Source organism: Rhinolophus hipposideros (genome assembly GCF_964194185.1).
Source record: "Rhinolophus hipposideros genome assembly, chromosome: 22".
Classification (NCBI taxonomy): domain Eukaryota; kingdom Metazoa; phylum Chordata; class Mammalia; order Chiroptera; family Rhinolophidae; genus Rhinolophus; species Rhinolophus hipposideros.
In genome coordinates this window covers 21,402,991-21,459,858 of record NC_138068.1, presented here as the reverse complement: position 1 = coordinate 21,459,858, position 56,868 = coordinate 21,402,991, and the positions used below count along the sequence as shown (strand labels likewise).

Here is a 56,868-nt window from a genome sequence, read left to right as displayed (position 1 = left end):
AAGTTCCCTCATCGAGAGGGAGGAAGGAAGCAGGAAAAAGAAGTGTTGGGGTCCATAAGAAAGGGGGGACCACTGAGCCCAGAGATATTTGGGAGGCCCTGAGTACAGAGGAAAGGGGCCAAGGGAAGCAGAAAACCCCAAGAGGGGAGCTGGGCCCGGATGGGTGATTATAAGACAGACATACCTCAGAGCTGCCCTGGCCCTGAAAGGTGTGTGGTAGGCAACAGAGTGATTTTCGTGTGCATGAGCAGTGACATCAAGGAAAAGAGTCAGGAGACCCCTCCTCAACTACGTCCCAGTCCTATGTGGCCTGGACACAGCAGGGCAGTGAGCCGAAAAAGCCTGGGCACCAGAAGGCTTTGAAGTCAGAAATGTAAACAGCTCCACGGTTGCCAATCATGGAAAGATGGCAAAGCAGACAGATTCCCCCTCCCATACAAGGGCACCTGCCAAAGCCACTTAGGCCTGGCCCTAGAAAATGGCCAATGAGGAGAAACTTTGGATCATAATAAAATCCCCACCACAGGCAGGATGGAGGCTCAGAATGCTTTCTGTCTTAGGAGTGCACTAGTGGTCGGCTCTCCCAATAATCCCCACTGGCCTCTGGAAACCAGAGGAGTCGTGCGTGCGTGAGTTCCTTCTGGAGGCCAGTTCTCCACCGTGCAACACCAACCATGGAGGGACCCTCAGGGTCCGGTGCACCGTCCCTGTCCTGTAGTAGGAGGTTGAAGCCCAGAGCAAACCACGGTATGGGTTCTTCACTTGACTCCGGACCTGTTTTACAAATACGAACCACAAGCCCAGCCTTGAAGGAAATAAGTCCCTAATAGGCAGCCCCCAAGAGGACTGGGCTAGAGGGCCGAACCGCCCTGCACTTTGGCCTTGCAAAATCTCCTGGTCTTTGGTGTATATATAAGATCCCCTACGATAAGTGGAAGCAGGGAGACACTTTCACAGGGGAGAGTTGAATCCTGCCCCAAGCCCAGAATCTTCCCACCTGTGTGGGAACACAATGCCTGGCACACATGAGTACCAGATAATGAAATGCAGTCTTCCTCAGGACCTTGAAGAAAGCTGAGCAGGCCTTGGCTTACTCCTCGGACCTGGCCAGGCATGAGAGAGCCTCTGTTTCCAGCCATGGAAGCCCCTCATTCTCCTTCCATGACTTTAACGGGTACAACTCCCTTTAGAGTACGAAGGCACCCGCACTCGTTATCTCAGTAGACCCTCACAGTAACGTTGGGTGGTGCCTGATAGGGTGTGCAATTACCCCCATTTGCCAGGCGGGGTAGCCATCACCACTTCTGATGCTGGAAGTCAGGACCTTCGCTCCAAAGACCACTCTCCCCACCCTCCTCCCCACCCTCCTCCCCACACGCCACCCTCAGGCCTCTACACTCAGCTGGGGAGCAAACAGCCCAAAACACCTCTCCCACTCACCTGCTCTGGTGGCCTAAAGTCTTCCCCACTGGCGTCACTGCTGAAAGTGGTCTTAAGAAAATACCTTTTAAGAAGCGGTTTTCAAATTTTTCAAGGCCAATGTTCCACTTCTTCAAATAAAAACTTACAAACAAACCTGATACATAAAACAGATGACAAGAGAGCTGCTCTAGTTAGAATGAGGCTGGGGGCTGGAGTTCTACCTTCTGACCTCCAAAGCAAGCACCTCTGAGGAACTTCTGTGCTCCATGAACTTAAGGCATTGAGTTACCTAGGAGGGTACCCCAGCGTGTGAGCCATCAAGAACCAAGGAGCAGTCGACATCACTCATCATCAGAGAAATGCAAATTAAAACCACATGAGAATGGCCATCATCAATAAATCAACAAACAACAAGTGCTGGGGAGGATGTAGAGAAAAGGGAATCCTCTGTGCATTGTTCGTGGGATTGCAAATCCACGCAGCCACATGCTGTATGGAAAACAGCATAGAGATTCCTCAAAAAATTAAAAGTGGAACTGCCTTACGACCCAGCAATTCCACTTCTGGGTATATAGCCAAGGAAAAACAAAACACCAATTGGAGGAAGATATATGCATTCCTATGTTCATTGCAGCATGATTTACAATAGCCAAAATGGAGGCAACCTAAGCGTCCATCAATAGACAATTGGATAAAGAAGATGTGATACATACCGGGGGTGCCAAAAAAATGTATACAAGTACAAATGGACACTTGGGTCAATGTTGCTCAAGCAGTAGTTCACTGTAATCAGAGTGTCGGGATGCTCATGGTAACCATTTTGAGCACCTTTTGTAATTGAAGAAGTCAAACATGACTTGTATTCATCTTTTGTTATTGGTAGATATCATTACAATTTTAAGAGTTATAAGTTACAATCTTTAAGTTTTTAGTTAATAGTTAAAATTTTAAGGTTTTCCTTGCTTAAAATGTGTATATAAATATAGTGGAATATTACGCAGCCATAAAAAAGAATGAAATATTACTATTTGCAACAACATGAATGGACCTACAGAGTATTATGCTAAATGCACTAAGTTAGACAGAGAAAGACAAATACCATATGATTTCACTTAGATGTAAAATCTAAAAAACAAAATAAACAAACAAAACAGATACAAACTCATGGATCCAGAGAATGAACTGATGGTTGCCAGATGGGAGAGGGGTTGGGGGCCGGGTGAAAAAGGTGAAGGGATTAAGAAATACAAATTGGCAGTTACAAACAGTCATTGGGATGTAAAGTACAGTATAGGGAATACAGCCAATGTTGTAATAAATATTTGTAGTGCCAGGTGTGTACTAGACTTACCAAGGGGAACGCATTGTAAGTTATATAAATTTCTAACCACTATGCCGTACACCTGAAACTAATATATGAGGTTGATCAAAAAATACGGTGAATGTTTACATTTAAAAAATATATTATAGTAAAAGATTGCCATGAATCCCTCTCAAAATACTCCCCCCATTGCTTCAAATACACTTATCTCATCGTTCTTGCCTCATGGCTGCCTCAATGTCCTGAATCGATTCAAAACCTTTCATGGTCATTTTGACTTTGGGGAAGAGCCAGAAGTCGCATGGTGCCAGATCCGGTGAATAAGGTGGATGAGGACACACCGTTATGTTTTTATTTGACAGAAATTGCCACACGAGAACAATGTGTGACATGGAGCGTTGTCATGATGGAGGATGAAATAACAGCACTCAGGTAAAAGGACTTCCAGAACTGCTTCAGAATGTGGCAAGAAAGATGGAATAAGTGTGTTTGAAGCGAAGGGGAGTATTTTGAGGGGGGTTCATGACAATGTGTCTTTTACTGCAATAAATTTTTTTCATTTAAACATTCACCATATTTTTTATCATACCTTGTAATATTGAATGTCAACTGTAATTGAAATTTTTTTTAATTAAAAAAAAAAGAACCAAGGAGCAGAGTGCTGAGGGAAGTGAACATTGCATGGATGCGTTTTGACAACTGCGATAATAACCTAAAGAATGGGGAGTAATTCATTAGAAAAAAGACAGGGACCAGAAGGGAGAACGTAGAAGACTCTCACTCCTCCGACCCATGAAAAGGCACCATCATTCCCCAGCTAGTGGCCCGGCCCAAACCATGGAAGGTGTCTGATTTCTCCACGCCTAGTCCAATGCCTAGACTCATCTGTCGTCCTACTTTCTAAATCACTATCAAATCCACCAGTAAGTCTCTCTGCTTCCACTCTGCCCTCCACATCACAGCCAGAAGGGGTTTTCTAAACATAAAACAAATCAACACTTCCTGATTAAAACCCTCCAATGGCTTCCCATCCAACTCAGAAGGAAACCCATGGTCTTCGCCACAGCCCACAGGCTCTACCTGACCTGGTCAGGGCCTGGGCCTCCAGCCTCCTCTCCCTACCACCCTCATCCCTGCTCTCTCCCTCCCTGTTCAGTCACACTGGCCTGCCAAGTTATTCAAACACACCACAGCTTTTCCTACTACAGACAGCTGGTGTGCACAAGCCTTTCCCTCTCCATTTTCCCCTGACCCTGTAGTTTCCTCTCATCCTTTAACATAGAGATCCCCTCATCTAAGAGGTGCTCCATTACTCCATCTCAACTCTTCATTTCTTTCAAACCACATAGCACAATTTATTATTTTATTGAACAGATAGTTTACTCGTGTGTCTGCCTCTCTGACTACAAGTCATGAGGGAAGAGACCATGGCTCATTGATACATTCTTGGTACATGGCACATTGTACGTGCTTAACAAATAAGTGAGGGATGGATGGATGGATGGATCGATGGATGGATGGATAAATCCTTCCATGGTTTGAGCCAGGCCACTACCTGGGGGATGATGGTGACTTTTCATGGGTCGGAAGAATGAGAGCCTTCTACGTTCTCCCTTCTAGTCCCTGTCTTTGGATGGATGGAAGGGTGGTCACACGTCACTCCTATTGTTGGACAAACCTCTTCTAGGGGATGCCTTAAAACAAACAAAACCTAGTTTGAGATGTTCCATGAAGTCAATCTGTTTTCTTTCTAAAGTAAATCTGTAATTCACATATTTCACTAATGGACGCTTACATTCGCCTATAAAAAATGCAAATGCCTGAGGTTAGTGAGAGCAAGTCAGATCTCACACAAATCAGGAACCTTGAAAATATTCATATTCTGTGAAATACATATGATAATTTCCTACTCTGGAGATTTCCCAAAGAAATAATCAGACTGCAGACAAAGACTGAAGGAAACACTGGTGGCCACAGCATTGGTTTTATGGTGAAAATCAGAACAAGCTAAATAGCCAACAATAGAGGATTTTTATTTTTTTTATACAAATTCTTTCTGAGAAATATCACACAGCCATCAAAATCATGCTTTTACAGAGCGTTTGGTGGAGAAAAAAGCTCACAAAAAAATCAGGAAACAAAATTATTTAGAATATGATCACAGATACATGGGATAAGTTCATTCAAATGTTGGCTGTAATTGTCATAATCACAGATGTAGGATAATAAATGAGTTTTATTTTCTTCTTAATATCTTTCTGCTAAATATGTTTTCCAAACTTTTGATGGTGAACATGATTGACTTCTACCATTGGGAGGAAAATGTTTCCATTCATTCAAAAAAATATGCATCTAGCACCTACTGTGTACCACGTGAGCAAAAGAAAGCAATAATGACTTCTGCCCTCATTAAGCATCTGAGGGAAATGATATTAAACAAATCAGCCAACAAAATAATATGACTACAAATTCCACTAAAGGCCAAGAGAAAAATCAGAGAGAAAACTGGGAAAGAGACAAATACAGAGGAAGCCTAATTTAGAGAGGTGCTAGGGAGGACCTCTCAGAGGAGACGATAGGTGAGCTATGCCTTCTCCTAAAACACTGATTCTTCACATTTCATAAAACACAAGGCTCACTGGAATTTCATGAAATATATCTACCTGAAGAAATGAAAATTAACCCATATTTTACACACAATTCCAGAGCATTAAGGCACAGATTTCCTGCAGGAGGTCCATGTGAACTCCCATTACTGGCAAAGATCTGAGCTTGGTTACACCAGCCAAGGAAACTGAGGCAGGAGTGCTGAACATGACAGCTGAGTTCCGGAACACTACATAGACACAGACAAGCATATACACAAAAAAGTACAAATGTGTACACATGTGTGTATATGTCACCAAAGAAACACCTATGAAAGGGCAAAATCCTGGTGTTTCCGTCACCAGGATACCATTGACTCACTCACGGGGGCTAATGTGACATCTTTACACAGAGGCCATTAAGAATCACGACCTGTGGGCCAGCCCGGTGGCTCAGGCTGTTAGAGCTTCATGCTCCTAACTCCAAAGGCTGCGGTACCATTCCCACATGGGCCAGTGGGCTCTCAACCACAAGGTTGCCAGTTCGATTCCACAAGTCCCACAAGGGATGGTGGGCAGCGCCTCCTGCAATTAAGATTGAAAACAGCACCTTGAGCTGAGCTGCCCCTGAGCTCCCAGATGGCTCAGTTGGTTGGAGCGCGTCCTCTCAACCACAAGGTTGCCGGTTCGGCTCCCGCAAGGGATGGTGGGCTGTGTCCCCTGCAACTAGCGACAGCAACTGGACCTAGAGCTGAGCTGCGCCCTCCACAACTAAGACTCAAAGGACAACAACTTGAAGCTGAACGGCACCCTCCACAACTAAGATTGAAAGGACAGCAACTTGACTTGGAAAAAAGTTCTGGAAACACACTGTTCCTAGATAAAGTCCTGTTCCCCTTCCCCAATACAAAAGAAAAAAAAAAGAATCATGACCTGCCTTATCATCTGCAACTGTGATCCCAGCCAAGACTTGGCCAACCTTCAAAGGGCCTTCTCTTTCACTTAGGTCAAATCACTTAGGGCATGAAAACCAGCTAGCCATATATATTTCTCAGACAGCTAAGCCACCCTGTAATTAACAAAATTCAATGGCTGCCCCACCTCCTAAAGTTGAAGAAAAGAGACAGACAAAAAACCCGGAAGCTGGAAGGGGCCATCAAAGTCTGCATCCCGGATATGCCCCTTCCCTGCTTTTCCAGTTAGGTTCATTCTTTGGGTCCAGAGAAACCATTAGCGGCACTTAAATCAAGGTCTACACCCACTAATGAGTGGCACCATTTCACCTAAATAATGACTCAATTTTCCTCAAATGTCCAAGAAAAACAAGGCCCAAGAAAACTGGGTTTATCTTCGATTTATCACCATGTGTAAAACTCTCAGTTCAGCGCTCAGAGAAAAGGTCAGCTGTCATTTATTCCATGCATCTGACATGGCAGCAAAGCCCTCTGGCAGCTGGAACTGTACTTGAGTTCACAGCATGAGAACCGCACTGGGTTTGGAGAGAGCCAGGCAGCTCACATGCTGAGCCTCCTGAAGGCAGGGTCCCACCAAATGTCCCGCAGGTCAGGTGAACAGAAGCAGCATGACCACCCTCTTAGTAAAAATCAACTCCTCCCACACTCCTGCTTTGTAAAGCTATAGAACACCACACAGCAAGATCATGACAGGTGTATAAAATCACAAAACTTCCATTGGTAGGAACTGAACAGATGACTTCGGAATATCCTGGTCTTAAATAGGGGAAAGCCTGAGGCCTAGAGAATAGGCTCTAGAATTTGGGAAGCCATTCAATAACAGATGACAGGAGGTCTAGCATAGAGATTGGTTTTCTAAAATACAAAAAACAGCACACACATGAAACCAAGTTGTGTTCCACAGGCAAGCAGGGATAGGAAAAAGGGCTGAGCACACTCTCTAACAACCATGATTAAAACCCCCAGGCCTGTACTCGTGCTCTCGCCCATTTAACACTGTACTTTCCAATCCTCCTGCAGCCATCACTTGACTCCTGAATCTGTGCATGTTCAGATACTTCATATCACACGCATCTGATATAAATGTCACTTCACAGAGAGGACATCCCTACACACCTGCCCGTGCTTCTCCCTCATCCCCACCCGAGTGTTACTCATCAGTGCTGAGTGCCCACTATGAACAGGGCACAGCGCTGGCACCTTAAAGGGCTCTCAGAGGCTTGGCACCTGCAGGCTCGCAGATCCTGCTCCTCTGCCATTCACAGCACTTACGTGGCTCAAGATAACAGGCCTGTACAGGTTTAAGATACGGAGGGGACAGACACGTGCCCTGGCTGCCCCCTATGGAAAATTCCAGGCACCCTGAACGTCTCTCAGAAAGACACTGAACAAATGTCATAGCCATTAGCAGGTGCTGATGTTGGAAACCAGCCTGTATCACACCACCCTTATCAGCACACTTGAACGCGTCCCTTCAGGTCTGATCACTTTCCTTAGAGACACTGGTCTATAAAAGTGGGACGCAGCTTGCCTGCTGACAGTTCCGAGGAAGAGCAGGAAGAGAGGCAGCTTCCAAAAAGATTCGCCCATCAACACCGACCCTTCGACATTGAGCAAGGTAAGAACTCGCTGAAGCAAACTCACAAAAGAACAGGTCGAAATTTGGAGCTCAAAACAACCATAGGACAGTTCATCAAAGAACGGAAAACTAGGGTTTTGCCCCTAGATTCGCTTTAGACGTGCACCTCCCTGCTGAAACGCACAGCACGCTGCCAAGCACAATAAGTGTTACAATTGCCAGTTATGCATTTATTAATAGAAAACAAATATTTGTAGCAGGGATTCTCCAAGGGCCCCAACAAGATAATGTCTCACAATATTGCCATCAAATCAGTCACTGGCACAGAGGCATAGAGAGCACATTAGTTTTCCTCACGGGTCACTTACATGTCACCTGAGACACTAAATGCAATTTCTCAAGATGAGGGTAACAGAAGAAAAATAATAGAAATGTGATGATTTTCTTTTCAGAAAGCCTAATACATTCAGTTTATTCAATGTGAAGAATTGTCATTGGTTTCTGATTATGTTCTTCCCAACATTTCCGCAATAGTGGCTCTTCTCATGGTCTTGGTAAATGGCAGGCAGCTGGTCTGGACAGTGCCCACCGACCCATGGCAAGAACAAAGGCCGACAAGCCTGCTTTTTATAAAACTTGTCCGGGGAAGATGGGCAAACAGAGAGGAATTCCAGAGCCCACTTGCTTCACTGAGGGAAAATGCTCTAAGACACAAAGCTCCATGTTACCCAAAACATTAGAGACAGAAAGACTTAGAGAATCGTGACAAGGGAGGAACCTGACACCAGAAAAGGAAGTGCTCTCCACTGAGTCACACGGCTGAGCTCAGGTCAAAGGGGCCCTCCTGCCTGGGTGTGAACCCAGCTCTCTGCCTGCTTGCTGGGGCTGAGGCTCCTCAGCTGCAAAGAGGGCGAATCATACAATGTAGGGCCTGGATCTGCCGGGAGGAGTGTAGGAGAGGTCGCACAGGGTAGCACACTAACCAGCACGAACACGGACCAGCGCTCCAGAAGTAGCCATGTATGGAAACTTCCCGACTCACACAGGTACAGCTGAGACACAATTTACACAATCCCATCAGCTATGGCTGCTCGGCCGCAGCCAAGAGGAAGAGGCCATATGACCTCTGGTCAGGTGGACCAGCCAGTGCCCCGCACACAGAAAGGGCCACAGAACGGGGTGACCTGGTCGATTCAATCATTGACTCCACACACAGGGTGTTCGCTTTGCACCGACTATTAATACAGTAGTAGAAATTATTGACGCCAATCGGACCAGGCCAGCGCTCTCCCAGAACCTGAGAACGAGCCTAAAAGGACAGAGTAGCCCTGGGACGGTCACGCCCACAGGGAGGTGACTCTGACCTCTGCACACTGACTTCAAATGCCACATAGCCCGATGACCCAAGGGGTGGAGGATGCCAGGCCTGAGCCTGGGTGATCAGGTGGTAGTCCTGACCGGGAATAACTACCAGCGGGGGGCTCAACAATGGGCACAGATGAGCACCACTGCCCGCTCTGTACCCCGAGCGTCACCACCTGCACATGAGTACCTTTCCTCCCAGGGTTGTGCAGAGCTTAAAGCAGCTGACATACTCCACAAAGGGACTGGCACGGAGTAAGCTCACGCCAACAAGGGCACTGCTATATATGAGCCGGCCGGAAGTAGGCAGAGACCTTGACCACCACAGGACACGTAACACTGGTAGTTGGATCGTTCAGATCTCTCCGATTCCCCAGATGGTGACTCACACCGCTCCAAGGATGTGAGTCAGGAATTCTGGCAGGCAGGTGGGACCCTACAGGTACGGCCTACAGCCAGGGCATGGCCTGCACTCAAAGGGTGCCACCAGCCCACAGACACCTTTATGCAAAGGTGAAAAAGAGGTGAAACACAGGTCCTTCCCCCAGACTTTGACCACCACGTTGTGTAACCTTGTCTCACGAATACGCTATGCGGACCAGAATATCTACAATGAGAATGGCACCCTCGTACAAGACTAGGATCTTGTATGTACATCCAATACAGACCTACTGGCAGCCCTACGGTCCATTCGAAAAGTGGTGTCTGACGAAGCCCTCCTTTGCAGGTATTGGTGCCGAGATGCGAACCCTCTGGGCCCTGGCCACCATCCTGGCCCTCCAGGCGGAAGCACTTGACCTGCTGAACGCTCCTCCAGTGCTGACTGCATATCTTCCTGTCTTACTACCCCCTCCAAAACCCAAAAGAATTTCCACACATACACCGATTAGAAAATATTCGCCACCTCCAAAACGTACACCTGGAACCCCTCCCACAGCAAGATACTTCACGTTTGGAGACAAACTCCGTGACTGTAAGTAAGAAGTGTTTCACCGGTACACCTGTGACTTCCCACCTCCTCACACTTGAATCTCATTGCCAAAGCCAAGGCTAGATATGCTTTCTGAACAAGTGGTTCTCAAAGAGAAATTGGTATTAGAATCACCTGGGAGCTAGTTAACAAACCAACAGCCTGGGGCCACTCCCACACATTCCGGTGCAGCAGGACACAAAGCACCGGAAAACCTGGTCTCCAATAACAGCCAAGACGATGCTGAAGCTGCTTGTCCACGGACCACACATTGGGTACTCTGCTCAAAGCAACCCCGCAGAAGGAGGCTCACGGGTCCGGCAACCTCTCTGGTTACTTGCCTTTTATGTGTCTCCTGGTCCACTGTGCCAGGAGACCTCACAGCTTCTCACTTTAGGCACCCATGGGTGTCTGGGCCCCGAGCTCATCCCAGACACCCACAGGTGCTTTAAACATCAACCTGGTGGACCAGGAGCCACAGAATAAAAATTCAAGTCCACCTCTACAGCTCTTGATCAGATTCGGGCTGTCCAAGCTCCCTTCTCAGTCCTTCCCTGAGTCTCAGCTTCCTCTTTAAGGAGATGTGGAATTCTGTCCTCCACCTTCTCCCAGGACTAAGGGCAGAGGAGTCAGGTTTTATAAGTCTTGGCAGAGAAGTGACTCCCTATGGGGAACAAAAAGGGAACAGACCCATCAGCAAACAAAGGCCAGCAGGAAAGGCCTCAGAACTCCCCTTGAAGTCATTCTGCAGCCATGGCCTAGCTCTGCCTCCAAGATGACAGGACAGGTGACAGAGGGTGACTCGGCTCCTGCCTAGGGACCACACTGCCCAGCCCAACTGCACACCCACCACGTTAACCTCTTCTGGAGCATGTGTTCCACTCTTCTAACCATCCCGCCTTATTACAAAACACTTCAAATATACAGAAAAGTCCAGACACTGGTACTACAGACAGCTGTGTAGCCATCAAGCAGTGATGGTGGTGGTGGCAGTTTATTTCATCGTCAGACATAAAAACCGAAAAGATATCTACAGCAAACACCTTTGTACCGAACATCTAGAATAAAACTAATACCTACCATGGGGCTGAGGCCCCTAGACTCCTACAGGGCGGCAATCCCTTCCCCTTCCTCTCTGCCTCCCCTTCAGAGGACGCCTCTGGCCTGAGTATTTCTCCCTTGCCATTTATTTCTATTTTATGACATGGCTACTCCTTTCTAAAAGGTGGCCTGCTTACATTATCTCTCATACTTTTATGTTTCATCCACATTGTAATGAGAAGCATTTGTCCATTTGTTTTCACTGTGATAGTGAACCTGATGAATCCTGCATGATTTCCACATCTATCAAGGTTCTGTCTGCCCAGCTGTGTGCTACTCTGAGCAGTGCTGACTAAACACTCTTGTGCAGGTTCAGGTTCACATGTGCAACAGATTCTCTAGGACATAAGCCAGGGAGGGGGGTGCGTCCTCACCGCCCTACACAGGCCAAGGCTCCCAGCGCAGAGTCCTGGGCATGGGAAGGAGCCGCAAGGCTCCAAAAGTCGTGGCTCAACAGCTCAACAGGGCTGGAAATAGCAGACTTTTCCTCCTGCTGCTCTACTGGGCCAGGATGTTGTCCACAGTCCACTTCACTTCTCGGCTGAGGCAGCCAAGGTGGACCACCATCCACAGGTGACAGCTCTTCTTCTGAGCTCCTTCTTCAGGACGACAAGAGCGCCATGATAGGATAGGACCCTGTGAGGGCACAGCTCTGCTACCTGGCCCTTCAGCCTCCTTCCCGCCTTCACCCCCATCTTCTGGGGTTCCGCTTCTCTGGACTTGCTTCTCTCCAGTGCGGGGTAAAGCCCTGCTGCGCACCTCCTGTGCCTGGTGATAACAATGCTGCAGGAGCACGAGAGCTGATGTAGTTCTAGTAGAGGCCATTTGTCAAAGGTGGCCGGTCCTCCCAGGGACCCACGAGGGGAAAATGAGGCCAGAGAGGGGAAGGGACTTGCACAGAATCAAACGGACGGACGACAGGAAAGTCCAGATATGTCTGCTCCTCCACCATATCCAGCAGCTGCCTTGTGCCCTACTCTGCACTTAAAACGCCAATCACTCTCTTCATCCTGACCAATGAGCCATGCTGCAGGGCCTGTCACTCACCCCTGGACAGGTGCTGAGGCTCAGACTCAGCCTTCAAAGGGCACGGTCTAGACTATATCATATTCTCAGCTACTGGGCTCAAAACTAACCGGGGTCCTTTCATTCCAGGCCCAAGTCACATACCCAAAACCAGTGAGGTCAGGGAGGTGTCAATAAGGGTTAACTCTTAACAGGGGACAGGTATATTTCTATAACGCCAGGCTGTCTTCAGCGTTGACAAAAGCAGGGATTCCTATTTTCAGGAGGCACAATACACAGTGCCTATTGGCCCCACAATTCCATGGGGCCTGCTCTCCAGCTGGAAGGTTCCTCTGGCTGGACCAGCTGGGCAGCACCGTAGGAACATGTCTCTTGTACTTTTCAGATCTGAACACCACCGTGCCCCCGCAGATCGAGAAGATGCTAATGTGTGCGGAGGTGGATCTGGCCGGTCTGCTTGGGACAGTGCTGGAGACAGTGACCGACTTGGACCTGCTGTCCTTGTTAGACATCACTTCCTCCCTCGATATCCTTGGTGGCGGTGGCCTTGGTGGTGTCCTGGGCAAGGGGAGTACCAGCAAGTCCTCAAAGCCCCCACTGTCACTACTCTCAGAAGCCACTGGTGTCCTGAACAGCATAATACCCAACGGTGGACAGGGCCCTGACGACGCTTCTCGTGGCTCCAGTCTCCTCCAGCCCCTGAGCGCCGTGGGCAACAAAGTTGGCGAGCTCATAGAGTCCACCAAGGGCGTGCTGGGCAGTGTGGTTCCAGCTGGCACCATAGATGGGCTCTTAGGCGGGCTGGGAAATATTGATCTGAATGATCTCCTGATAGGGTAAGTGCTTCCTGACCCTAAGGTATGGCACCCGAGAAAGCTGCTGCTTGGGGAGCACCAAGTTCAACCTCCCACAATCGCATGCAAAGGGACCACCATGTTTTCACAAAGCAGTATTCCAGCTCTGTGCTGAAACTCTGCCCTTTCGGGGGAAATAGGAACAAGACTTCTTGAGTTCAAAGAACTGGGCGGGTAAGGGGCTTGGGGAGTCCAGGAGATAGATGGGTTGGTGGGTTGGCAATTGGCTGCTTCAAAGGCATTTCTCTGCTGCCCAGGCTGATTCCTTGAGCCAGGCCTGACCTGGATGCTGTCACTTTGCAGATTAGAGGTTCAAAAAGCAACTGTGGAGAACATGAAGTTGACCATGACCGGTGATGGGATCCTCATCAAAGCCACGACTACCGCCTTCGTAGCTGGAAAAGGGTGAGCCTGTCTCCAAATCAGTCACCTGTGTGGGCCTGGGCCAGGCCCTTCATATCCAGTGACCAGTGCCAGGCAGAGTCAAGACAGAGTCAGGCAGGATGTGTCAGGATGGGCAAATTAGGCAGCAGGCACAGATGCCCTTCTCCTCCAGTCCAGAGGAGCAGGCGGGACAATGACCCATCCACAAGGCATGTAAGCAAAGCCAGAGAGCCAGATTCCATGAAATATGCACATTATACACACGGCCTGTGGAGAGAGAAACCACACAGAACGCATCTTGTACTGTCGGCACTGGTGTTACGGGAAATGACCTTCCCAATAACCTGGATTCTCCAAGGAGAATCAGCCCACTCTTTACAAACACTGTCCTGGGCAGTGGAGGGAGGCAGAGTAACTGCCCTCCGGAAGCCACAAATTTAAGCACACATGCATCACACGTTTATTCATCCACCTAACAGGTAGTTAGTGAATACCACTCTGTCCCAGAAGCCTCGCTGGGCACAGAGGCAGGACGAAAGGTGGTCCCCGTCCTCAGGAAGCGTCAACAGTCAGGGAGGAACAGGCTAACAGTATAGCCCAGGGCACACGGAAGCCATGGGAGGGGCCGGAATCCACACTGGGGAGAAGACCACTTCTTGCACTAACACACACAGCACGGATACCCCATGGCCGAGCTCCACCAGGGCCTTCGCTCAGAAATCTGAACGCCCTGCAGTCTCCTGGCAGCCTCACCAGGAGAGCAGTCCTGTTCAAGACTGGGAAATCAGATGAGACTAGCAAACCGGTTAGAAGCCTTACTCAGAGTCACACAGCTGAACTATGGCAGGAATAGGGTTTGAATCCAGACATTTTGCCCCCAGAGCCCATGTTGTGACTACTACAATTAGCAGCGTCACAAAGAGACTTTGTCTTCTGCAGAACATCCAACCTTACAAGGCCATGCTCTGGCAAACGGTGGGTTTTTCTTATGCTATCACACCCACAACAGACAACTGGAGGTCCTGGGCACAAAAGTGAACCTGTCATGGGCATCTAGTTCTTGTCAGCCTGGTGCCACCAACAAAAGACAACTTCCTCTGAAGCCTGGTCAGGAGAGTGACTTTCCAATGTGCATGGAATTCCTCCCTCCCATGAGCCAGGCTCTGAATCCAACCAGGGCACCACCAACCTTGGGGCATGCTCACTGGAAAGCACCACACTTTCCGTCTCTCCAATAACGTGCACAAATACCCGAGGCTCACTCACAAAGTTCCTATTGCGTGGCTGGGCAACCTTTTGCAGGCAGGTCTGGTTTCACCTGTATCTTGCTCTCCACAGCCTGCTAGGAGCTGTACTCAGCATACTGGGATTTCAGGTGAATTCGGATGTGACTCTGAAAATTGGAATTTCCACAAACAACGCCCAATGCGTCAACCTCCGCGTCTGGGACAAGGACATCAGGGTCAAGGAAGTGAACCTCCTTTTGGTGAAGGCGTACGTGAGACCATTCTTCTCGCTTTCTGCATCAGCTGCCTGTGTGCCAGAATGTCCCCACAGGGGTCACACAGGGATACCCTCAGAGATGAGCACAGTGGTCTGAACGATCAAGAAACTGAGGCCCAGAGAGGGGTCTCTGCTTGGGAACGGCCCAGTGTGTTTCAGAACAGCCTTCGTTCGCCTGTCTGCATGCTGCCCGCTAAGCATACTTTTGTACTTTGTCCTAGTTTTTTGCATAAGCAATATATATTCTCCAGGATCAAAATTCAAAAGATACAAAAAGCCATAGACTGAGCTTCCCTCCCACCCATGACACCAGCTGGCTAATTATCCCTGGTAGCCACCAATGAATCTAGTCCCTTCGGCTGGCTTCCAGAGATCTTATTTGCATATGCAACCAATTTTCATGTACACATACACACACATAAATAGGCAGATATTATATAGACATGTCTGCACTCTGATTGTTTCACATAAAAAAATTGTTTGGAATCTGTTGCATCAGTAAGTAAATAGCTTCTTCTTATTTTAAATCTGCCCAATACTGCATTATGATGATGCAATACAATTTATTTAACAGTCCTTATCAAAGAATAATATTTTGTCCAGTTATTAACTGTTGTGCCCTACTTCAATTAGGCAGCTCCAGACAAGTCTGATCACCAAAGTGCACGGTACCTGAAGGGTAAATTCCTCCGTGTGGGATTGCTGGGTCAGATGCCTGCGTTAGTCATTTTCCCAGGTATCCTTGCATCTTCCTTAATGACTAAAACTGAAGGTGAAAGGTCTCAGGTGTTTACAAAATTTAAGCAGCAGGACATCACTGAAGCTGTATCATCAATGGATGGGTTATTGTCAATGTCTGGGCAAAATCCGGAAATGCAAGAATAACACGGCTCTCCACACGATTCTTTCCCAGGGTCACAGATGCTTTGCCTGTCTCTCTGCGCTTAGATGACATCGTGTCTGAAGTGTTGACGGTTGACATGAAAGAGAATGTAAGTCATGGGAAGGCGAGGGAGAGGGGGTTGCACCACACAGCATTCTATGTCATTGGGGGAGGAGAGGAAGAAGCCCTTTCCTCAGAGAGGGCCTGATGCTGGGAGAGAGCTAGGAAGGAGACATCAGCCTGCAGAAGTCTGGAAACTAGGGGAAGCAGCAGCCCCTCTGAGCCAAAGACACCAGCAGCAGGATAGGAGAATACCTCAGGCTGGTGGAAGGGAGAAGAGGAGTTCTGCCAAGAAGAAGGCCAGAAAATAGGACGGGGAGAAGGGAAGGAGCACAGGAAAGGAGAGGAGGAGGAGGATGGGCCCGCTGTCATTTCCTCTGCAAACCTAACTCGTGCTTAATTCACAGATTAAAAAATCAAAATCATGTGACATTGATCTCAGTGATTTCAACGAATGCAAGAATTGTGAGTACAAACACTGCGCCCTTGGGGACTGCCCAGGTCAATGGGGGGAGATAGTTACGCCTCCTTTGGGACACCATTGGGTGACACACAGAAGAGGATGGGGCTGTGAGCTGCAACACCGGGAACCTCCAAGCGCCCAACAAACTCCCCTCGCCACACTCAAGGCAGAAAATGTGCCAACTCACCTCTCCATGTGCCTCTCCAAATCACTGTGACTCATTCTGCAGGACCTCACAGGACAAAGCCCCTTAGGAGTTCGGTGGTAGCTCCCAGTGCCAACTGTTTTACAAAGTGCACACGTGCGTGGAGCCTGAGCAAGGAGCAGTCCCAGGTCCTCTCACCAGGGAGGTGGACAAGCAGAAATTCCCTCCAATGTCCCCAAACATATCCGGGAGACAGGGATGATAGGCCTTGGTGGGACAGCCGTCGTGAGGGCCAGAGCAGAAGATTGGTGACATCTCCCAAGTCCCAGAGTAGAAGAAACAGAGCCTGGCCTGTAAGCCTTTTCCTATCCCTGGAGGCTTTGATATTGAAAAACCATTAAAAGAATTGGATTTTTATTTAAATTTGTACCAGAAAATAGTAAATGTTGAGGGTAGAAATAGGGAAGATATATCAGAGAGTAAAGCAGTTTAAAATCTCTATCACCCTTAGATGTTTTATTCCTGATAAACATGCTTAAGTAGTGTATCTGAGGAGGAAAACTTCAACTTCCTCCATGTTGGCTCAAACCTCAGAAGCTGTACATTCCCATTCGTACTTAACCCCCAAATGTCCCTGTATCTGTGGCCAGATCAATTAAGAGACTGGAGAGTGTGATAAAATCAGCATTCGATTCAGTGTTGGTTTTCTACCTCCTGCTTTTACACGCCATAGGTCTGAGTGGCCTTGGACATGTCACTTAGCCTCCATAGTCAGACTTCAAGTGAAGAGACTGGCTCAGAAAAATGCCAACTGTCTTTCAGCTGCAAGTGACAAAAAGCACAATACAAACTGGTTTAAGCAGGTACAATAAAATTGTAATGTACTGAACTCCAGAGATGCATTAGCTTCGGTACGGGCTTGATTTAAGCCCTAAATGATGACATCAGAATCCACCTCTTGCCTCTACACTTCTGGGTGGGACTTATTTTGGCTCTACATGGAGGCCCCAATCACTAGGAGCTTCACCATCCCTTTCTTTCCAGAACTGCTCAAATGACAATCACCCAGGAATAACCCCTGGGGCTCCCACTGGCCTGACTTGGTCCATGTCCCCATCCTTGATGCAAGCGCTCTGGTCAGGGAGATGGAGTGCACCGGCTGGCTCGGTCTTTGCCTGCAGCCAGCTTATGTACTTAAGAGTGTAATTAGTTGGCTTTTCCTGTAATCAGCCTCACGTGACCTCTGAAAATGATTCTCCATTCACTTGACCCAGAAAATCCCTCAAAATCATACAAACCAAGAGTTTTAAATCTTCATGTTCATCTTGAGAACACTGATGAAACTGCCCTGGCCATCGAGGGTATGCATATCCAAAAAGCCACCAAGTATCTGAAGGATGTCACTTTACAGAAGCGTTGTGTGCCATTCCATCGTTACAAAGGTGGTTGTTGGGTGTGCCCAGAACAACCAGTAGCACTGGACGCAGGGTGGGTGGCCCAAAAAGAGTGCTGATTTTTGCTGTATATATTTAAAAATGCAGAGAGTGATGTTGAACTTAAGGGTTTACATGTAGACTTTGGTCATTGAGCACATTTAGGTGAATAAAGCTCCCAGGAAGTGGCACAGAAGTTACAGAGCTCATGGGCAGATGAACGCATTATGAGCTCTCCTGCCACAGGGAGATGATGCTCACTGAAAAACAGCCGATTGTTCCTAAAGCAGAAGAGGAGGTCGCACAGAAGAAAAAGATACCCCAGAACAAACGGAAGAAACAAAAAATGATGGCCCGGGAGTAAATTTAGCATAAAATAAATGCTAACAAAGGTAAAAACAGAAAAAAATAGTATAATTACTTGTTTTATCTCCCCACAGAATCACCTTCAGGCAGCAAATTTAACCCAGCACACGTGATGCCAGAGAACTTTCAGGATGAAAGCACTCCGAAGCTTCTCTAAAAAATAATGAGCCAAGGACATCCTTATGATTAAGGAGCCAAGTAGAATAGTGTTCTGAACATGTCAACTGTCCTTTGGAATTTCACCAACGTTACTTTGAATTAACAAAAGCATGAAAAGCGAGACTAGGGACTTTTGGCATTCTGTAATCATCTCTTTAATAATGAACCTGTTTTCATGCAGCAAATGACTCAGTTGTCTTCAATTCCTACCAAGAGGAGTTTGGTCGTATGTTTATGACTAGCAAAAGCACTACATATTAGGGACATAAAAATTAATAATATGAAAGATGAGGCAACGAACCCAGGATTAATTTATCTAGTGCACTAAGGGACAATCATGATGATAATTAAGACTTCCCTTCCCATATCTCTGCCCTCCCCTCTCCAACTCCAAATATTTCTTTTCCCAATGGCCCAACATGAAAATCACACAGGGGCTAGACTCCAACGTCTCCATCATCATACGTTAAACATCGAGAGGCACCACCAAATGCTAAAAGCTGGATGGGACAGAGCATGTCAGAGTCTGGTGGTGCCATAAACAGGGCAGCCAAGGATCTAGGTTACAGCTCAGTGACCACAGGCCATGCCAAGTGGCTGTTAGAGGACAGCCAAGTCAAGCAGTCAGGAGACCTATAAATGCAGAGAGCCCCAGAAGAGGTTATGAGAGGGGTGCTGAGAAACACACCTGTGATCTCTGTAACAGGCAGAGACCCTCTGCTCTGTGCCGTGTCTGCATAACATGTCTGCTCTGGAAACAAAGCTCATATTGTGGACACAAAGACCAGATAGGCCAAGCAGGGCCAGAAACTGGGCTTGCCTCATAGCAAGGGCCAGCACCCTACAAAATAAAGACCAAATCACACTATTGCTTTCAGCCCTCTGTCCAAAACTTAGATCTTAATTTCTCCCCAGGCCAGGACCTCCCATAATCAATCCCATCATAGTAAGTGGCAGTACAACCCAACCAGCTTTCCTACCCAGACACATGGGAGTTGTTCTTCACTCCTCCCTCTCTTACCAACACATTGAGTCCTGTTGATTCTGCCTCAAGAAGACCTCTCCCATCTACCTGCTTCTCTCCATCACCATTCTAATCCAAGGCACCACCATCAGTTAGCAGGGCAACTGGCCTCCCTGCCTCTGCCCTTGCCACCTACACTCCCTATTTAAAAACCTTCCAACCAGTGGTGAGAACGTGAAGAAATCTGAACCCTCGTGCATTGCTGGTGGGAATGTAAAACTGGTTCAATCTCTGTGGAAAACAGGTTGACTGTTCTTCAGACAGTTAAACAGAATTTACATATGACCCAGTAATTCCACTTCTAGGTATATGCCCAAAACAACTGAAAGTAGGTGTTCAAACAAACCCTGTGCATGAGTGTTCACAGCAATACTGTTCATAGTAGCCAAAAGGTGTAAACAACTCAAATGTTCATCTATGGATGAATGGATAAACAAATGTGGTATATACATACAATGGAATATTCTTTAGCCATAAAAAGGAATGAAGTACTGATACGTGCTGCAACGTGTTTCCACCTCAAAAAGATTATGCTCAGTAAACAAAGGCAGACATAAAACATCACATATTGTACAATTCGTCTTATATGAAATATTCAAAATAGTTAAATCCATTGAAACAGAATACGAAGTTGTGGTTGTCAGGAGAACAGAGCGTAGGTAAGGAGGAATAGCTGTTTAACAGTTACAGGGTTTTATTTTAGAGTGATGGAAATATTTTGGAACTAGGTAGAGGTGGTGGTGGCACAACATTCTGAATGTACTAAATGCCACTAAATTGTTCCCTTGACAATGGTTAATTGTATGTGAATTTCACCTCCATTTAAAAAACAAACCCCCTTCCAACCCACAGTAGCAACAAATATCCCCACCCTCAGATGTTGGTTTCTGATACCATTCTTCATAAAAGCAATCAGGGCTCCTTGGAGAAAGGGCTAATCCTAAGACTGGAGAGGAAATAGAAAAGATGGCCCTAGAGCTCCTTAATAGTTACTGAAAGTAAGAAAGTGCTCACATATACACACCAAAAAAACCCTACAATGACGGAGACATGTCAAAGGGATACGGGGCCAACTGAAAGAGCTGCCAAGGCTGAAACAATCGGACAAACAAAATAAGTCAAGTAGTACTGGATTATAACCCAAAGTATAAAATAAATATCCAGCAGTCTATATTGATATAAATAAATGCTTCAATAAATAAATAGGGGAAGAACAGACAAATCTCCCCTGCCGAAGAGTCCTAAATGAGTTGCATAGCTATTCTACCCTTTTGGAGGTAGAGCATATCTCCCCACTCCTTAAGTGGCAACTGCACAGAGTGACTTTCCTCCAAAAAGCACAGTATGGAAATAGGAAAACAAAGAAGAGCAACTTTACAGTGAAAAAATATGACAGACACTACCTCAAGCCAGGTGATCGGGGTTAACATGAACAGTGATCAAGCACATTAGTAGTATGTACCCTTATGATGTGAGGAGAATGGCACTTTACCTCTGTGGTCGTCCTCCTAGACACACATAATCCCAGTCTACTACTGAGAAAAACATGTGACAGATCCCAACTGAGGCACACTCTACAAAATACTGACCAGTTCTCCTCAAAACTATCAAGGTTAACTCGGTTAGAGCATGATGCTGATAACACCAAGGTTGCCAGTTCAATCCCTGCATGGGCCACTGTGGGCTGAGCTCTCCTTAAAAACAACAACAACAACAAAAAAAACAAGTCTGAGAAATGGTCACAACCAAGGGGAGACTAAGGAGACATGACAACTAAAGGTACTATGTTATCCTAGATGGGATCCTAGAACAATAAAAAGAGTTTAGGAGAAAACTGAAGATATCTGAATAAAGTATGGGCTTTAATAAATAATGTATTATCACTGATTTATTAACTGTAACAAATAAACCACATTAAGATTTTATAATATGAGAATATGGGTATGGGGTACAGAGGGACCCCCTGTACTGTCTTTGAAATAATTTTTTTAAACTAAAACTTTGGGTAATAATAATGAGTTAAGTTAGGTTCATTAATTGTAGCAAATGTGCCACTCGGGTGTGGGATGTTGATAGTGAGGGAATCTCCATTTGTTGGGGAAAGAGGTATACGGAATTCTCTGTGCTCCAGTCAATCTTGCTGTAAACCTGCTCTAAAAAAATAAAGCCCTGTTTTAAAAAGACAAAGAAGAAAGATCTCAAATCAATAACTTCCTTTCCATTTTAAGGATTAGAAAAAGAGCTAACTAAACCCAAAGCAAGCAGAAGGAATGAAATAGTAAAGATCAGAGCAAAGTCAAATGAAAGAGAACAGAAAATCAAAACAATCAATGAAAACAAAAGTTGGTTCCTTGAAAAGATCAACAAAATTCACAAAATTTTCGCTAGTCTGACAAAGAAAAGGAGAAGACTCAAGATACTAAATCAGAAATGAGAGTGAGGATATTACTACCAATCTTAGAGAAATAAAAGGATTATAAAAGTATATTATGATCAATTGATCAATTATGATCATTATGCCAACAAATTAGATAATCTGCTTGAAACAAACACATTCCTCAAAACCCACAAACTACCAAATCTGACTCAAGAAGAAATGAAAAATAAAAACAGACCTAGAATTAGTAAGGAGATTGAATTAGTAATCAGTCCATTCTATTAAGATTGAATATTACATTGACTGACATTATTCAACCATAAAAAAGGAATGAAATACTGACACCTTATGCAACATGGATGAATTTTGAAACCATCATGCTAAGTGAAAGAAGCCAGATACAAAGTCTACATATTGTATGATTACGTTTACGTAAAATGTCCAAAATAGGCAAATCGAGACAGAAGGTTTAGAATATTGGCCAATGGATGGGGGAAGGAAAAATAAGGAGTGACCACTAATGGATATAGGGTTTCTTTAGGGAGAAAAGAAAATGTTCTAGAATTCAACAGTGTTGATAGTTGCACAGCCTTGTGCATATACTAAAAACCACCGAATTGTACACTTTAAAATGGTGAAATTAATGCTATGTGAATTATAGTCTCAATAAAAAGGGAGTCAGTCAAAGTGGATATAGTAACATTAGACAATGTAGATTTCAAAGCAAAAGATATTACCAGGTTTAAAGAAGGTCATTTCATAATGATAAAGAAATCAGTTAGTCAAGGGAACATAAAAATTCTAAATGTTTATTCACCTAGTAACAGAGCTTCAAAATACCTGAAGCAAAACATGATAGAACTGCGAAGAAACAAGAGACAAATCCATAATTATCAAAAATTTCAATACCCCTCCCTCAATATTTGATAGAAGAATTTGATAGATAGTAAGCAAGGGTATTATAGAACAACAATCTGAATTGACTGGCATTTATAGAACACTACACCCAATAACAGCAAAATACATATTCTTTTCCAGTATGCACTGAATATTTGCCAAGATACATCATGTTCTGAGCCATTAAACAAGTCTCAATAAATTCAAATGATTGAAATCATACCAAGTATGTTCTCTGACCGCAGTGGAATTAAATTAGAAATCAATATCATAAAGACCTCTCAGCAAAATCCCCAAATATGTGGAAATTAATTAATTCAGTTCTAAATAACCCATGGGTCAAAGAAGAAATCCAAAGGGACATTAGAAAGTATTTTGAAATTAATGAAAATGAAAATACATCATGTCAAAATGTGTGACAGGAAATTCCATGGTCGCTTGGGGATCAGGAATCAAAGAGGGATTACCAAGGGACACGAGAGAAATTTCAGGTGTGATGGGTATATGCACTGTCTTGATTTGGTGATGGTTTCATGGGTATATATGTATGTCAAAACATCAAATTGTACATTTTAAATACGTGCATGCCAGTTGTACATCAATTACCCATACCTCAACAAAGCTTTTAATAATGTATATGGTATTTAACCATTTGTATAAAACAAATATACATACTAATCACTGTACATACAGAAGGTTGTCTCTGAAAAGACCTTAGAAAAGGATAAAAGTGCTAGCTTTCGTAAGAGGGACTAGGAGAAAGCGGTAGGAAGGAACCTGACTAATTACAGATACCTATTGTATTGTTTGAATTATTTACCACAATATACTTTTTCATGAAAATATAAATTTTAAAACTTGTTTTAAAATGCCTTTTGAATAAAGAATGAAGGTGAAGAGCCATAACAAACGTTTTCCTCAGAAGATGGATCTTGATAGCAGAAACCAATCTTCCTAGGCCGGACCAGCACCTGAAGAGGAAGTTCCCAGCCTGGGGTTCCCAAAGGCGGTCTTGGAGGTCAGTGGAAAGGGTCTAAAGGAGATCAAGGGCAGACACACAATAAAAGCCTCGGAACATCCTAACACATGCTGTGTTTTAGAAGCAAAATCATTCAATGATTGCTCCCGTTTGCTAAGAACTTATTGTGTCACAGATAGTGTTAACCTCTTTTCTTTTTGGGTGTCATCCTTGCACAGGGACCGTGCTAATCTTCTCTGTATTGTTCCAATTTTAGTATAGGTGCTGCTGAAACAAACATGATAGTGCTAAACTCTTTACAAGTATAATCTCACTGAACTCCGTATGAGATAAACATTTTATTATCATTATCCCCATGTCACATGAGAAAACCCAGGCATAGAAGACTAGAGTAACTGCTCAAGATACACAACTCTTAAGCAATGGAGAGGGGACTTGAACAAAAGTCCTTCTGATTCTAAGCACTCCATGCTACCATCTTTTGGATTTTTTTTTCATGGTACCCACAGAATGACATAAACGTGGTAGAGAATGGGCCAGGAATGAGTGTTCAAAGCCCACTAGTAGGTAATGATGCCTTCCAAAACTCCAAGTGCTGTCAGACCTGAAAGCCAAGAATGAATTGACAGGCTAAAAAAGAAGTCCCTGAAGGAAAACCTCAGGTAAAATAGGAGAATAAAGTGAGGAGATAAGCAGCTGAGTCAATGTCATCATAACAAAATGTTAAGACAGATCTAGAGCAGTTTTTCCTAAGCAAATGGTTCTCTCTACTTTCCCCTCCCCTTTAGTCTCTAATGCCCAGAGTCCAGGGGAGAAAAACCAGAGAGGTTAGCAGTGTCCACAGCAGAAATTAGGTTGGGAAACACTTAATACAGGGAAAATAGGGAAAATCCCAGAAACATTAACCAGGGTAAAAATGAAGTAAAAGTAGAGAGGCCGAGAGACGACTTCAGTTTAGATAAATTTAATGATTATAAAGCCTGTTCATGTAGCAGCAAAGAGATGCATTTTCCATTTGACATAAGTTGCTTCTCCACTTGTGGTCTGTCTTCGAAGCTTCATTACCTCTTTCATTAGTGACATGGGAAGGACTGCCCACGTCAGCTCGAGGCCGTCCGTCAGGTCAGCAATATGCTGAAGAGTCCTTAAGAGTGGTCCTGCAGAGCACATGTCCTTTAAGGGTCTGAGAGCTGGCAGAGGTGATCTGAAAGACAACCAGTCGGGAGAAGGCAAGGTAACCAAGAAGGCACCACAGGGACTTAATAAGAAACCTCCAGAGGAAAGGCCACCAAAAGGGACCTGATGGACATGACAGGCCAGCAGAGACTGCATGGTTCCTGTATGTCCCCAATCCTGAGAGAAAGAGACGTCCGATGCAACGGTAATGCATATCATTTAAGAAGTCCCAAAGAGCCACTTCTTCCTTTTCTCTTGGGAGTTGGCTCCTCCCCAGCACCAACCATAAGGTTCAGGTGTGCACTGCCCATCAAAGACCCTGCCCTCCCAACCCCAGGGGTAAACTGTGATCCAGGCTGAACCAGTCAAATCCTTCCTTAGGATATTTACAGCCCAAATTTGCTGAGAAAGGCTCTCCTTCCTCTTTAATTGAGAGCTAAAAGCATGTGACCCTGAAGGCTCCGGTGGTCTCATTTCTTACCATGAGAATAAGTCAGTGCATTAGTAAATATTTACTGAGTGCTTATTATGTTCTAAGTATAGTCCTAGGTGCTGGAGATACTGAGATGAACAAAACAGATATTTTCTCTGACCTCAAAGGAGCTCTCAAGAGAAAACAGACAATAAATATGTGAAGAAAGAAACAAGGAGATTTCACGTACTAAGAAGTGCTATGAAGATAAAATGGGCTGTGGTAAACAGTGGCAAGAACAAAGTGGAGGGAAGCTGTTTTAGCAGGATACTGGCCAGAGAAGGCCTCTCAAGGAGGTGATATTTTAGGGAGAACACGAAGGTTTTAAAGCAATCAGCCAGGCAAAGATCAAGAGTCTCCCAAGCAACACAGCATGTGCAAAGACCAGGTCTGAGGGATAAAAAGGATGCCCCAGGGCTGGAGGAGACAAAAGAAGAGTGAGGGAATGTGAGGTTGGAAAGCTAGCTGGGGCAGATCATATAAGGCCTTGGACACCTTGCATTTTATGCTGGCTCCAGTGAGAAACCACTGGAGGGCTCAAGAAGAGGAGTGAGTGACCGGATTTAGAAACATCACACTGCTTGCTGGGGGGGCAGACATTCTAGAGGAGGGCAAGAATGAAAGCAGAGAATATGAAGCCTCTGGCATTCTGCTGCACAGCTGTAGGAGTGTAAAACAGTATGATCACTTCAGCTATTTGTATCACACACACCCTATGACCCAGCAATTCCAAGTCATATATCCACCAGAAATAAACACACATGTGTACTAAAACACATGTACAGGAATATTCATAGCAATTCCACTTGTAATAGCTCCACACTAGAAACAACCAAAATGGCCAACAATACAATGCATCAATAAATTGTGATACAGTCATATAATATGAATAAATAAAATCAGGAATGACTTGCACGACGTAAGTTAGAGGGGAAGAAGACAGGTACCAAAAATACACATTGTATGATTCAATTGTGTAACAACCCGAAACAGTCAAAACTAAATTATGGTATCAGAAGCCAGGATGCAGGGCAACTGGTAGGAACACTGCGGGGGTTCTAGTGTTCTGAGAACATTCTATTTCTTGATCTAGGTGGCAGTTACATGGTCGGTTCACTTTAATTCATCAAGTAGTACATTGATAATGTGGGCAATTTTCTACAGTTATGATAGACGTCAATAAAATAATTTATCTTCAAAATATGAAAGCAGAAGGCCAGTGAAGAAGATATTGCAATCTCCCAGTCAAAAAGGACGGTGGCTTGGAAATGGAAAGAAATGGTCAGGTTCACGATACATTCCATAGGAAAAACCGAAAGAGGTAGACTGCTGATGGGGAGTGCAGGAAAGCAAGTGTGTAAGATGATTCCTAGATTTTCAGCTTGAGCAATTGAGTGGTGCCATTTACGGAAATTGGGGAAGACTTGAAAAGAAGAAAATTGCAGGAAAGTGGGAAGAATCCATTCTATTTTGGCCACATTAAGTTTAAGACGCAAGAGAGAAGGGAGATAAATACAAATCTCTTGAGAAGGTAGGCAGGGCCGGAAGTGAAGGTACAAAGGACCCTGATGACAGAAGATACAGACGCTTCCTACACTGTCTCATGTGAGCAGACAGCATGTACGGGTAGAGATGTGAGTGAGCCGGAGGAAATAATGATGAGACAATGAGGTTCGTATGACTTGATCTATTTTCTCTATGAATATAAAATATAAGTCAGACATTCGCTGAGACTAGGATTTGGAGAGGCAGATGAAGATGTAAGAAGAAAGAATGGGAAAGTCAGTGTACTAGGGAAATCGTAGCATCAGGATTTCAAGGCTCAGTACTCATTTGAGTTTCACCGTCGTGAATTTGAACTGAGTACAGATGGTTTATGTAGAAGAGATTGTTACTTATCCCCCAACATTTCTCGTCTTCTTCCTCAGTAACAGAACTCCCAATTTTTAACTGGGCACATGTTCATTCAGAATGAAGACCACGCTTCTCAGATTCTTTGCTGTCTGGTGTGGTATGTTACTATGGTGGAAACAGTGTGTGGAACTTCTGCAAAGTGTCTTGAAAGGAAGAGGACATGCCCTTCCCATCTTTCCTTCCTCCTACCTAGAATATTGACATAGTAGCTGGAGCAACCATCTTGGATCATGAGGGTACCTTGAGACTGGAGGCCACACACAGAGAATAAAAACAGAAGACGCCGGGACCCTTGATGTCCATGGAGCCATCACAATCACCAGTCCTGGACCTCACATATCTAGATTTTTACGAGAACTCCTACCTGTCTTTTGAGTTTTCAATCCCCATCATCTGACCTCATCTATCTAATACAGATTAACTGTATGCTTTTCCCCAGCAATGTTCAGATGACAGGGCACAGATGCCGAGCAAGCAGATAACCACTTTTACCAGAGCTGGGGTTCAGCCAAATAAGCGCCACAGAAGGGAGGGAGACAAGAAAGTGAAATTTATGCGGGAGTGGTTCTAGCACAGCCCAGAGATTCTCACTGGAGAGAAATGAAACAGCAGTGATGAGCAACACAGAAAAACAGCCAACAGATCCCTGGCTCCACAGCTCTTCCTTCATTTTGATCCTTCCACGAAATCTTACTTGTGGGATTTATGTCACTTGAGAACAAAACAGAGGACCAAGTAATGATGCAGCATAACCTTTCTACCTTTCGTAACTGGAATGTTTCCATTTTACAAAAGATATCACACTAACACTACAACCCAACCCACCAACGTCTTTCCTTTTTTTCAAGTAACACTTAGCTAGAGTGGAAAGAGAGTAGGAGGAGGTATGGGAAAGAAACTAAAAATCAAAGAAACAAACATTCAGAAGAGAAAGAAATAAGGAAATAAGATAGTGTCAAAAAACTTTTAAAAAAGAACAAATAGCGAAAGCTATGCCAGGTTGTTTCTAAATCAATCACGCTGCTACCTGGTAGGAATTACTCTACCTAGGAAATTCCTAGGTAATGTTTAAGTAAGACAATTCCCACTCACGACAAGGGCAGATGGGAATGACATCATAAAGTCACCAACCAGCAAACTGATTGTGTTGTAAGTTTTTGTCAGATGGACAGAAAAGTTCTAAGTGTTGGTAAAATTTATAGGCCAATCCAAAGAAGTTATGTGCCAGAGGAATGAGTCTCACTCAGCTACGAGCCATGGACCATGGCTCCCATGACTCAAGATGGAGGTGACAGTAAGAACAAGTACAGGAAGCAGAGTAGAGGTTAAAATACTAAGAAATAGGTAAGAGGACAAAACACTGATCAGAACAGCAGAAAAATCATTGCTCTCTCTTTTGTAGATGCTCCAGAACTCAGTGTTGGAGAAGCAGCTTTGCTCCGGCATAACCTCATCAGTATGTGTCCTGCCTGCTTCTGGTTCTGGGGCAAAGTAGACATTAGGACCAGAAAGAAAGGGACATGGCAATAGCAGTAGTGTTAAGGAGAAAAGGAGGAAAAAGGAAAGGAAAGAGGGAAGAAAGGAGGACTAGCCCCAATGAAAGAGGGAAAAGAAAGAAGAAACCTTCCCACAGCCATTCAGCTAGATCTGCTAGTCTAGGGAGGGACCCAGAAAACGGGAGCACATGTCAGTTAGGGATGCTGGAGCATCAGAGGCTTCAAAGGGCATGCCGCTCTCTGACAGAGAACTATCAACTCCAAATCACTTGCACTTCCTGGCCTCTCTGCAGCAAGAAACTACTGTGTACTCCAACCTCACCAAATTCCCAAAAAGAACCGTTCCAGGGCAAGAGAGAAGAAAAACAAGAAGGCAATAGTTAGAAATAGTCTCAAATTCAAGGTGCCCTTCCATTGCTCAGGTTGAGAAGAGATTTTCATTTTATTACAAAATTCTCGGACCAGCCCGGTGGCTCAGGTGGTTAGAGCTCCATGCCCCTAACTCCGAAGGCTGCCGGCTCGATTCCCACATGTACCAGTGGGCTCTCAACCACAAGGCTGCCAGTTCAACTCCTCAAGTCCCGCAAGGGATGGTGGGCTCTGCCCCCTGCAACTAAGATTGAACACGGCACCTTGAGCTGAGCTGCCTCCCGGATGGCTCAGTTGGTTGGAGCATGGGCTCTCAACCACAAGGTTGCCAGTTCGATTCCTCAAGTCCTGCAAGGGATGGGGGGCAGCACCCCCTGCAACTAAAGATTGAACACGGCACCTTGAGCTGAGCTGCCACTGAGCTCCCGGATGGCTCAGTTAGTTGGAGCGCGTCCTCTCAACCACAAGGTTGCCGGTTCGATTCCTCGAGTCCCACAAGGGACTGTGGGCTGCGCCCCCTTCAACTAGCAATGGCAACTGGACTTGGAGCTGAGATGCGCCCTCCACAACTAAGACTGAAAGGACAACTTGAAGCTGAACGGCACCCTCCACAACTAAGATTGAAAAGACAACAACTTGACTTGGGAAAAAAAACATCCTGGAAGTACACACTGTTCCCCAATAAAGTCCTGTTCCCCTTCCCCCAAAAAGTCTTTAAAAAAAAAAGTTTCTCCAGGAAAAAAATTCATTTCCCCAAATTATCCAATCTAACAGCCATTTCATGGTGCAAAGCAAAAAACCTAAAAGACACCTTACCTTCACCAGCACGTAGTCCCCAGGCTGAGCTCTGACCCTGAGCCCAGAGTTAGTGACATCCTCCATCTCTACATCAGGGAATATCACCTTCAGGTTTCCATCATTCCGGCCACACAGGTCAGTGGCAGAGCGTTTACTGAGCTGCAGAAGGAACAAAGGAGACTCTATGAGTCTGTCAGTCATCAGTTCCTAGAAGACAGAAATTACGCCTTCTCTTGTCTCAGATCCCCAAGGGTCTTACTTGTAGCGCATTCCTTAACCAAAGAATCACTGAAGAAGACTAAATGTTTATCGCTGCTCAACCAACAAGGGCAGGACATGGCACAGAACAGAAACTCAATAAAGTTTTGCTGACTCTACACTAATGAATGACTCAGTCAATGAGTCTTGGATTACAGAATTACCTTCAAAAGGAATGGACCTCCAACAGGCCTAAAACCAAAGACATATGGGTGACGCACTTGGCAAATCCACTTTTACTTTACCCTGTCTCATAGTAATCACTTAAGAATGTTCTGGAGTTGTGTGGCTGAGTTACTTTCCCATAATGAACAGGCAGGCTCACGGCCAGAGTTTCCATCGCAACATGCAGAAGACAAGGCCAGGAGAATAATAAAACTAGAATGATGGAGTTAACTTCTAGACTATACGCAAGTCTTTCCCTTCCAGCCATGATGAAGAATCAAGTTTATCCTCCAGCCTTAAATAACTAGGAAACTGGACAAAATGTCTAAAACAGCTATTTTCAGGGATTGGACAACAGAGGTTGTATAAGAGAAGGAAAACAAATGAGATGAGCCTTCCAACCATCCCTGAGTTTTTGCCAGAAGGCACAAGCCAGACCAAGATGCAAAGAAAGCAGGAAGGGAAATCTCAAAGCAGAGGATGGCGATTCTCTCTAAAATGAGGAAAGAGGGATCAGAATTTAGGGAGCCTGCAACAACTAGAAATCACGGAACAATTTCTAAATGGGAGGGAGCTAAGCAAAAAAAGAGCTATAGAAATGTGCAGTCTTTGCTGAATACTCGCTTCCGTAGAGTGAAACTCCATGAAGTCAGGCAAAGAAAGTAAACTTGGAACTGTCAGCTGATGAGTTCCCAGAGCTCGCATGGGGCTGGGAATCATTTCATCTACCACCAAATAGTCCTCATTGATTCCTTGGGACATGCAGTAGCAACTCCAGAAGAGCCGTACCTTAGTAATGAGGCTAACCTATCCCTAGGATAAAAAACACTTCTAACAAAGCTTAAAAACAAACCTTGAAAGGATCAAACTGAACTGTTTTAAGTAACATCACTGCCTATCAGAACAAAGCCCAACACAAAATCCAAACACTCAAAAATGTACATCATGGTATCCAACATCCAATCAAACATCACTACATATGCCCAGAAGCAGAAAAATGTGACCCATAATCAGGAGAAAAATCAGGAAATAGAAACAGACCAAGGGAGTTCCAGTCCAGATGGCAGAGTAGGTAAACGCTGTGCTCCCCTCCTCCCACAACCACATCAAAATTACAGCTAAATTATAGAACCACCACCCTTGAGAATCACTTGAAGACTAGCTGAAGATAACTCCTATAACTAAAGACATAAAGACAAAGCCATATCGAGACTAGTAGGAGAGGTGGAGATGCAAAATGGGCTGGTCCCACACCCAAATCGTGTGATACACCACATAATTAAAATGAAGTATGAAAATCCTATGATCATATCAATAGATGCAGAAAAAACATTCGACAAAACCCAGAATCCATTTATACTAAAAACTCTCAGCAAAGTGGGAATAGAAGGACTCTACCTCAACATAATAGAGGCCATATATGATAAACCGACAGCTAACATCACACTCAATGGTTCCTCAAGATCAGGAACAAGACGAGGATGCCCACTTTCACTACTTTTATTACACAGAGTACTGGAAGTCCTAGCCACAGCAATCAGACAAGAAAAAGACATGTAAATGTACAGATCTCCAGAATCACAGCTGACACCCTACATTATAAAGCATTTAGTGAGGCAAACACTCTGGAATATTTCACCAGCTCAGCATCACCACCAACATCCACTGCTGGATCAGATCACAGGAAAATTCCTAACCCAAGTTGAATTGATCAGGTTTCCTCTCTTAGAAATTTCAATTGGGGCTGGGAGACAAAATTTTGGTCTGTGAACAGCTGGAACTATAGCATGTAAACAGAAGAACTATAAGACTGCCATATTCTGCCACACAGATGAAGAAGCAGGAAAGGCTGGTCTGAGGAGAGACAAGCACGTCTGAGCCTCAAGGGCTTCCCAGGCTGCACAGAGTCCCTTCTAGATACCTGGCAATATCCTGCTTTGGGGCTCCATAAGATACCCCTAGAGGTTTATACCAAAAACAAAACAAAACAAAAACCCTCTTTTTGGCTTAGGCTGAATGGCTTGAACACATTTCCCACTATTACTCAGTACCAGAGAGTCCTAACAAACACAAATACCAGGCAATTGGTGGCTTTGATGCTGCCATAGTCTACAATATGGAGCAGGACTCTCCTTTCCCAAACCAGGACTGGGAAGAAGTCACAGAAAGGGCCTGTCTCTCTCCTTCCCCTCCTTTCCACAGGCTGCAGCATGCAGCTTCACAAAAGGTTAGGTTCCCAAACTCACCCTTATCCCATCCATTTAGTACTCTCTCTAAATGATGGCTAGGTTCCCAGACTTGACCACAGAAGCCTACAGGAACCACTAACATCCAGAAATGCAGTAAATTTCTAAGAAAGTGTGATTTTAAAAAGGATTAAAGACAAACGATAAAATTGATACTAAAAATATACATATGATACTGCTTCCAGAAAGATGGAGCAGACATATTTTTCCCTAATTCTTTCACTAAGTACAGAAATATCCTTCAGGAGTAAACAGGGCAATCAAGATATTCTACGATGAAGGAAGAAAAAGACAATCTACTGCCAGAGTGTCTAAAGAAAGTTCTCTGAACAGAAAGGAAATAATAAAAGAAGGAACCATGGAAAATGAGAACGGGAAAAAAAAACACGAAGATATGATTATCTACATAGAAAATCCCAAGGAAATTGCCAAAAAACCTCCTAGAACTATTAAGTGAATTCAGCAAGGTCACGGGATACAAGATAAACATACAAAACTCAATTATTTCTATGTAATAGCAATGAACACATGGACACCCGAAATTAGAAACACAACAGCAATTACAACCCTATTAAAAAAAACACTCAGAATACTTAAATCTAACAAAACTTGTACTGGATCTGTACGCTGAAAACTACAAAAACTAATAAAAGAAATCAAAGATCTAAATAAAAGGAGACATATTTTGTTGTAAAAAACAAAAAACAAACACAATATATGTATATACATATGGTCTCACCCCCTCCACAAGCACCAGCTGGGTACGACCCACAAAGGTCTTATTGGCTTTTGTCGCTTCTTCTCGGAAGACGGTGATAAGTTCCTCCAAACGCCTTAACTTTACCTCTTGTGGGACATCGTCCTTCAGCCTGTGGTATGCCCGTGTCTTCTATAAAAAAAAGAAGTACAAATTGGTAGTTACAAAATAGTCATGGGGATGAAGGGTATAGCATAAGGAATATAGTCAGTAATATTGTAATAACTATATATGGTATCAGATGGGTACTAGATTTATTGGGGTGATCACTTCGTAAGTTATACAAATGTCTAATCACTGTTATACACCTGAAACTAATATACTATTGTATATCAACTGTAATTGAAAAATAAAACAATTATTTTAAAAAAATAAACAAAGAAATGTTAGTTTAAGTTTATTGGTTTAGGTAGGACAGACATGTCTTTCGAGTTATTGATATTAAATATAATGTTTGTATTTTACATGGGTTTACAAAAATAAGTTCATGTTATCTCTTACAAAATTTGTCATCAGGAAAATAACTTGGAATAATTGACTTTGATGTCTTATATAGTTTTCATGGGTAATCTAAATGTAATTATTAAGGATTAATAAATTAAATAGATATAAGTAGGAAAAAAAAGAAAGAGAGAGAGAGACAGAGAGGTTGCCAAGGCCTTGTAGAATCCATTCTTGAAGCACAGAGCAGGACAATGGTCATTGCCCCCTGCAAGTTGCAGATATGTACAGCAAACCCAACCCATGCCATAAGGGTTCTCTAGCTCTGGAAGCCTTCTAAAAGAAAAAGGTAACTCTGCAGTTGAGTCACTGTTTTTTTGCAAGGGTTAAATTCTAAATTTAGCACATAAAAATCATAGACTCCAAATTGTTGTTAAGATTTTTATAGGGTACAAATGTAACCTTTATCCTTAGGATACCCTAAGGCTATAGCCTTTATCTTAAGGATAAAGGTTACACTTGAACATATACTAAATAACTCATGTACTAAATTATTCAGCCACACAGTTTATAAAGTCACAAGATGCAAAGCAACCTAAATGTTTATCAATAGGTAACTAGTAAAACAAATTATGGTTTATTTACATAACGAAAAATTACACAGCTGTTAAAAAGAATGAGATAGCTTTATATATACTGATATGATTGCTCTCCCAAATATACTTTTAACAGAAATAAGGTACACATGAACATGTATAATTTTGGTATAGAAAGAATATATATAAATATGTTTATAAATACATGAACTATCTCTGGAACGTTGCAGAAAAAATTTGTAAGAGTGGGCGTCAAGGAAGGAGCTGAAGAACTAAGCAACCTGAGAAGAAGGAAGAACTACTTCTCACTGCATATGATTTTGACCTTTTGAGTTTTATACCATGAGCATGTATCATCTAGTCCAAAAAAAAAGAAAAAGAAAACTAAAACTAATCCTTGAAAAGCCTTTACATCATCCAAAACCACAGTATGCATATATACATTTATATATTTTCCTATGTACATGAGCTCATAATACAGTTGGACACCCACTACGCTTGACAGAAGTATGGAATAAGAGAAAAACCAAAACACCAAAGTCTGGATATTCAAATCAGTCTGCCTTTGAGAGAATGACCAAATCCACAGAGGAAAATGAGAATGGGTAGAGAATCCTAAAACAGAATTCCCTCACAGGGTTTGCTCGATTCTGTCTTATTATTAACAACAACTTACCTCTATTGTACACTTACATCATGAAGCACTGTTCTAAATGCTTTATACATATTATCCTATTTAATCATCAAAACTACCTGAGGTTGGTACTAATCTTATCCCCCATTTCACAGATGAAGAAACAAAGGACATTTCCCAAGGTCACATAGTTATTAAGTGAGCGGAGCAATTTAAGTGCTTGCTCTCATCTACTAAGCTACTTGATAAGTCTCTATAACCTTAACTCTAACCAAGTAATTAAATCCCAAAGTAAACACTCGTATTCAATGCCCATAGGATATGCTTCCACAACACACTGAAAACCCATTTCCCAAATCTAGCATTATAAGAATTTCTCTTGCATGTTTGTGTTGTCCATGGAAAAGAAGCAAAACGGAACCCAACAGCTCCTCTGAAACTTCATCCCTGAAAATAATTCTGTAAGAGACATGAACATACACACTCGCCCACTTACACTGCAGTAGGCTACACTGCAGAACACTAGGCAGTGGGCTTTAAAGACATGAATTGCTTGAATGACAGCTGCTGAGTTAGCAGTGGCTAAAGTCCTGGGTTCATTCATTCATCAGTCAGCTTTCCTGAGTCCATGGCCAGAGAGGCTCCTCAGCCTCCAGCCCAAACACAAGGCAAGCTGCCCCCAACGTGACTACAGGGATGAGAAATGACCCAGGCAATTCATCCCTACCACCAAGAAAACGGCAGCAGACTAGGATGATCCCCTCTGCAGGAAATACATATGAATTACTCTCCGTATGCTCATCTCCTGCTGCATCTTCCACCTGGGAATCTGTATTACAGGAGAAACTCTAAAGTGAGTTTCAGTGAGTTCACTTGGCCTAGAAAACTAGAAACTAGAAATGGCTGAGGATGGCTGGGAGAGTGACAAGGGGTGTCTGTAAAACAAATCACTCTGCATGTTGAGAAACAATTTTAGGTTTTTCGTAAAGACAATAATGCCCCTCCCTCCACATTCAAATTCTAAACAACCTAATTTAAAATATTCTAATAAAGAGAAAATATTGGCATAGTTAATTATTTTTCATCTCCAATAGCTGAAGTGTGTAAAATAATAGACAGGTTGATCAGAGAAAATAAAGAAACGAATGGTAAGGTCCTTGTGGCTTCCCAAAGACTGCCTTGCTGCCACTTTTGCTTCCCAGTTACCTTCGGTCGATAAACCGGTCAGGAACGATGTCATTCTCAGCACAGAAGTAGCTCCTCCCCCATCCCAGCACTCACCTGTCTCATACTGTAGGAAAAGAGGAAGCCCATGTTGTACTGAACTTCCTGAAGCAAAGACACCGTCTGGAGGTGATCTTCCTCCGTCTCACCACAAAAGCCAGCAATGAAATCACTGCTCAGGCTGACACCTATGACACACAATAAGGACAAAGAACAGTAATCACTGCCGCTTACTTTCAAGAGAAGCGTTTGCCACTTGTGGGCTACAGAGGTAGGCACAGCAATTGAGGCCTTTTCTGTAGCTACTCAGCCTATGTGCAAGTGTGACAGAATTGTCACTACAGCGCAAGGAGGATGTGCCTGCTTTTCTACAGTGTTCCCATCCCAGAGCCTGGCTTCTCAGTCTACATTCCCCTCAGCACTAGAAAAGGGATTTCCACTGCAAATGTGGGATTCAGGGACACGGAAGGAGTCCACATGTTCCAAACGGTCCTGCTTTCACTGGTGAAAATCTTGCAGTGTCCCATACAAATATACTTTTGAAGTTAGTTTAACACAAGATAGTAACAATAACTACTAGTTACTGAATACTTACTAAGTGCTATACTTTACTATCTAACTTATTTAATTATCCCAATAATCCAACAAGGTGAGTACTATTAGCTGTATTTTATGGATGAGGAAACTACAGCCCAGAGTACCTCCACATTGTCCTGCTCCATCAAAATGAAAGTATTTGGGCACAATAAAAGTTATAATTAGAAATTTGGAAAATGTGTAGACATCGTCAACCAACTCTAAACTAAGAGACTACAGAGTGATTTTATTAGAAGAAAAGGAAAAAAAAAGAGCATAGGTTATAATAAATAAGAAACAAATTACCTCTAAGTACACATTTTTAAAGATATCAATTGCCCCCAAATGAGAACTAATTTAGACTATCTGAAACTTCGCCAGCTAATGAAAAAATACAAGGTCTCTCCCATATGTTCACAAACACAAAAACTATTGAAAAAGAATCTCTTTAGCCTTGAGGCCTCAAGCTGATCCACACCTCTGAGTATTTCTAGCAAGACCAAGACATTAAAAAAAATCAGGAAAAAGTGAAAAGAGAGAAAGAGACAGAAATGAAGAGAAGCAAAAGAAGTATAAAGGTGACACAAGGTATTGCCACAGGTGTTGCCTGTATCTGACCAAGAAGACTGTGGTCACTGGTAGAGTAACGTACTCAGTGAATGCATTTCTTTAATGTACCTGGAATAAACTCTCTGATATGATGGATTAACTCCACATAAGCTTCTCTTGAATAGCTACAATAAAGAACAAAAAGAAAAGGCTTAGGTGAACCAATCTTCTTTAAACGAATGCTATAAAAAGATAATACTATGAATTACCACGTCATTGCTTCTCACCCACACAAGACAGTACAAGAGCAGGTTAAAATACCTGAAAGATCACTTATGATTCAAATCCTGTACTGTAACCTAATCTAGGGCCATGAATTTTTAGTTCAAGGGCATAAATTATTTTAAATAGCCTTTTGTATTTAACTAATATATCAACACAGATTAAGCATTTAAGAGGATCTCTAAAACTCTTGCCAATGCCAAAAACAAGGCAAAACACTAGGTCCATATAGCTTGCCATCTGTCACATTCTCCTTCCAGTCTTATCTCTGCAATATTTACTATTCCCAAAGTAAGTGAACACATAGAGCTACACTTAAATTCCAAGACCTAAAAATCTTTAATGTTAAAAGCTAAAGGACTGGGGCAGCTGGATGGCTCAGCTGGTTAGAGTGTGAGCTCTTAATAAGGTTGCCGGTTCAGTTCCCACATGGGATGATGGGCTGCGCCCCCAGCAACTAAGATTGAAAATAGCGACTGAACTTGGAGCTGAACTGCACCCTCCACAACTAGATTGAAGGACAACAACTTGGAGTGGATGGGCCCTGGAAAAACACACTGTTCCCCTAATATCCTTCCCCCCCCAAAAAAAATCACGAGATTTAAAAAAAAAAAGCTAAAGGATTAATATCTCAGAATATGCCACACAGTAGATGCTTAATAAAAAAACATGCTAAACGAATAAAATCTAGTCCTTAGTCTATACTTATAGAGTGAACAAAAGCAAATTACAATGTCCAGGAGTTCAATCACACAATAAATATTTACTGAGCAGCTACTATGTGCCACACACATGCTAGGTTCTTAAACACTGTTTTGTCCTTAAGGAAATATGGAAAGGTACAGGAAACCCCCTCCCCAACCAAGTCTGACCCCCTCCGCATGGCCTCCAATACACGGCTGCTCCCACTCTGGGCTGGTAGATGGATCTGTTTACAGATATTGTCTCTCTCATGAATCAGCTGCAGAACCTGATCAAAAAGAATACATTAAATGTCATCAAAGTCTCACCATAGAATCTTGCATCAAGGAATACCACCCCCACTGTTCTCCACCAAGGTTAATTTTCAAGTAATTATGATGTTAATTAAACCAAACACATGAATTAACCAAATCCTTTACTTTTGCCCAAACCATCCTCTGTCTATCCCAGACAGACATGCTTGAGTATACTGTTATCAGTTTGGCACAATTAACTATTGATACTCACCTCATCAGGAAAGTCTTTGGGGTGGGGAGAGGTGAACCGGATCCTCATTTCAGGATCTATTCTGGAGACCCGATCCAGAAGGTGAGCAAAACGAAGGCCCCCCTGCTTGGTTTTATAGTTGGTGGAGAAGCCACGGCTGAGGTTGGTGGACACTGCATTGTTGAACTGGACTTCTGAATTGTCCCGAAAACTATTAACATTCTGACCAAGTAGTGTCACTTCTTTCAGCCCCTGAAAAGAGGAAAAAATATTGGAAGCAATTTAAACACTAGTTTGGTAGCTTCATACCAAATCACTAATTAAAATTAGCCTGAACCTACCAAGAACCATCCATAAACGTGTTCTGTCTTTACCTAATAATTTCATGCTTGGGCATCTTGTTGTAAAGAACTTCAAAATAAAACCTACATAAATGTTAATCTTCAAAACATTTTTTAGAGCAGCAAAAAACTGGATGCAAACTCAGTGTTCAGTAATGGTTAATTTATAACACCATCAATCAAATTAGGAAAACATTCTATCAGGTGATTGTTATATAATCATCACCTATGAAGTATTCTTGCCAAAAATATTTAGCCTAAATCGAATGAAGCTTTTACACCTAACTTCCAGTTTACCAGAATTCAGGGGAACAGTTTAAATGAGGAAGCAATCAAACAAATCCAGACATGTCTAATCTCTTCAAAATGTACATGCATCATTTAAAGCAAACAACAACAAAAAAAGCGAAAGAGCTGTTTTAGATTAAGAGATTGAAGAAATATAACAAATATAACAAATGAAACTACACAAATCTTGACTGGATCTTGGTTTGAAAATTCAAACAGCAATAAGATATTTGATGTGAGCGGCCGACCAATGACCAGCGACCGACTGCCTCATCCGGGTGGAGCGCAAGGCTCATAAAACCAGCATGGGCCGGGGAGCTGTGTCCTACACAACTAGACTGAGAAACAGTGGCTTGAACCAGGAGGGTGGGGGGGTGAAGGGAATGAAGGCAAAAAAAAAAAAAAAAAAAAAGATATTTGGGGACAATAAATTTTGAATATGGATTGCATATTAGATAATATTAATTAATTGTTAAGTTTCCTACATGTGATTATGTACAATATATTATAGTTAAGAAAGGAAAATTTCTTATTCTGAGAAGATGCATACTGAAGTATCCAGGGTTAAGTGGCCTGATGTCTACAAATTACTTTCAGAAGGTTCAGAAAAAAATGAAGATATAGACATATAAAACATGACAAAATGTTAATAAATGTGTTTATTGTACCATTGTTTCAACTTGTATTGTGTGAAAATTTACAAATTTTCAGAAAGAAAAAGAATGGTTACTATAAAGACCATTTTTTGTAACTTGACTTTGACATCAGAGAAATTATAATAGTACAAAGAATTCCCATATAGTCTTTGCCCAACATTCACTGATCATTAACATTGTGCCCCACTTATCATTCACATTCACACATTCATATATGCACTCTCTCCACATACACATGCAAGCACACATTTTTATGAGCCATCTGAGAATAAGCTGCAAACATCATACTCTTTACCCCTAAATATGTCAGTATATATTTCCTAAAAATAAGAACATTGTCCTGTATAATCACAGGACAATTATCAAAATCAGAAATATTGATACAGTACTATTATCTAATCCAACATTCCATAAATCAAATTTTTATCAATTGTCCAAAATAATGTCCTTTATAACTTTTTTTAAATCTTTTTCTTTAATGGCATGTCTAGGAATTTATCTTATGGAAATAACCATGAACATGGACAAATATGAATGCAGAGACTGGTTTATTCAAACACAGCACTGTTTTAACAGGGGAGCAATTAAAAGCAATCTGAAAGCTGTTGTCCTATCAGTAAATCACAGTGTATCCATGGCAAAAAAAGGCCTCACAGCTACAAAAACAAAGCTAAAAGCTGTTAAGACATGGGAAAATGCTCAACGATTATTAAAGACAGGATACAAAATTGCTTAGACAGTGAGATCACAACTACAAAAACTTTTTCTGTAACTTCTTTTTTGCCTGATCGGAATCCCATTCCAGGACATTGTTAAACATTTAATCCTCATGACTCTAATCTCCATAAAGACTATTTTTACAAATTGTAACATAATGTTAATTTTAAAAAAGAAAGGGTACATCAAATATAATGTGGATCCTGGATTGGATCCTGAAAAAGAAAAAAAGACATTAGTGGGGAAATTGGCAAAATCAAAATAAAGTCTGAAGTTCGTTAATAGTAATATACCAATGTTAATCTTTTAGTTTTGACAAATGCACCAAAGTTAAGATGCAAATTATTTAGAGGTAACTCTATCTCTGCAACTTTTGTGTAAGTTTAAAGTTATTCCAAAACAGAAAGTTTATTTTTTTTTAAAAGGCAGGATATAAAACTAAGTAATACACACACACATATAAAAGACATAGCAACCAAATGCAGAAGAGTTACCAGAAAACTGGAAAAATTTGAATATGGGTAGACTAGGATTGAGATATTTAGTAATTTTTGTTAATCTTGTTAGAATTAATTTTTGAAAGGATAATTATTGAAAATATCCTTAATTTTCAGAGATGCATAATTACTTAAGGGTGAAATGTCCTGCTATACTTTGAAATACTTTATCAACAAAAATAGATAAAGCAAATATGGCAAAAATTTAACAATTATCAAATTTAAGTGATTATTAGCTGGGGAAGAGGGGTCATAATACTATTCTCTTTTCTGTGCATTTAAATTTTAAAAGATAATAAAGAGGCTTAAAAAAGGCTGTTTACTTAAACAACTTCCAGTCAGTAACCATTGCTTGAATGAATAAACAACATTCTGTTAAAGGACCAATACTGTGCATTCTTTGCAACTGTAGTCTAAAAATCTAAATGAAAGAAACACCTTTTAAAAAGTTATTTTATAAACAAAATAAATAAGTCACTAACAGATACGTTAAAACAGTGTAGAATCTTAATTTTTCAAAAGTCAACACTTTCAATTCACGAAGATTCACTTTAATGTTATTAAGTTCCTTCTTTTATATGCAAATGCCTTAGAAAGGTTAGGGAGTTTTTTGTCATCACCTCAATTTACTTAAACAGAATGTCTCCATGCTGAAGGAGTGACTTTTGGTACTGTGGGGGAGCTGGAAGGGGAGAGGAAGGAGACAACTTTAGACCAGGAAGCACTTGGAGAGGTAGGGTGTGGAGAATACCTCACAGTATCTGTGAGCAGCCAGAGACCAAATCAGAAAACTAAGAATCTGGGGATGGGAGGAGAAAAAAGGCAAACTGCTGACCAAGAACTAGAGCAAGGGTTAGCGAGCCTCTTACAGTTCCTGAGCCAAGCAAGAAAAGGAAGACTCTCGTGGAAGAAAAGTTCCATATTCCCACCTACTGCCCTATTCTGCAGGGCTGGAAGATTCAGGCCTAGGGCTAGGGAGAGACTTCCTAAAGCAGGGGTGTCCAAACTTTTTTCAACGTTTTTCACCAAGGGCCATATGTGGTAAAATACACAAACAGTCGGGCCACTCACTCGAGGTGAAGTATATATTGCCTCACCTGGTTTATTTAAGTAAACTAAATATATTTTTGGAATTTGCTATGGGCCAATTAACAATGGATCATGGGCCACAGTTGGCCCACCCACGGGCCGCAGTTTGGACATCCCTGTCCTAAAGGGTTGAGGGACTAGCTCCCAATAGAAGGAAGACAGCAGATATCTCCTCTGGCCTATGATCTGTTTCACTACCCTAATCTGTTCTCTGTCCCTCAACTAGTGAGCTAGCCCAGTGGTAAAATGAAAAAGAGATGTGGGAGATTTCCCAAGAATGGACAGAGTAATAAGTAATTCGCTGAAAAATTACTACGGGCCAGGTAGTTTAAAAACATTTCAACTACCATATCCTTCCAACAGCAATCCTTCCATTAACCTGGCAAGGTAGATATTGTTTTACCCTCTTTCATAGGTGGGGAAACTGTGTTTTAAAGAAGGTAGTTAAATGGCCGGTGCCAAAGCGGGCACCAAACCAGAGAGAATGGTGGAGCCAGAATTCATACTCAATCATATGATTCTAAACTCATGCTCTCTCCATTCTACTGTGCTTCCTCCTACGCACACTTCACAGAGGATCTGCCTATAACTTGTGAGCTGCAAACCAAAGATGTACACCCAGGTACTGCTTTCTGGCCAAGGATGGTTCTAAGCTTGTACAGTTAGAGATCGCACAGGCTGCAAAACCAGAACGTTGTCCTCATCCTCCCACAAAGAGTCTCAGTAAGAAAGCCTGGAGGACTTTTCACCTGCTCAGAAAGCTTCCTCACTTCCTCTAGAATGGAGGCAACAGGCCGACTCCTCTCCCGGCCACGCGTGAAAGGAACAATGCAGTAGCTGCACATGTTGTCACAGCCTCGCATAATAGACCTGGGGAGAAAAGCACCAGAACTTAGTAACAGGATGTCTTGGTCCAACCCAAGGAGCAGATCACAGTTCTCTTGGCAACATGCTAACACTGGACCAGTCTGAGATCTAAGAAGCATGAAGGCAGACAGTTTTTTCTCTTTAAACACTAGTATCTGACCCCAGCATGTAAACCAAACCGTAACTGGTGGATGACAGTGGTTACCCTGAGGGACCAGGGCTGAAGGAATGGGGTGTAGACATACCACACCTGGGCTCTCTACTGTTTATATTTATATACTGTTTGAACTTTTCACATCTAGACCAGAAAAAGAAATAAATATTGTAAAGTATGTATAAAGAGCTAAGATCTCAGATTTAAAACACAGGAATCTGCATTTCTCACTTCTGGTCCAAATACTAGGTATCTAAGTTAAATTCCTTTCTTTCATTTGCATCCTGTATATGAAAGCTTCAATTTATCTTAAGGAAATAATTATGGACAGATATGTATCAAAGATATTCACTGAAGAATTGTTAAATAAAAGTTGTCTATTATCTAATACTCTGAACAACAGAGTATTGGCTAGCCATTAAAATGATAGAGGTTGGAAAACTTTTTCTGTAAAATACCAGAAAGTACGTATTTTAAGCTTTGCAGACCATGCCATCTCTGTCACAACTACTCAACTCTCCTATTTTAGTGGTGAAAGCAGACACAGACAATATGTATGTAAAGAAATGGACATGGCTGTATTTTAATAAAACTTTTATTTACTAAAAAAGGCAGTAGGCCAATTTGCCAATCGCAAATTTAATGTCATAAGAAATAGTCACCATTTTAAATAAGGTTATAAAAAAAAGTACACCAAGAGCCAATTTTTATGAACACAAACACAAAGCATACACACATAAGCACAAAGCAAAGGACAGCAATGATATACATCAAAATGATAACAGTGGTAATTATTAGGTGGTGGGGTATAGGCAATTAATACTTTCTTCTTTATGTATTTTTATCTTTTCCACATATTCTTCAATAAATACAAACTATTTTGTCACCAGATCTTTATTTTTTTTAACTTAAAAGATCAGGGGAGGGGAAAAGAAGAATCAGGAAAGCCCAAGATATTCTCTTAAGTGAAAAAATAAGAGTGTAGAAGGGAAGGTAGGAAAGACCCCATTTTATGTATATGAATGCATATGCACAAAACAATTCTCAAAGGACTGTACAAGAAACTACTAACACAGCTGCCTCTCCACAGAGGTGGCTTAGGAGACTGTAGATGACAGGTGTGAGGGAGTCTTAAATATCATTTTTTGTCTTTTGTACTATATGCATTATTAATTTTTTAATGTAATAAAATTAACATGTTATTTTAAAAATGAGAAAAGAGAAGTACTCCCTGTCTCTTGATCAGTGACTCACACGAAAGCAGAAGAAGCACTGGGGTTCGTCTGGACTGGCATGACATCTGCATAGGTCTCATCCAAAGACAGCAGCACGTTGGCAGCTTGCTGGCCTGACTCGGCCACAGCCAGCAGCCGAGGAAGGTCCCGATAGGCATCTGGACCAGCCAAAATATCCACCATTTTTTCCCTATTGAGGATCTCTTCCTTCAGTCTCTCAGCCATACAACCTGGGAGGGAAATGAAAGCACCAGTTCCCAAATTCATTTGGTCTCATGGCTTCTCAGTACACATTGTCTCCAGCTGGATCAAAGACCAAGACATAGAAACTTCTCTAAGAGTTTAGCATCATCCCTCCAATTTGCCCAACACTTCCATAGCACTGGAACATGCATCTTCCTATACGAGAAAACCACTGGAAAAGGGCTCAAGAGCAATTCAATTAAACGCCCGGAAAAAATTAAACCATCCAAAAACCTCTCTAGACATAAACCACCTTTTTTTTCCACTGAAAATTACTTGTTACTACAAATAAAAAATATTTTATTTCAGGAACTTATTTTTTAAAATAAAACTTACTTATATATAACTGCACTTATACTCTTTATCCCTCTTCTTGCCCATAATACTTGGTAAAACCTATTAGAAATGAGTTTACCATCCATGCTGGCATTTTCCATATCCTAAAAAACCACTGCTATCAAATTAATAATAAGGCTATCAAATTAATAAAAAGTCCATTTTATTACAAACACCCTTTGAAAACATCTGTTTAAGGACTATTCTTGGCTGTACCCCCCTGTTCATAGCAGCGTCATTCACAGCAGCCAAAAGGTGGAAGCCACCCAAGTGTCCGTCAATGGATGTGGTATACACATACAATGGAATATTATTCAGCCTTAAGGAGGAAGGAAATTCTGACACAAGCTCCAACATGCATGAACCCGAGGACACTATGCCAAATGAAATAAGCCAGACACAAAAGGACACATACTGTGTGACTCCACTTACACAAGGTAGCCAGAGCAGTCAAATTCATACTGAGAAAGGAGAGTAGTGGCTGCCCAGGGGTACAGGGAAGAGAACAGGGAGTTACTGTGTAATGGGTACAGAATTTCAGCTGGGGAAGATGGAAAGGTTCTGGAGATGGATGGCGGTGATGGTTGCACAACAATGTAAATGTACTTAATGCCACTGAGCTGTACGTTTGGAAAGGGTTAAAAGGGGGCAGGGGTGGTAGGGATTAAAATGGTTAATTTTATATTATATATTTTACCATTTAAAAAAACCATTTTGGAGATTTCTGAAATTCCTAACCAATATATACCCAGGGACTTCTATAATGAAGGAACTCAAATGGAACAAAACGTTTCAGCTAATCCTTCCATCTTCCTGTATCACTTAGTACATTAATCTGTGTAACAGGATATGGTTCAACTGTGTTTTAACCCATCATCAAGAGGAATTCATTTATTCTATACTGGATACAGTCTTAAGGTTTTTAAGGTGAAATACAGTAATCAAATTCTGGAAACAAGAGGGTACAGAATATTTGTTTTTGAAATACGATTCCTAGTTATCTAGATCAAGCTGTCCAATAAACCCTTCTATGATGATGGAAATGCTCTTTATCTGTGTTGCTCAAACTGGTAGCCACTCGTCAAGTGTGGCTACTGAGCAGTCACTATGCAGCTAGTGAGACTGAAGAAGTAAATTTTTAATATTATTTAAGTTTAATTAAACTGAAATGACCATGTGTGCCTACTGGCTACCATCCTGGTCAGTGCAGATGTAGACTGTCACTTGGGTATGCTTCAGGAGTCACGGTGAAACGTGCCTGCGCTGTAAATGTATGCCGCGCCCTCAGACCCCAAACTCTCTGCTGTCCATAACTCTGCGCCCCCAAGAGCCACGTGAGACTCCAGGATGGACGACTTTCTGTACTTATTACTTCAAGGCACTATAAAAAGCCCTTTTATGAGCTTTATCTCATTTAATCCTACAGCCTCTAACATTAAGTATAAAATGTAAGATTTCTTCTTGAAGGGACTCCCTAGCACATAAAGCTACAAGGAGCCCAAGTCTCAAAACTCCCAAAATCTGCAAATTACCGGATACCTAGAATTCCAATCTTCAGAGGCCCTCGGGAGCGGGGCCGTTTTGTCTTCAGGACTTTAAGCTGATGTAAACGATTCCAGATGGTCTGTTCAGCCTTTTCCCTACAGAGAACAAAAAGACATAGACCTGAATCTGCAAATCAATTACAAAGCAATCTAAAAAAGTAGGACAATGAAGGAAATAAAAACAACCCTCAACACTTTAAATGAATATCTACCCTTTAGGCTTAGGGAAGGCAGGCAGGGAGTCAACTGAAGAAGCCCCACTTGCTGTAAGTCCTCATTCCCAGAATGACGCCCTCCTTCCTGCACATCCAAGTCCTAACAAGCCTTTAAGCCACACAAAAACAACATCCTTCACAAAGCCTTCCCCAGCTCCTCTCTGTTGGAGTTTATCCTGCTTCCTTTTAACTACCCTATCACTTGAACTATTCCTCTCCCCGTACTTAGTAATTTTCCCTTTTCATTGTTTGATTTTTTTTTTTTTAACCTAGTGCCTTCCACCAGATGTTAGGGCTATTTGGGCATCTATCTTAGTTCCTATATCAAATGAGGCTCCCTGAAGCCAGGCTCCATGAAGGGTTCATTTCTGAATCTCCGAAAGCACCTAGTTCAGTGTCTGGCAGCAGAGACCCTCAGAACAAAAAATGTTGGATTGATTACTTGGTAGTATAGCCCACTGAGGAAACAGACATAATATGACTTATACATAGAAACAAAGTGACAAACGGTACATTCACCTCTGATGAATGCCACCGATCTCTGTTCAGAAGAAGTCTGTCCCCCAGCCACTGACTGTCGTCTAGCCCTTACGATGTGAACTGCGTCATAAAAATGTGCCATGAGCTACAAGAAAAACCTTAGGAAAAGTTGGGTGACTCAGCACACGCTCAGTTTCCTCATCTATAAAATGGGTTTGATAATAGCACCTGCCTCATAGAGTTGTTGTGAGAGTTACTTAGTATAGTGCCCAGCAGGACCTGACAAACAGTACGTGCTCAGAAAATGTCCACCAGTTCTCTCATTACTGTCTCCACTGCTAGAAAATTGCCAATCCACTGGCTCATGTCCACAGGTAGGCCAGCCTGGCACTGTTAACTCTGGCATTATTATATACGATACATTCACTCTCTGGATAAGGACAAGTTCCCACCTGATAGAACAAGTGACAAGGAGAATCACATCAGCCTGAGTGGAGAGCAAGGAAAAAAAAGAAAATTATGATCTTTGAAATGAGCCTTGTAGAATCACTGCCACGCCCCTCCCCTTTTTTTTCATTGTGGAAAAACATACATGACATTTACCATTTTACCCAATTGTAAGTGTACAGTTCCGTAGCATTAAATATATTCACATTGTTGTGCAACCATCACCACCATCAATCTTCCAGTACTATTTCATCTTCCCCAACTAAAACTCTGTGCCCACTAAACACTAACCCCCATTCTCCCTCTCCTTGCAGGCCATTTTTAACTCAGTCCCTTGCCTGAAGGTGAGCAAGCACCACCATAAAAGTTTCAAAAATAACTGGAACAAATGTACACTTCAGTCCTGTGCTACACACTTTACTCAAAGGAACTCACTCTCACCAGGCCATAGCCCGTTCCTGAAACTGCATCTGCGAACTGGCACAAACGCAGTCTCGCCCAGGCTCAGGAAACATGGGGAAACAGGAAATGTGTGTACCTCTTGGAGGTTATTGGTCCGTAAGTAGCCACTTTTCTGTAAGACGGACCAGGCTATCTCTGTGTCATTCACATTCATCTGGCAGCCATAGGTCTCAAGGTACACTGCAAAGAGAGGGGAATTCCATATAGGCAGGAAAAAAGGAACCACATGTCTCCAAAGGTCTCCTTCCCAAATGCTCCGGAAACACTTGACCCAACTGGTTATCCACGAAATCCCCTGCTGCATCAATTCTAAGACACTGTTAACTGCCACATGTACCACAAAATTAACGAGAGCTTTTCAGAACAAAAGGAATACTACATTATGTACACACATCAATTATAAGCTGTATCACTAAAAACATGGGGGAAATATGCACCTAAGAAATCAAGAAAATATGGCTGTACAAACAATTAGAAAAGGGGAGACTAGCTGACAGCACTGATTATCAATCCAGGGGAAAAATAAATTTAAAGCAATATGTTATACTCCTTCTCAAAATGAGGTTCTCCAGCCTCTGGAGGTAGCGCAGTGACCAGAAGGCCATAAAGCCACAAAACAAAAACAGGCAACTTCCTACAGTAACTTCAAACATCTTAAATGAAAGCAAGCTTGGTTATAATGACGTAAAACATACTTTACAAAGTTTTAAGAACATCAATTTCACATCTGGGCAAGCTCCTTCAAACTAAATTCCTGTATCAACTCCTGCTCCCACCAGCACACTTTAATTCACAAATAGAGTTAAAAACTGAATGACAAAGAATCATATGAAAAGCAATAAAAAATAGCAGTAATTTGGAGGGGAGAGAGAGGGAGGTCAGGATTTTTTTTAAACCTTCCTTCACTCATTGTCCTTGTCTAAAAAAAAACCAGCAATATTTAGAGAACCAGCAATATTCAGTCAGAGAGGGACTGAATGACACAAATTATAAAGGACTGCAAAATACCTAGCAGGAGTCACAAGGTGTACATACTCCATGATTTACTAATTCAACTCCTAGAAATTTATTCTGAAAAAGAAATTTAACAAAGCAAAATTTCTATCTATCTATATCTATATCCCTCTCTATACATAGAGATAGACATGAGACATTTATAGTATTTTTTATAACAAAAAGTTTTGAAACAACCTAATGTCCAACTATAGGGGACAAATTGGAAAACATCATGGTACAGCACAACGTGATATTTTGTACCTATTTTTAAAACTGTAATTACAGGATGTGAGGGAGATCTGACCACGACATGTCACCCCACGGATCACCAGGACTGACTGGGGTGATTTGGCTGGCTAGGTGGTGTCCCCTTCCTCCCTCACAGCGCCATGTGAGTCCTTCCCAAGGCTGCATGCTGGGTAGAGAAGGACAACTTTCCTCTGGAGGGAAGGACCAGAGGGGAGGATGGAGGGGAGGATCAGAGGACCATTCTTCGGTCAAGGGTATATGAGTAGCTGTGTTCCCCTGATAGAACCTCCAAAGAAGAACTTAAGGCCCATTTGTAGAAGAACAAAGGGTAGTCAAGCTTCCAAGACCCCAGACACATCCAAATGAGATGCTGCATGTAGCAGTCTGCCTTTCTTTTGATAATGCAATAAAAAAAAAAAAACATTTTTTTTAAATTTTAAAGACTGTAGTATTTGGAAAAATCTTAAATGACAATAGCAAGTTACAAATAATTTTCACCATATGATTGCAACCAAATCTTTAAGAACTCCAAAGGAAATAGTTTTTGAAACATGGCAAAGGGGGAAATGTCTGATTATCCCTTAATGTCTCTTCAAACATTTTCTTAAGGCATTTAACTGATCACATAATGTTTCTAAGAACACCTCTGCCTAAACATACAGAGTGAATTTCTACATCACCAATTGTGAAAGCTGCCTTATAACTTAACACAATCTAAAAATCAGAACAGAAATTATAGGGTTTCCAAAGGTAACCAAAGGATTCTACCCCGTCACGTGTACCAATACTCTTAGGTTTCTTTATTCGACTGTCAGTTGGTAAAGTTTGCTAATTCCATAACCTGGCAGCCTTCCCACAATGTTAACCCTCCAAAGCCAGGTCTGTAATAAAAAAACAGTTAAGAGTCAGGCCATAGATGCTGAAAAAGGGCAAAGCAGAACGCCCAAAGAGAGAAAAAAAGGAAAACCAACCTTTTTTCTGCCTTCCTAAAAGTTCATCCACTGTGAGATAGGGGGGTGAGTCCTCCACATCTGGAGAAGACAGCTTCTCTTGAGGAACTGCAGCACTTCTTAAAAAATGCTGAAAAGTCGGTCCAGTGGCCAGCCTGGAACTGAAATCCTTCTGAACTCCATCCTCCTGCTGTCCCTCTGCACTGGGACATGTAGCACCGGAGAAACTGCTGTGTGTCCTGCAGGTCCTGAGCAGCAGCCAAGACACAGAGGCCAAGGGCCCCCACCTCAGACTCCTCTGTGTTCGGAGGATACATTGCAAATGATTCATGGTACTAACACAGCCCAAAGTCTGCAAAAGAATGAGACATCACCAGCATTTATTGAATGCTATGTACAGGGCACTGTTCTAAGCCCTTCAAGTGTATTAATACATTTAATTCTCACAAAAACCCAAGAAAAAAATACCTTTAATAACATTATCCCTGTTTTACAGGTGAAAAAACTGAGGCAACTTGCCCAAGTCCACACAAAGGAGTGCCAGAGATAAGATGCAAAGTTCGGCAGTCTGTTTTCAAAACACAGGCATGGTAGAGATAAGAAGCCCTGACAAAATAAAGTAGCATCTTGTGCCAGAACAGTTCCAAGGGCATTAAGTATATTAACTTATTAATCTTCAAAGCAATCCTGAGTAACATAGGCAACAGACACTATCACTATCCCTTTCAGAGAGGAGGAAATAGACACAGAGCAGCCGAGGAACTCACCTAATCCCCCACAGCTAGTAAGCAGCAGAGCTTGTCACCTTGCTACACTGCCTCCCAAAACTATGACAACCACTTACTATCTGAGGGCATCTTCCTTTGAATTCCTTCAAAAGGAAAGTATCTAACACAGGACACCATATACCTGATCAGTGACTCCCTTCAAGAGTCTCAAATTAGTGCCTTCAAACTTCCCACCCATGGCTGGGTGAATGGAAAATGACACAACTTTTACAGAGGGCAATTTGCCACTTTTCATCAAAATTACACACACACACATACAAATCCTTTGACCAAGCAGTTCCATTCCTAGGTATTTATCCTACAGATACACTCTTACATGTGAAAAGTGACGTATGTATAAGAATATTTTTTGCCGCCGTGTTTCCAATAGCAAAGAAATGAAAGAGCTATATCATCAATAGGGTACTCGTTACCTAAGTCATGGTACATCCATACAATGGAACAAGATGCAACTATCAGAAAGTGAGACTGAATCTATACGATACCAGTAAAAGCAAAGAAGCAAAGAGGTAGATACTACCTATATATATGTGAATCTGTACAGGAAGGCAGAAATATTAATGTACATGATTTGTAAGAGCACATAACATCTCTAGAATGCATAAGAAACAGTGGTTGCCTCCCGGAAGGAACCGAGGTGACTCAAAGTAGAAGAGATAGAGACATACTTTCCACCACATGTGCTCCTTCATAGACCTCACATCCCGGGCCGAACTGCCTCACTCCAGCCATTCAAGACATCTTTGCACTGATCTTCACGAGTTTTCCCGGCTTTTGCTCATGCTGTTTTCGCTACTGATTCGGCCAACTCCTATGCTGCTTTTTAGATCTCTGCTGCCTCCTGGAAGCCTGTCCAAGCCACCAACTCCCAAGTCTAGGCGGGGGTCCTCCTCTGGGTTCTCAAACGCTCCCTGTAACTCTATCACAAGAGTCATTATACTTCGCTGTTACTTACTACTTACACTTTTGCCATTCCTTATTATAAGCTAGGAGGTCTCTGAACGCAGGACACAAATCTCATTCATATCCACCTCCTGAGCAGCTCCCATTCTAGTACCCGGCTCGTGGCAGGTGCGGTACATGTCAAGTGAGCAGAGGTGGCCCGTGACCTCTCTAAGCTGCTCACCTCCTGTATCTGTCACTAGCACTTTCGACAGGAGCAATGCTAACCTACTTTCCAGTGTCAGAGAACAGCAGACGTTTAGTGTGAGTTCTAAAGTCACCCATTTCTGCCCCTTACTTGTGTGACCTTGGGCAAGCCCAATTCCTGCCTCTGAGCTGCCAATTCCCCAGCTGCAAAATAAGGATAAAAGTCGTACCTACCTCGCAGAGATGTTGTGAGAATTAAAGAAGATATTAAAAACCCCGATTGGGGGCTAGCCCAGTGGCTCAGGCGGTTAGAGCTCTATGCTCCTAACTCCGAAGACTGCTGGTTCGATTCCCACATGGGCCAGTGGGCTCTCCACCACAAGGTTGTCAGTTCAATTCCTCGAGTCCTGCAAGGGAGGGATGGTGGGCTCTGCCCCCTGCAACTAAGATTGAACACGGCACCTTGAGCTGAGCTGCCGCTGAGCTCCCGGATGGCTCAGTTGGTTGGAGCGTGTCCTCTCAACCACAAGGTTGCCGGTTCGACTCCTGCTAGGGATGGTGGGGCTGTGGCCCCTGCAACTAGAAAATGGCAACTGGAGCTGGAGCTGAGCTGCGCCCTCCACAACTAAGATTGAAAGGCCAACAACTTAACTTGGAAAAAAGTCCTGGAAGGACACACTGTTCCCCAATAAACTCCTGCTCCCCTTCCCCAATAAAAAAAAAAAAAAAACAAAAAACCCGATCGGTACACAGCAAGTTTTCCGTTGACGTCACATCCGCCGCCCACCCCCGACCCCCCAGCTCAGGGGGGGCCAGGACACTGTGGTTACAACCCCCGAGTTAGAATCGGACACAGGTGCTCACTGGCCAGGTCCCTACCTTTGGGCACCAGAGCTTGGGGAGTTTCTGTTTCGTCGGGGGTGAAATAAGGATAATAGTACCTACCTCTACGTCGGTTGTGAGGATCAAATGTGACAATGCAAATATGTGCACAGCACAATGTACGGGCCTCGTGGGAGCTCAGAAATTGGGGGCTGTTGGCAATCACCACGAGACAACAGCCTCTTCTCAATAGAAATCAACATCAACAGTGAAGCACCCCGACCGTTGTATTGGCTAGTTACACTGGATCGCCGTATTTAACGGTCACAGCAACGCGGTGAGGCAGATTCTGCCGTCATCCCCACTTCACAGGTGATGAAGCTGAGGCTCGGGGTGAAGACAGGGGACCTGCCCAAGGTCACAAGCGAGTAGGCAGAGGGACGCGAACTCCACCAGTCTGACTCCACGGTCCGCCCGGGAACCACGGCGCCATCCTCCCCGTGAACACCGTGCATTTCCGGGCCTCCGCCGCCCCTCCTGCCTCCGGCACGGGCCTGGGCAGGTGCGCAGGCACCTCCACCCCGCGCGCGGCTCACCTTCCGAAACCCGAGTGTCCCGCATCCCGCAGTGACAGCGCCGCTCAAACGACCCAGCTCTCCTCTCAGCGATCCGCAGCGGCGCCCGCGCACAGAAGCGCGACTTCCGGTCCGCCGCTACTTCCGTCCGGGTGGATCCAACGGAAGTGCCTCCTCTGTAGGGTTCGGGGGAGTCCAGGCTCCCCGGCTTTTGGAAAACCTCCAACCGCTCAAGGAACCGACGCCCTGTATCCTGCAGGTGACAACTGAGCGCTTGAAACGTGGTGGGTGAGTGCGAGTTAAATGTGCAATACACACCGGATGTCGAAGAAACAATGCAAAATGGCTCATCAATAATTTTTATATTGATTACGTAGTGAAGTAATATTTGGGGTGTATTGAATTAAGTGAATCTATTATTTAAACTAATTTCACCTGTTTCTTTTTACTTTTTAACGTGGCTACTGGGAAGGTTTAAATTACATAGGGTGGCTCCCATTCTATTTCACATTCTATTGGACAGCGCTGCGCTATGGGTTAAAGACTCCCGGATTCACATCTCCAGCCCGGACTCCCTCCGGAGTTACAGATCCATACGTAGTTCTGCTGCCTAAGCGGCACCTCCGCTTGGGTGTCCAATGACCATCTCTAACTGAATACAGAACTCTTCGTTTCCACACACCCGTCCTCACCCAAAACCTCCTCCTGCCCAGTCTGACCCATCTCAGTAAACGACCCAAGCATCCTCTCAGTGGCACTTTGAGAAACTGGGAGTCGTTTTTGTTCCCTGCCCCTCAATTTCCACACTCGATCTGTCAGCGAGTCCTGTCATCTCTATCTCCAAAATGTCTCCAATCTGTCCACTTTCCCATTTTCCCATTCTTCCCATGCCACCACCAGCTCAGAAATGATTGCAATAGCCTGCTAACTGGTCTCCTCACTGCTGTCCTTGCCCCTTTCTCCTACAGATTATTTCCCACACAGCTGAAGAGAGTGTGTTTTTTTGAACTCAGATCACATCACTCCTCTGCTGAAAACTCCCAGTGCCTTACCATTGCCTTTGCAATAAAATCCAGATTTCTTACTATGTCCTAGGACCTGCATAATCTGGCCTATGCTTACTTGTACTTCTCCAATCACTTACTTCTTCCTACTTGCTTCTAGCATGTGCTCTCTACTTGACTACACTGCAACCACGTCATTTTATTTTACTCCTTCAATGCCCCAACCATGTTTATCTCAAAACCTTTGTACTTGCTATTCTCTCTCTGGAATGTTCCCCCAAATTGTTTCATGGCTGGCCCCTTCTCATTCCTCATGTCTCAGCTTCAATATCATCTCTGCAGAGAGGCCTCTCTGACCATCCCATATAAACTGCTCCCATCACTATTTCATCATTTTCTTCACAATACTTGTCACTGTGTAGAATAATAGCATGGTGTGGTTTTTTTTTATTTGTCATTGCCTATTCCCAGACTCTTAGCTCCTTGCAAGCAGGGACACATTCTGTCTTGTTCACTGCAATATCCCCAGGCTCTAGTCCAGAGTCTGGCTCATAGAAGGGCTTAATAAATATTTGTTGAATGAATAAAGGATGGCTTTAAGTCTTCATTTGGGTTCCACAGAAGCAGACCCTGAGATACCGATTTGAGTGCACATAGTTGATCTCAGGAAGCACTCATGGAGTAGTCAGGGAATGAGACAGGGAAGGGGAGACAGCCTGTAAAGAGTATGTTATCAAGCCAGTTACCATGATGGGTATCTGGGTCTTAATTCTGTTGGGGAGCTCTGGGAAACAATGTAAAACACATACCTCAGGATTATTTCACCTAAGGGAAGAAGAAGCGGGGGTAGTTATATACTAGCAGTCGTGGAAAGATGTCCCTACATGTGTGGACTCCTCAGTGCTTCTGTGCCACCTGTGCATGGAGGTCGGTGGTTGGGAGAAAGCCCTCTGTCAATAAGATGCTGACACTGGCCCGCACTCTGAATTCGTAAGGCTATGGGGGCGCTGACAGCCCCTGCTGCAACTGACCTCTTTGGCTCCTCATTAAAAGTCTGTGACGTTATTATTGGCCCATTTTACAGGCAGGAACACTGAAAACACAAAAGGTAGTCAGTCATGTGCTGAAGCTTACACTAGTGCACGGCAGAGCTGGTATCTACCCACAGGCCAGTTCGATCCCAAAGCACTGTTCTTACCAGTGACTGAGTAATTCAAGGTCAGACTGGTTGGGTTCCCATCGAGGCTCTGATGCTTACCATGATAGCCATGGCCAAGTTCGTTACCCCTGCTGACTCCCAGTTTCTTTGCATAAAAAGTGGCTGCTGTGTGGAGAATACACTGCATTGGAGGTAGGAGGGCATGGAAAGAAATCAGGAGAGCATTTAGGAGGCTGTGGCAGTTGTCCAGAGATGGTGGAGTCCTGGACCTTTGTGGTGTCTTGGGGCAGTGAGGACGATGGAAACAAACCCAGATTTCAGGAGTTTGAGCATACTGCAATACATTCCCCTTAGATAACTGCTAGGTGCCAATTCAGTTGAATATACAAAGGCAAACACAAGCCAAGAATTGTATTATGGTTCTTGTTTTTTACTGTGGTTTTCCAGGTAACTTAGGATGTGATCTGATCATTTGGGGGAATTATCAGCACAATGAAAGTACAAAATTTCAGAATTCCTGGAAACCTCTTAGAATCCAGCAACAAGTTCCTGGTCACTCTGGGATCTAAAGATTCCATTTGGAGAAATATTCAGGTTTACTGTCAAATTTTTAACTTCACACGGAAGATGTCCTGTCCTAATCTGGCCATGGGCAAG

The 56,868-nt window shown here is 43.1% G+C and overlaps 1 protein-coding gene across 15 annotated transcripts; it reads right to left on the bottom strand.

The window, feature by feature from the left end:
• Positions 1-22,779: 22,779 nt before the first annotated feature.
• CDK5RAP1 (CDK5RAP1 mitochondrial tRNA methylthiotransferase) lies at positions 22,780-55,491 on the bottom strand. 15 transcript variants are annotated; one of them, XR_013992290.1, is made up of 17 exons: positions 54,070-54,201; positions 53,597-53,881; positions 52,886-53,094; positions 50,796-51,126; positions 48,656-48,759; positions 48,123-48,157; positions 46,971-47,071; positions 44,872-45,082; positions 43,346-43,466; positions 39,030-39,260; positions 38,693-38,790; positions 37,668-37,723; positions 36,471-36,601; positions 33,501-33,650; positions 30,111-30,251; positions 24,933-25,071; positions 22,780-23,921 (listed from the first exon to the last, which is right to left on the bottom strand). XR_013992290.1 is itself a non-coding variant. In XM_081034163.1 (16 exons), the coding sequence occupies exons 3-16, from the start codon at positions 52,252-52,254 to the stop codon at positions 24,991-24,993; spliced, it is 1,815 nt and encodes a 604-aa protein (XP_080890289.1). In that variant the 5' UTR covers positions 52,255-52,481; positions 52,886-53,094; positions 54,070-54,198; the 3' UTR covers positions 24,190-24,990. The 15 variants fall into 15 exon arrangements, 9 of the variants coding, with proteins under 9 accessions (XP_080890296.1, XP_080890289.1, XP_080890294.1 ...); XR_013992291.1 differs by having other exon boundaries at positions 52,886-53,058; XR_013992294.1 differs by lacking the exon at positions 54,070-54,201 and adding an exon at positions 52,231-52,481 and having other exon boundaries at positions 53,597-53,612.
• Between the last annotated feature and the right edge of the window lie 1,377 nt (positions 55,492-56,868).

Coding starts and splice junctions, on each gene's coding strand:
- CDK5RAP1 (XM_081034163.1), bottom strand. CDS start 52,254: ATGAAGGAGCACATGTGGTGGAAA. Junction 43,467..44,871: donor AGTGCTTCTTCTGCTTTCGT/GTGAGTCACTGA, acceptor TTTTCTCCCCAG/GTCTATTATGCGAGGCTGTG. Junction 25,072..30,110: donor GGGACTACGTGCTGGTGAAG/GTAAGGTGTCTT, acceptor GTTGTCTTTCAG/ATCACCTCTGCCAGCTCTCA.